Here is a 72,089-nt window from a genome sequence, read left to right as displayed (position 1 = left end):
TGCAAGATACCTTATGTTCATGTCATTGCTTGAGTGGAAGAAAGCAAACAGAAAGAGTCCAAAAACTGCAAACCTGAAAACAACACTTGGACTCTTCTGACTTTGCACTGAGGCTTGGGAAAACGTGATGTCTACGTTTTTTGACAGTATTACAATTTAAACTTTCATGACCCAAACTGAAAAACATACCTCTGGCAATATTTTAATATTGATAGGCAAAATTGTGATTCATCAACATCAAACTGTTTAATTCATTAGCCAACAAGTTCTGTGCAATGTGGGAATACATTTAAAAGAGAATGAGATGAGCCCGAGTATTAATTATGCAGTCGTTGCACAAATCAATAATTTTATGTTGCAAAGAGCTTCCTCTGCCTTAACACTTTATAACCTGCTTCCTGCCCTTATTTTTAAGTTCTTTTGAGGCACGTGGATACGCTGTATTTTTAAATCAACTTGTCTCAAGCAGGGTAGGCAGAACTAGATACGAAAGACTGACATAACAGAACCATGTTTTTCTTGGAGGTGAAGTTTTTGAGTTTTCTGACTTCCGTGTGTGTGTGATTCTCACACAATCATCAATATGATCTGTCATTTTTCAGCAGGCCCCAGTTGCTTCCAGTTCACAGTTAGGTGAGGGGAGCACCCTGCACGTGTGGGTGGAGTACCTGGGCAGAGAGGAGCCCGCAGACCCGCTGTCCACGACACTGCAGCTGCCTTCCCAGGAAGGAGCCAGATACTGCACAACATCCTGGCATGGTGGGGAAGTGCTGTCCGTCCCCAAGACAGAGACTGTGCTTTCATCTTCGCCATGTTGCTGGTGGTTAAGTTTTAATTGCTCTGCAATGTGGCAATCTCTGTAACAAAGCACGAAAAAATCTAAATTTGTCCTGAAGATATGAAAGCTGCTGGATGGTCTCGGAGCCAGAGCTTGAGCTGGAAGACAGAACGAGCTGCCTGAGAGCCTGAACCATTTCCTAGGGTGCGACACGCTCAGAATCAGGCTGGAGGGCTCAAGTGGCACAGAACACTTGAGAGCGAAGCGCTGCGTGAGGCTGGGAGGATGCGCTGGGGCCAGGAGCCCTCGCCCTGCCTTGGGAGGGCTGAAAAGCGAGCTGAGCCCCACAAGGCACACGAATCCTTCGCTCCACACCAGCCCATTAAACACCTACAACGGGTGGTTGCCAAACTGAGAGAAACTTCAGCTCTGTAGTTTTAAGCCCAAAGATCTCAAGTTCCATCCTGCCTTGCCCATAGCATGTTGGTTTAGGTGAGATTTACGTTGGAGCCAAATGTTGAAGCAATTTCTTCGAGAATGTTTTCCTAAATTAGGGATGATAGTGATGATGCTCCTGCTTCCTGGCTGTTGCCTGCTTCTGGCTGAGATTTCATCTGCTGACAACCATATTTCTAAAAACTCAAAATATGCTTTTGCAGCTACTTCACAGAGCAGTGAAAACACTTTTGAACGATGTTCCATTCATGAGCTTTGCTATTTCCATGGTATAGTTGTTTTTGCATGGTAAATTATCATGTTTCTGCTGCCTGACAGAGAGGTACAATTTTATTAAACAGGCTCTCTTTTTCCTCAGACAGTCTTTTCAGTGAGTTTTACATTTTGAATCTATAGTGCAAGGACTAGAAGAGATCTTTTCCCCCTGGATGCCCGAGGATGCGGGCAGGGGTGCCCTGCGGGTGCCTCCAGCCCCTAGAATATTCCAGCTCCACTTGCTGTTTTGCACACTCCTGTGTGGTTTCTTCAAATATTTTTTTGTAAATTCATTCCTCAAGTGTTTCCAGTAAAGGGGATTTATGGAGGTCAGAAACTCTAATAATTTGTTTTTAAGTTCATGCAGACTCCTCATTTCCTCCATCAAAGATGTTGATTCGTTAAGTTTTAGTCATAGAACTATCCCTATACAGATGTAGTGGTAAACTAGCACTACGGGTGCTATTTTAGCACGTTATGAGAAGCACGTACAAAGCCCTTTCCGCTGGCTCTCTGTTCACCCTCCCTCCTGCCACATGCCCCTCTGCTCCCCTAATCGCTGCTCACCCGAGTGATGTGGGGTTATCTCGTGCCTCACCAAGGCCAGCACTGTCTGCTCAATAACAGGATGCATGGTTGTGTTTCGGCAGGAGGAAAGGAGCCCGGGGCACAGGGGGAGCAGGACCAGGAGCAGGAGTGACCTCTTCGTCCAGCAGCGCGGGGCATGGGGCACTTACCTTCTCCATCCTAGTTCACGGTGACTGTGCCTTTGCCAAAGAGAGGAGCAAGCTGCGTCTCAGCTCTGCTTTCAGAGCCGGTTGCAGAGGGCAGTGAGCAGAGGAAGCCCTCCAGAAGCGCCCCACGTGCCCAGGAGTACAAATCTTCTCTTGTTGCTTTTTCTTTTGTGAAGTGGTTACGCCTGGGGCTGCTCACGGGAATGTTTCGTTGCCCTGGCGCTGCATCCCCATCTCATCCCTAGCCCGCTGGGTGCCCTAAAGAAATGTACTGGGATGCTTGGCAGGGCAAGAATGATGCTGTCCGTGGTCTGAAAGGCACTTGGACACGCACACAAGAGCTTTTTCTCATACCAGGGAGAATCAGGAGTGCGGCCCAAAGAAATGGGGCGATAGCAGAGGAAGAGACGTGTGGCAGGTCCCTCTGGCTCCTGCCCCCGGGCCAGCGGCTGCAGCCTGGCGAGGCTTCTGCTGTGACAGCCCCGGCAGAGCAATCATAATATTTTTTGCTTGGAGCGGATAAAACGGAATCAGGTCATGTCTATATCTTGCTGGCACCAGGAAGGAAACTGCCGGGTACTGAGCTTGTAATTCTTCAGACTGTGGATGTTTCATGTAATTTTAGATCTCGTGGTGACTGGCAGTGACTCATACCAGCTCTGCTGCTGGCTGCCTCCCCATCAAAGCACCTCCCTCCAGCGGCGGTTCCACGAGTGCCTGGGGGCAGGAGCACCTGGGCAGCATCTGGCCTGTGGTGCTCCTGCCCCACCAGACCGACCCGGGGGTGGCTGTGCAGCCGTGCTGGGGGCGTGCAGGGGAACGGGCGGCTCTGGCTTTCCCACAGCAGGAGATTGTCACCGCTGGAGCCAGGGGTGGAAACAAGGGGTCAGCTCAGGGCTGAGGGTCCGCTCTGCCCATGTGCTGTGGGCAGAGGAACCCCCAACCCGCTGGCTTGTGCAGGATGCTTTGAGGGTTGAGCAGGGGATTTTACCAGGTGGAGAATGGGGCCCTTTGCTCACCTCTGTCCTCAGCCCGGAGAAGAGCTGTTTGCTGAGGGAGCGCTCGGGTCTGTCCTGTGAGTTAACTCGGTGAGGCTGTACATTGCCAGGGTTAGAGAGGAAGAAAGGCTCAGAATTTGTGATGAAGGACCACACACACTCCTGCACTCCTGGCAAGGTCAAAAGCAGCCAGGCGTGTGTCTTTATCCACCCAGCATCCTCTGTGGGAGGACAGAGAGGGCAGTGGGTGGATACAGGGATTGCACTGGCCGTGCTTGTCTAAGCTCAGACAAAAAAGACCGGCCTTCAGGCTGAGCACAGCTTCTGGAGAGCGTTTGGAAGATGGAGCTGAGGAATGAGACACACAAATGATGGACAGAGCTCGTTACATGAAGAAAAACCTTTGGTGTTCAGACACAGCTAGACAGGAGCAGGAAAGAGGCAAAGGTGATGTCTTAAGGCTGGACATGGCACTTAGTGCCACGGTCTAGTTGACATGGTGGTGTCAGGGCAATGGTTGCACTCAATGATCCCAGAGGGCTCTTCCAACCTGATTGATTCTGTGATTCTGTCTTTGTGTTAATAGGTACCATTAGGCATCCCTGACCTTAAATCACAGGTGTCCTTGTTTCTCCTGGGCTCCCATACAGCGTTTGTTTTATTTTTGATTTTCTGTAGTTTTTTTTCCTGTTCTTTGGTTGCTTTTTAACAGCTGTTTGTGGAGGCAGAGGTCTCCCCAGGGCAGGCAGAGTGCAAGACCAGTTCTTTAACTGCCTGTACAAAGTGAGGCTCTGTCCCCGCTCCAGCTACCACCAGCAGCAGCTGAGCTGTGAGCTTAGCACCGTGCTCACCCCTGATGTGAGCTGGTGGGAGTCACGAGGAGAGGGCGGCTCGCTGGGGACGGACCTGCACGCTGCCTCATCTTACAAATTAATTGCACTGACTGGAAAGAGCACGGAGGCTCCTGCTCTTCACTGGTATCTCCACTGTTCTGCAGGGCACTGCCTCTCCGTGACACAGCGGGAGCGGGGGGGTTTCCTTGGGGAAAACGTGCCCTGACAGGAGTGGTGAGTTGGCTCCTTGGGGCCCAGGACCTGCGGATGCTCTTGGTGTGATGGCTGAGCCTGCTTCTCCCGTTTCATACTGCATAAAGTGTTTACATGGTACAGCATCTCAATTCAGAAAACTTTGGTCTAAAATTGTAATAACTTAAGCAATGAATTGTTTAACTCATACAAACGCACACAGAAGCAGAAGCTGCACCCCTTCGTGCCTGTTGTGTGGGGATGGGAAGGAAACAGAAATTGTGCTTTGACCAGGCGACAGCAGAAGAGACCTGCTACGGACACCATAAAACTAAATAAAGTGGGAGAAGAGGACCAGCCTGGCAAAGGTACCCTAGCTGGGGGGAAGCAGGTTCTTTTCAATGCATTTCCTCTCCTCCAGAAGATCTAAAATTCTGTGTCTAAACGACTTCTTATTCCAGCTGTGATTTGTATAAACCCTAACCATTAGTTTCTATTTTCAGTGATGTCGGGATGCTCGTCTTAGAGGGGAGGTGGAGGCAGTCTGACAGCTCCTGCTGAGCAGGGATCCCACAGCAGTTCGGTGTCTGGGTTTCCCACACACTGCCAAGCCTTCACCTTCCTCCAGAGAAAATGGTTCTCTGCTCACCTCATACAGGGGGGAGGAATCGCTCTTGTTCAGAGCTGGTGTGTGAGACCTCACTCTCCATCGTGCTGCGACAAGACTGTATTTCTTGTGACATGAAAGCAGCCAGGCCGGGTTTGGACAGCAGGAGTGAGAAGTGGTTCAAGACTATTGTTTGTTTCTGCAGCAAATGAAGAAACGTTGCCTGTGGCAGCGAGACCTTCAATCGGTTTTGTCCGGGGTAAAGTTCTGGTGTGTTTCTCACATAAAAATGCTCCTAGATGCGTGGCTCAAGAATTTCTCTGCGTCCCTTGTGTCCTAGCTCAAAAACAGAAAGGTAGGCTCAATGCAAGACTTTTGCATCTGGATGTTTGAGGCTGGTGCAGTGACTCTGTCTCACGGTATATTTAGGAGACCCACTGGGAAGCAGTGATCCCTGGCAAAGTGCCACAGACAGTTGCTATTCCCAGCAGTAACAGTAAAAGTCTTCATTTCTGGTGTTCTGCAGTACAACACTGACTGCATCGCGGGCAGTGGTATTAAATATTCCTTTGTGAATGTAATATTGTGTTTTCTGGTGTCAGTCTCTGGGTGCTCCCTGACTGTCCAGTGTTATCTGCCAGGATGCAGTAAGATGTGCTGTCAGCAGCTGCTGCACTCTGCCTTGCAGGTGAGAGGGAAACCACAGCTCAGGAGGAGACAACAGCAGAATTTTGTCTGCAGGTGGGTGAATGCAATTTTAAAAGGAGGATTTGTTCTTAGGGTGAGATGTAGGTGTGACTTTTTCGGTGTGCAGATGCTTTTCCACGTGTGCATTCTGCTCGTGTTCCTTTAAGGCAAATGCGAGGCAGGACATGAAAGACGAAACAGGGAGAAATGGGCCGTTTTGTCCTCCAAAACTGCGTGAGTCAGAACCTCCAGGAGTGGCAGAAGGGCCAGGGTGGTACACAGCAGGTTAAACTTCCCAAACAAAGGCTTGAATTATTTTGTTTCTGTTTTGGAAAGCAACAGTAAGACCAAGAGAGACCTGGAAAGCCTGCTCTGAGACAAGGAAATGTTTACAAATCCCCCTGCAACAACCAAATCGATAAATCTATACATTCTGCTCTGACTTAGCAGAGTCACAAGAGCCACAAATAGTTGTTGGTTGTTGGAGGTGTTTGTGGAGAGACTGGTTTTTTTCTGCTTTTTTTTTTTCTTCTTTTTTCTCTCTCTGGATTTTATTTCACTGTATGAGGCAGGTGTTTATTTAAGCAGCACAAAGCACAGACCCCACGTTGCACTGGTGCTCCTGCCTCTGCATGTCTGAAACCTCAGGAAGGCCTCATCAGGTGTTTTCCTGGCAACAAAGCCATGCCCACTTGCTGATCACAACTGGCTGTGCTTCAGCAGCCGCCTGAAGCCATCCATGCACTCCTTAAAGATGTCAAGCCATTTTCTCACCATGCTGGTGGATCAGTCTTGCCCTTTTCTCAAGGTCTGGGGGGTTTGGCCAACGCATTGGCTCTTGACAGGTGCTTTCCAACGTCTCCTGTTTTGGTTTATCACCTCCTGTCCCGGGAGGTGCCCCTCTCTGAGCCCGTTGGAGTGCTGGCAAAGCAGAGGGGCCACAGGAGCCACCGGGGCGTAACGAAATCCTAAATGACAAAAGTTGGATTTACAGAGACTTTGCTCCAGGGCAGCCAGGGAGCTTACACCAGTCCTATGCTGGAAAGGTAAGTGAGGAAAAACTGGGCACTCCAGTTTGGGTAAGTGACTAATTATAATTTCTAGATTTAATTATCAACAGTAAACTCTTAAATACCCACTGCAGACAAGTGAGCCTCTGCGCCTGCCTTGTGTTTGATGTGCTGAGCATAAATATTCAGCTCAGTCTTTCAAGAAAACATGAGGTTTTACACAAGAACAACTATCCCAGATGAGCAGGATTTATAGCTCCATAACGGTCTGGTTTCATAATTTGCAAAAGCTTTAACCTTTCAAGCATTTCCAAACCTATTTTAGCATGCAGGGAGAAGTGATGCAGAGACATTAACATTAAAACTTTGTGTGTCTCCAGTGAATATTCTTACAACAAGCAGCATAACACATCTTTTTTCTTATTTCGTTTTCTAATATTTCAATGCTGTTTGCTTCCATGAAAGAAAAAAAAGAATATATTCTTATAAAATTAACAAATATTGCAAAGCTTTAGATACCAATTAAGATCAATAATTTAACGTGTAGATATCAGTCCATGACAATTCTACGCTTCATCTGCCTGCTCACCACCTTACGGTGAAAACCTGAGGCAGATTTGCTGAAGCAGTTCACATTTCACCAGTTCCTGCGTGGGAAGATGGCAGGGCGGGAGGAGACGCAGTACAGCCAAGGTAACCGCAGGTCTGGCAAAAGAAGGGGGCTAAAATGGGTGGGTGGGCCCACATTTCCCAGAAAATCCTTTCGTTTGCACAGATGGGGTCCACTGTTTGCTTCCCCTGCAGCGAGTTGAGGACCTGCATGTACCTTGTCTGAAAGCGGAAGGTGGGACCTTGGTAAGTGACTCTGGCTCCTGTCTTTAATTGGAGTGGTCGTCGTACAGAATTTCTGTTACACGGATCCTAGAAAACCAGATTGGGAAAATGTCCCTCTGAACATGTTCTGCTGGTTTTGGCTGGTGGTTAATTTTCTTCACAGTAGCTGGTATGGGGCTGTGCTTTGGGTTTGTGCAGGTAACACAGGGCTGTGTCAGTCACTGCCGGGCAGCGCTTGCACGGTGTCAGGGCTGTTCTGCCCCTCACCCTGCCCCACCAGTGAGCGGCTGGGGGGCACAAGGAGCTGGGGGGGCACAGCCGGGACAGCTGACCCCAACTGACCCAGGGGATGTCCCAGACCACAGGATGTCGGCTCAGCAATAAAAGCTGGGGGGAAAGTTGCCCGGGGGGGGCTGCTGCTCGGGGTCTGGCTGGACATCGGTTGGTTGGTGATGAGCAATTGTTTTTATTTTATTATTTTATTTTATTTATTTTATTTTATTTCAATTATTAGACTGTTCTTATCTCAACCCATGAGTTTTTTCACTTTTACCCTTACAACTCTCTTCCCTCCATCCTGCTGTGGGGGGGGGAGTGAGCGAGCGGCTGTGTGGTGCTTGGTTGTCGGCTGGGGTTAAACCATGACATATATAAATAATTATAATGCCTTTCTTTAATAAAGAGGCAACTCCAAAACTCCTACCTAACCCGTCCTGAAGTGGACATCTTGCTGCCTGCCTTCAGCTTGTTGGCAGCTCTGAAGGCAAAGCGCGGGGATTATGTTGGTGACAGGCTGTTCAGCTCTCAACGGCATTGCTCCTTTTTAAAACCAGCCTCTGTTCAGATCTGGAAAAGGAAGTCTGGTATGAAAACTGCGAGATCACGTGCGTCTGCTGTGCTGGGGAATGATCTATATCTGTGACCACCACCCTGATGGAATCAATTGTACCCGCGAGTATTGACAGCCGTGGGCAGGAGAGCAGACCCAGCATCCTGCGGGTGTGTCTTGATGTCGTCAGCTGACGCGCTGTCTCTTCAGCAGTGTTGGGCTTCCTGCATCCTCCTGTGACAACTGGAGTGCCACGGCAGTGACAAAGCCACGGCAAAGGGCAGAGCTGGCTGCGGAGGTTCCCAGTCACGGATGAGTCAGGCAGGAGTGACCTCTGCAAGCACCAGGTTTGGGGAGGCGATGGACTGTGGACACTCCTTCACTGCAGGCCTGAGGACAGCCTTGTTTTTCCCACTGGAATATCTTTAAAAATGCTTCTTAAGTGCTCCCCTTCACCTAGATCCAGACAGTCCTGGGCGTCTGGGTGACCCTGCAGTGCAAGAAGAGCACCGAGGGGAGCAGCAGTTTGAGCTTTGTATCATGTGGTCTCCGAATCCCTCCTGACGGTGGGGAGCAGAAGGCTGCACGGCCCTTCTGGCTTGTGACCCCACTTGTCATGTCTTGCTGAATTTATCAGCTGGCAAAACCCACTTGTGAAACGTTTTGGGGGTTGCGTGTATAATCTGATTAGAAGACGGCAACGTTTTGGAGTGTATTGTTGAACAAGTGTCAGAGGGTGGGACAGCAGACACCGGTGTTATTCCTCTCAACATAGTCCAGCTCTGTGGCCAAAGCAGAGGACTGGTTGTTGTTGTTGGCACAAGGAGATGATTTCTCAGGAGCTCAACGCTCTGCAGCCGCTGTCGTGCTTTAAAACAAGAGATGGCAAACGTGGGCGATGCGACATCCAGAGGCTGTGACTTCTTCCAGCTTCTGGAAGAGTCTTGCTGCGACTCCATGATTTGTGTGGCCGAGCTCACTCAAGGGACATGGTGAGGGTAAAATCCAACCAAACGAGCACACTTCAGCACTGCCAGCTGAGCAAGGCTCCAGACTTCCCCTCGCAGATCTGGCTGCCCAGGCATGTTCATGAAAACAGCTCATCACCTCGCGATAGCCTGGTAACGCCACAACTGTTTCGTAATTAAAAATAGCATGGAGACAGGCTTTTCCTTGAGCTGTTCCTCAGTTATCATCTTCCATGCAACAACCTGTGATACATTTAGAGATAATAATCAAAGATGGTCAGTTTTATCGCCCTATTGAGGGTGGATTTTCCAGCCTTCTTCTTTAGAGCTAAGCCAAAGTTGGCAGGGTTGCTGTTCCACAAAAGGGCGTTTGGCAACAATTGCGCCTTGGTTGTGCGTAAATTAAAGTGTTACAGAACACTATTAATAATTTTAGTGATGACTCTGATCAGAGGTTTGCCTCCAATATCAGCACAAGGAGAACAATGGTACAGGATCAACCCAGCTTTGGCAGAAAGTGAGTCAGCCAGAATTGTGCTTTGAATATAGAGCAATAAAAACTGGAAAGAAAATGTCACAGCAGGACACCTTATACCACCATAACCACTAACGAAGGGCAGGTGGAGAGAGTGAGGAGTGCAACTCTGGGGAGGTTTCAGCAGGATCTCTGGGAGGATGCTCTGGAGTCCCCGACCTCAGAAGGGAGTTGACGTGCGCTGCACAGGCTGCCAGCACCGCTTGTCTCTTAGTGGTGGGGCTTAGGGTGTGGTGCAGGCGAGTGTCTCCATCAGCCACTCTGTGCTGTCTCCATGGCCTTGCAGTGGAAATCATCAGGACAAGAGTCCAGACAGCAGAGTCCTGGAGCAACATCAAATATTCAGCGCTGAAATAATTATTCTGTTGGCTCACTTAACTGGCCCAGTCCAATGTCAGAGACACCAGTTGTCAAAGTGGAGAGATTAAAGTGATTTTTGAAGACAGCTAAAATAAACTGAATGGGTAAGAAACCGATCACTGACACGATACACCATGCAAAAACAGTGTGAAAGCCTCCGCCACGGTGGATCTCAGGAAGCAGAAGGGAGCAGCTCTCGCAAAGATGTATTGAAACTGCCTGAGCTTATGAGCAAGGTTAGATTGATGCTGCACAGCGGAAAATGCTCAGAGGAAATGGGGCGTAGTGAGTACAGGAAGCAGCACCTGTAACCACTAATTACTGTGCAAATTGGACTAATTTCTCACTTTCTGCCAACTAAAATCTTAATCTTCATGCACTGAATTGGAAGAAAATTCTATCACCATGTAACCCTTGCAAGAAAAAAATGTTCTTTAAACAGCTACACCCTCAACCAGTGAAAAATATCCTGCCTATCTCGATATAAAATGCCAGCTATGTTGAAGAATTACATTTGCAAGCCTCTCTGCGGTGAGTTTGTGACTTATTTAGCGTTTGTCCTTAAACTGTTTCCTTTTTTACCCTGTCTTCGTTTTGACAATCAGGAAGTTTGAATCCTTGGAGATTAAATGCAGTCACTCATTCATCTTTCTTTTCTTTTTCAGGAAGAACAGGAGTGTGGCATTATCCCGTGTTCTTCCTGCTCAGCCTTGCGATCTTGAGGAAACATGGTAGGTACAAGCTTGCTCAAGGCTGTTGAAGAAAATTCACATTTTAGAGAATTTCCTGTAACTTTTTAAGCACTGCCATACTGTTGCAGGCCAGAGGGCTTAACAGTTCAAGCCTTTTAGCATAAGGCTGCGTGTCAGTTGGAGAAGCAGCATGTCCTGTCTCAGCCAGGTTCTCTGGATTGGGTGCAGCAGGCTCTGGAGGAAATCTTCTGGCCTGGCTTCAACCAGATGAACTGGAAAAAGGTATGAAAAAGTGTACAGTTCAGTGGGGACAAATGGCAAGTTCCTTATTTTGGAGGAAATCATGAATAGAATAGAAAGTAACCACCTGAGAAGTAAGGCTGGTGAATGAGTGGTTCAGTAGCAGTGCATCAGAAAGGGATCTGGGAGCTCATAGGAATTGCAGGGTGGCCAGAATTCAACAACATCCCATTGGTGTGAGAAAGCCAGTGTGTGGACACCCGTGAGGAGATGCACAGTCTGCAAGCCAGGGCAAACAGCCCTCCCAGCCCCCTCAGGGCTGGCCAGGCCGTGCTGGAGTGTCTGGGCTGGGGACCTCATTGGAGAGCCCGAGCGCAGGAGCGAGGGTAGCTGGTGGTGCAGAAACTCAGCCCCTGGAGGAACACTGATGTGTGAGATAGTTGGTTACTGCGGAACAGAAAAGATGCCATCAGCTGAAATATGTCTAATGTTCTTTGAAACCCCATGGTGTACAGCAGGCACGTCTCTGCTTCTACTACTTCATGTCCACTTAGGGATATTTTAATCTGTAATTATGGAACAACCAACATGAACTCTGCAGTGCCAGCAGTCGGCTATGCAGGAGTGTATTGCAGTTACCAGCACAGCAGCCAAAGGCAAAGCTCTAAGACAAGGTGCTACCTAATCTTCACAGCTCCCTTTGGGGGCAAGGTCACTGAGGCAAGTGCAATAAATAGTTAAACCAAACCCCAGGCTGCTCAGGACCCGTGAGGAAATTCTGCGTCTTGGGCTGAAAAGCAAATAACCTGCTTCTCAGAAATACATTGCTTTGATGTGTTTCTACACGACTTTAAGTGGCACTGCATTTGCTGTTTAATAAATCTCTCTAGAAAAAGTCACTCACTATAAAATTACATATTTTGAATAAAAGCTAAAGTCTCAGTATGCATAACACATTATTCTTGTGCCTGGGCCCGTAGCTTTTTATCCCAAATAGGAAATAAAACAGCTGCTGAATAGAAACTTCTCGAGTGTTCTGAAATTCTCAGCTGCCACCACCCACCACATCGCAGACTGCAGAATTCCAGCTCTTTCCATCAAATATATATAGTGTATAAATGTACTTGTACATGTGTACATATATATAAGCTCTAGGGATACGGGCATTGTGCGTCACAGTAGACTTGGTCTCTGATGGAGCTGATTATACAACGGAACACCCTAAACCCTACTGCTGCTCACCCTGGGCTTGGTGCTGGGAGCAGAGCCCCGAACTGGCCGCAGCCCGCGGTGAACCAGCGGCTGTTTCTCATGGGCTCAGCAGAGGGATGTTCAAGCGTATGGATCTGGGTCTCTGGGTGCAGGCTCATCCTCACCTCACCTCCTCTCACATAGTATCTCATGACTGACCCTTTGAATATGTTCCTTGAACCCACATCCAGGTCCCAGCTGCTGGCTCTGTCCCTGCCCACCTCTGATTAGATGATTTGCATTGACTGAAAGTGAGTTACGAAGGGAACTTCCCAAACTGCTGACACCTTTGAGGTATTTTGTCTGGAGGAAGCATTGTATTTTGTTTTCTTTGTAACCCATTTAATGATGAAGAAACCCGAGCAGGTGGTTTTCAAAGTTTTTAGGTGCTGGATGCATAAGTCTGACTGCCATAATGGTTTGTCTCATTACACAGGGACAAAATTCAGGAAAGTTGGTGTATTGCTTACAAAGGAAGCAACAGCAGTGTCAAGTGGTGCTGTCCGGTTTGTTCTGTAACGGTGTTACAACTGGAGGAGTTTGGTGCCTGAATCCCTGAAAGTTCAACTGAGGCCAACAGAATAATAATATTAATTATTTTGCTGTAAAAGAAGCAATGTCTCTGTGCCTTTTATATCTTTTTATTGTTTTATAGCCTTAAGCATCAGTTTAATAATGCTTTGTGCTTTATGAGGTTCAAAATATAATGTTCCTTTTCTCTTTGTTTACTTTAGATTTTTCTGTTTGTTTTTTGCTCGCTCTGATTTTTTTATTTTTTTTTCCTTTTACCCCGAGGCCCTTCAATACTTCAAATCACATATATCACCTGGATTATCACATATATCACCTGGATTATCCTATAGATCTTCTAGTGCTGTTTGAAAATGTCAGAGCTTGTCTCCCGTGGCAGGAGGACTCCCGACTGCGAAGGTAAGGCAATATCATACCGGGATCCACAGCAGGGAGCCTGGCACACCTGGGGAAGGAGCAGTTGGGAAGTCCCCAGCTGTGCAGTGCTCAGATGAACGGTGTGTTGGGCAGATGTGTGTTAAAAGGAGCATCTGTATCACAACCTGAGCTTCATCTAGTCTAATACTTGAAAGTGAATGCTGGAGGCAAGTGGGTTTTTGCCTTATTTACTCTGTGAATACCCTAAAACATTATTTACAAGAAAATCAAAGTCAAACATGGTGTCTTAGCTCTCAGAACCTGCTCGTTCCGCGCAGTGTGGGATGCGGTATGTTCTGCTTAGTGCTCACTTGAGCGTGTACGGTGTGTGCATGTACAGCATTACCGGTGTGAGTCCTCCCGTCGATGCTCTGAGCCAGAAGCAGTTACGTTGCTGTGGTTGGTGTTATTTGTCTTCCACAGAAGGCTCAGAGGATTCCTTCCCATGGCTTCTGGGTGGAGAACAAAGGTGCCAGCAAGGGTGCAAAGGCAGGCAGCAATCCTGACCGCTGGCTGGAGTATTGATTTGCAGCCTTGCTGCACGTTCAGAGCTCTTACCCAAGCACGAGCGCGAAGCAATGGTTGCTTGAAATTTGTTAAGTGACAATAACAGAGCTGCTGCAAAGGCAACTTGCTGCCCCTCAGCCGTCCGTCGTACCCTGCAGTGCTGTCGGAGCAGCCTGAGGAGAGCAGCTGGAGGCGAGAGGCGTTTCAGGTAGGCTACGAGGGGATCCAGGGCTGCTGCAAGGGAAGTAATTATGTTCTTGTTACTCTGGGGCTATAACAAAAAGAAACGCCGGCGATGACAAGTCTGCAACCAGTGTACTGAGGATTCAGCTGGCTCTGTAAAACAGCTTTAATTAACTCTCTGCCAGCAGCAGGCTGCAGTGGGCTGTCCTGCCCTGCCTGCCTGCTAAGGGCTGCTCTGCTTCACCCGGGACAAAGTCTCTGCAGCCGCAGAGGGACGAGCGGTACTTGCAAGGACGTGTCCTTGGGTACGTGCCTTCTGTGAGAGCAACGAGCAGTTGTCCGGCAGCACGCGCTACCTGCCACCTGCGTGTGGAAGCAGGTTTTAAATGTATTTGAGAATGCCCCAAACAGATGAAGGTCGGAGAGCCCAGCCAAGCCAGCAGCTCTGTGGGGGCTGAGGCGGGAGGTGGGCTGGGGATGCTGAAACAGCAGTTGAGGGACCACTGAAGTGCCCCTCGCCCTCTCCTTTCCCTTTTGTTTGGCTAACCCAGGTTCAGCCCTGAGAATGTGTGATGGTTTCCATGTCTGAGACCTTAGGTTTTGGGAAGAGCTGCCAGCCCTCACACCTTTTTTTTTTTTCCCATGTCTGTATTGCAAGTGTGAATTGGGCTATAATTTACCAACATAGATTAAAATAAACAAAAGGCAAAACAGACATCGACATCAAAAGCAACGGAAACAAACACGAAAATTGGGCAACCCCATACCTTTTATTTCTCAGGTCAGCTCTTAATTGCAGTACTTAGACATGATTAACAGGTGTCTTGATTACCTGCCAGAAATAAATCCTGCTTTGTAGAGACGTTTATGTTGAGGGGAGAGGGGAGGGGAGGAGAGGAGAGGCAGCCAGGGAGCTGCCACCCCAGGACACTGTCGTTGGTGCTGGAGGGCAGCTCAGACCCAACACAACGCCTCCGTGTCCCTGGTTTTGCCTCTTGTCCAGACCGCGGTGGGTCTGAGGGGATGATGTGTGCCAGGCAGGGGCATGGGCACAGCATTACCTCAGTGAACCCCAGTTTCCCGATGAGTTTCTTGCCCAGAGGTCTGGTGTGTTTTACACTGTCGTAAAAACCTGTCAGGAATTTCACTAGGAGAATCTCTGGTAACGAGATTACAGCAGAAGCGAGTGTTTGTCCTTCTGTGCCACGGGACGTGGGGCTGTAAGGTCATTCGGAGCAGGAAGGTTTTTTCATTGATTAAGTGAAGAGATCCAAGCAGAAAGCCTCTGATCTTGCAGTGCAATTCCAGAGGATTGCTGGAACGGGGAATTGGGATCAGAACAGTGTCTTATAGAAAAGCACAAACCAGTGCAATGAAAGGCCGTGCCGTCCTCTGCACACACCAGGGACCGTGGCCAGGAGGAGGAGGGAGGTCTCACTCTGTCAGCCTCAGGGACAGATTTTCTGCTGTGGAGATGGTGGGGGAGGAAGGAAGATTTTCTGCTCTAGAGGCTTCCCGTGCTGCGCTCGCATTCCTCCTAACAGAGAGTGCATTTCGCTTGGCACTGCTGGAAAGCAAACTCCAGCACCACAGGCATTTTTTTTTTCTGGGGCAGGGGATGGGAGGTGTTTGCTTTTCCTTCTGGCAGAACAAAATCCACGCCTTTCAGATTTATGCAGAAAAAAGAGGACACTCAGCAGCCCATGCTCCCAGACAGCCCGCATCCCACGGGCAGGGGACTTGGCTGTGATACGGGAGGCTCTCATCCAAGTCTGTGCTTTGAGGCAGGCAGAGCCCTCACCGTCGGCCTTGCTCTGTGGAGCTGTGGAGCAGGTGAGACTTCTTTGGGGATGAAAAAAAACAGTGTCATGAAAAACCAGTACTTTTTCTTAGGAAATACTTTGTTGTAATGAATTTTCACTTCCAAAAAAATCCCTCCCAAACCCACCAAAAGACCAAACATGTCAAACTTCTGGTCCTAATAATTATTTTGAAAGAAAATGATTTTGTTTTTCCCAGCAGAAGAGTCCCAAAATACGGAACTCTAATGATGTGTGAAAGTGTGAGGGGACACTTTGAAAAACACAGCCTGCTTCCTCAGGGTCCATACGGTGCCTTTCCACCCCACAGAAAACTGATGGGAGAAGTGCCTGATGGCCGTGTCGCTGGTCCCTGGCCGGTGTCCCCGCATGGCAGAGCGGCTCTTACAGGTGCCGGCGCGGGGCTGCGGGTGCCACACGCCGAGCAGATGGCTCTGCAGGGAGCAGGGGGGTGCTCGGGGACGGGCTGTGGCTGCTGGGGTTTGTGCCACACTCTCCCGACCGCAGCGGGAAGCAGATGTGCTGGACACCCTCCGATGAGCGCTTTACTTCCAGTGACCTCGTCTGACTCGCTTTTAGCTTTGCTGGGGAATACAAAGGAATAGGGTCTTTGCCAGAAGCTCTGCAGCATGAATTCTGCTATGAAAATACATATGTGCATGCAAAGGTGAAGGACGTCTCCTTGGGCTGTTTTCTGCTGATGTCTTCTGGTGTAGGAGGCACGATTACAAGCCAACAAGGCTACACCGCATCCCTTGGCTCGTTACGAACACGGTTTCTCCAGGCAAGGCATTCACAATGCAGGAAGAGCCTGAAAAGCTGTCTGGGCCCCCAGTTAATGGTCAAGACATCTATCACTGATACAAAATGTAGAGAAGATATTGCAGCCTACGTTTATTTTTTTCCTCAATAATAATAATAATGATAATTAAAAAACACAAGTGTTTTTTTTCTAGAGTCTCATGGCAATTTGAAACTCTAATCCTGTTACTTACTTATCCCTCCCTGCTCTGTTTTAAAGCTGCATTTTGTGGCTTGTTGTTTACAGATGGAGTTCAGGAGCCAAGAGTGCATCTCGTCTGGGGGACGGCTCTGGCGGTGCCTCCGTGGTGGGCAGGGAGGTGCTGACTGGCCCCTGCCCCTCGCCAGCCCCATCCTCTGAGCAGAGCGGGCTACTGAAGATTTCACCAGTTGCAGGAATTTTTTTTCTGTTCCCAGCAAATAGGTTTTCCCAGGAGATTTTGGGTTTAGGCAGAGAGAGAGCCGAGTTCAAGAAAGCTGCTGCTCAGCTTGTGCTGTTCCCTCTGCTTCTTTCCCTCGTGTAAAGGCTGCCTTGTGATCACCTCAGTTCATTAGAAACGGTCCTCATTAATCTCTTTTCCTCATTTCCCATGAACAGGAATGGGGTTTTATTCAGAAAGGTGCCGGTGGTTTTCTCTGTGGGCCTGTCCCTGATCACCTGTGCACGGCCGCCTGCAAACAGTCTGCGTCGAGGAGAGCACTTGTCGTCTTCAAAATCTGTATTGCTCTTCCCAAAGTCAGGTTTGATTCTCACAACCATGCTTTTCCTCATTCTCAAAGCACAATAATTTAGTCTCTAATTACCCCGTTAACTGTTCACATTCACTACCTGGGCTTTATCCACAGATTAATGGATTTACAGATCACAGAGCCAGAAGGGACCAGTGTTTCTTCCTAACAGAGGCCTCAAGAGGTCCCTCAGTGAACTGGCTGAACTAGAGTACTGCTGGAGAACAACCACCACCACCAAAAGATCAGTCTTGTCCTGATTTAAGAATTCCCAGGTCCACGGTAAGTTTGTCAGATCCTTAATCACCCCTGCTGTAAAGGAGAAGCACGTCCAGCCCATGGGCAGCAGGCCCTGGTCACCTGCTGAGGACACACAGCCATGGTGCCACCATGTTGCAGGACAGGCTGTGACACACAATGCTATCAGTTAAAAAAAGTCAACCTGTCACTACCCAATGGATGACAAAGCAGCTGATTAAACAGTCTCAAAATGCCACTGCAAGTGGCTGCAGGGACGGCCATGGGGATGGGGACGCCAGCCTGGCCCATGGGTGCTGCTGACGTCTCCTTGAGCACCCTGTGAGAGCTTTAAAGCAGGAATCTTGTCCAAAAAGGAGATACTTAGTTTTGCAAACCAGCACCGACTGTGTTTTATTCTTTAGCTCTCTCTTGATTAACTTCCCTAACAGCTGTTCTGTTATTTTTTCCGGCATTGATGTTGGACTGACAAGTCTATAATTATCTGGGCCATCTTGCTTATTCTGTTTTATAATACTGATATACTTCCTTTCTTCTCACTTTGTGCCAGATATTCGCAGCTAGACTTTGAGCCAGCTCTTAAAAAAACTCTGAATGTTACATTACATATATCTGTATCTATATATATATATATTTTTCCATGCTAGGTGCAGCATAGTTTGATTTTAGAAAATTGTCATATAAAGCGGTTATAAAAGCTGGTGATGATTTAATAGTGGCAGAATGAGACTTCCAGTGCACACCATTCTTGCCAGAGCTCCTCTTTGCTCTACATCTTCTATCTTGTTACGGCTTCTAATTCCTAACAATGTTTTGGTGGTCTGCACCAGGAATCAGTTGATGTGCCCTCTCATATTTTGTCTGTGGCTGTTCATTAGGGCATGTCTCCAGATACTTCCACGTTCTCCTGTTTCCTTGTTCAGAAGGCCTGTGTTTACTCCAGTGCATTTGTAACACCCAAGTGTTGGGAAGTGTCTTGCAGAGGCCAGTGTCACCCAACGCAGGACTCTGCTCGGACGCCTGAGGGTTTATTTCCTTGTGTGTTACCCGAGCTCATGCTGTCGATACATAAGCAATTAAACGTGCGTTTTCCGTGCATCATTCAATGGGAGCATGCGCAGGGTTGTTCGTGCTGCCTGGATATTTGGTGGGTTTGACTTCAGAGTACTTGACTGTGCATCCTTAACACTTGTTTAACCTTACCTTTGTCGGTCGAGTGTATTTGAACTTTTAAGGAGTTAACTGCTTTTCGCGCTTCTGCTAGTAGCTGTCTCCCTGATCTAATAGAAAATTGAACTTAATTGGGCTTGTTCCAGGTAGATTAAAAAGGTCTTTTCCACCTATAGCATCTATGATTTAATGAAGCGTGCGTGTGACTATCTTAATGTGTTCACCAAATACAAACCCACTCTGGTATCTGTGGTTCCTGTGAGCAGCATCCACAGCTTTACAGAGCTGCTGGGTAGTGACAGTGCACCAAACATTGCTGATTGACAGACAGAAAATACAAATGTATAAGTGACCTTTAGTGTTCTGTGATGTGAAGTTTAACAGTTCAGCTGTGTGTGAAAGAGTTATTAGGCATTGGAATGGGCTGCCCAGGGAGGTGGTGGAGTCACCATCTCTGGAGGGGTTTAAGAAAAGCCTGGACATGGCACTTAGTGCCATGGTCTAGTTGCCATGGTGGTGTCAGGGCAATGGTTGGACTCGATGATCCCTGAGGTCTCTTCCAACCTGGTTGATTCTGTGATTCTGTGTGTGCAGACTCTGCTTCTGGACATGCACTGAAGATGTTTTCATGCTCAAAGTCATGCTCATGCTCAGAGGTTACTCTCTTGGCAACTTCAGTGAGGGAACAGAGGAGGCTCTGGTTTTAATTACACCTTTATCAAACACCAAAAACACTTCAGGTGTGTTTGCTTTATCTAATTCTTACTAAGAGTTAGCAGAAAATATGTTCAAGAACTGAAACTTCTTGACAAGAATGTCTCTAATTACTCTTACGTAAATAAAGATAAAAATTAATATTAATTTCAGTGTTTAATACATATACATGTAAGTATCGCTCCCAAACATGTCACTACAGGCCTGTCTGACTAAATACATGTTGATGCCGGTTCCCTGTGTGTGGGATTTCAACTCGAAGCATGAGAAGCTTAGGAAAATCCGTCCATAATATTAATTTGAAATCTTGGCCTACCCTAAAGTGCTCTATGAATTATTCAGAAGTGAGACTGAGGGCTGCACAACACTGTGCACTTTTTAATGCTACGCAGGCAGGAGGCTCCCGGAGTTTCCCATGGCTGCTAATTGAAACCCAGAGGATTTAGAAAAAATCGTGGAGAACAGAAAAGAGAAAAGAGGAACCCAAATGAAGTTCTCCAGCATGTTTTAAAGAAACACTTTTTAATGGAGATTTAAGTGAAAAAAAAAAAGTGTCTGTAAATAGCCTTTGTACTGAACTATTCATAAGGTAAAAGAATACAAATACCTCAGCCCTTTCAGCTGAGAAGAAGTCAGCATCGTTTGCAGTCCGTACCTGCTTTGGAAGGATGCGGGTGAAACACGCCCTCCTTTGCACGGACAACGTCCTGTGGTGCTGTCTCCTCAACATTCATCACCCCTAGCCAGGATTTTCTTTTCACTGCTAATTTCAGAGTGGGGTAGAAAAGGGGAAGGTTTAAGCAGAATGAAAGATGTCGTTGAATCTAGCAATGATTTCTGTCTAGCTCTGAGAAAGAGAATATTTAACCCAGGAGTGAGGATGCTCAGGACGTGGCTGTTGGGAAGGTGTGCCACAGAGAGCCCAGGAGAGCTGTGCCAGTTTTTGCTTTAATTGCCTCTGAGACATGACCCACGCTGTGTGCTGTTGCAGAAAGCGGGCTGCTTCTAGATCTTTCTGTTTTCTTGAAAGAAGAGCATGAATTCTTCTTCCCTTCTCTGTCTCCCTGACAGAAAACTGAGGACCCCCTGCAAACCCACAGGCAGTGAGCAGCTATCCCAGATTAATGGCTCCTGCCCCTGCCCCTGCCCGTGCCTCCCTCCCAGCATCAGCCCAAGTCGCCCGGCGTGAGCTGGCTGCGGGACCCTGCTCTATCAACACCCCACCCGCAGCCTGTCTGCAGGCACCAAAGTCTACGCGGTGATTTTGCAGGAAGGAAATTCTCCCACTTGAAAGGGAGAGATGTGACAGGAATCCTCGGCTGGCTCCGAGCGCACACGTTTCTTGTTGCGAAGACAAGCATAATGATTTGCTGCTTAAAATGTCTTTTTCTTCTGTGTTTCAAAAGCAACTGAAGAAGAAAAAGCACCCAAAAGACAGGAAAATAAATTGGCATTTAAGAGCTTCATATTGAAAAACAAAATATACCACATTTCAGGTGATGTATTTATTTATCATCAGTGGGTTGTTTGTATTTACTGCAAGCTCCAGAAATAGAAGAATAGTAAGAATCGACACTGAAAAAAACCCCTACTGTCGTCTTTTTACTGAGGATTCCTCTACACATATCTATTCAGGGTAATATGATGTAATGATAAATTAAAAATAAATTCAGATATTCCTCACTAATTTTTTTACTAAAATGATCAGTATATTGATAATTTGCTTGCAAAATTATTGGGACAATTTCTGAAATGAATACCAAACAGGCAAGCAGAGATGGAGGGTTGTGCATAGCAAAGTACCGCTGATGAAAGAGCAAGTTCTGCGTACGGAGCTTTCCAATGCAATGAACAGATAAATATATTCCCAAAATCCGATGGCTTTTTTTCAAGGAGTGTGAACTGCTTCTGTGAATGGACTTTATGGGTTTTGTGCCTGTGAATTGTACATCTCCTCTGGTTCTCTCTCCTGGTGCGTGAAAGCTTTCTTCAGATAAAGCAAGGGAGATCTTTGCCTGTCTGGGGCACGCTGCTCAGAACTGCTTTATACTTTTTCTACATAAAACACCCTTCATTTAATTCTTATTTCTTACCTTCTCCATCCCAGAAAACTGCAAAGCAGCTGTCTCTTACCTTTCCTGGGTTGCCTTCCTCCATCATGTGTGGTGGGGTCTGCCTGGCTGTGGGGGCAATGCCTCCTCCTCCTCAGCGTGGTGTGGTCTCCTCTGCTGGTCTGAGGTCCCTGTCCCACTGTGTAGCTCGCTCTGGTGACTCAGTTTCTTTCTGGAGTTGGCTCATCCTGGAAAAATCTATTGCCATCTACACGAGGCTCTTTTTCACTCTGTTACGCCCATGACGGCCTCTTCTCTAGCACAGCCTTAAGACCTGCACAAGCTTTCAGTGTTGTTTTTTTATTGCCTTCTGGGATGTGTATCTTGACTCAATGTTTGCTCTAAGGCTTGAAGACTCTCACATTTGCCTGTGAAGCTGGAGCTTTCCATGTTTATTCATCTGTTCATGAGAGAAACACCTCAGAGGTCTGTCCTGTCGCAGGTCCCCTCTCACGTTGGCACCTCAGTACCATGCTGGGCTCCAGCTCTCCCATATCCTACATCTGCCGACACGTATTCCTTTTGACCCCTTTGTAAAAACCAATGCATAGTACCTTTCCCTAAACTTATTATTTAACTTAAAACTCTCTCTCTTTTTTTTTTTCTCCCCATGACAATCAAACCTCCTGTAGGATTAACTTCTTGGAAGTCTTCTGGAACAAGCCTTGGTGCTGAGGCCTCGCAACTCAGTGCAGAGCTCACGGTGTGTGACAAGCCGTGGCAATATTGTATTACAGGGATACAGAGCTACAAACTTCAGAGAAAGTCTTCAGTGGACCTTCAGCACTTCATTTAGTGTAGGAGTAGTCAGTGTTGTTTTCAAAGCACTGGTATCTTCCAGCAGACTCCTTTCACCTCACAGCATCAGCCCCTGCATGGTCAGCAACTCCCTTTCCCTGTGACGTGAGGTTCATCACACGTTCATCCTCTGCAGTTTCTTCTGGGCACAGGTACTCCCCATATCCCTCCACTTGGGTGATTTCTCACCCTATTCCATGCCTGTTCTCTCCTGAACAAATATTTATTGTGGTTTCTCTCTCCTATGATTCATCATAACTCTGTCCTTGTAGTCTTCCATTTCATAAAGTCGCTTGGGAGAAAGCTGCTATGGAAGAAGACACTCCAACCAGAAATGAACGTGTGTTGAATTGAGTTGATTATCCTTTAGTTATGGACAAGGACACACTAGGGAGCAGAAAAAGAGATCTGAAACGTGGAAAGTATTTAATGAGACACAGTTTCCTGGGCTACCTCATTTCCAAGCATTGTACATGGCAATTAGTGCTCTGATTTCATCCCGGAGAGGGAGATGGTGTCTCTCCTCCTCCAAAGCCCATTCTCAGACAGGGAGGCTGCGGATAAACCCTAAAAAGCGTGTTCCTGCCTCAGGGGTGTTCACGCAGACGTGGCCACGCGTGGAGCTGGCACAGCCCTCTCACACCCACCCTGCACACCTGGGGTTCGCAGGCACCAGACGGACTGGTAACCAACAGACACAGGACAGCCAGGGACTTCCTTGGAAGCAGGTGATTAATGCTGGATGTGGCTGTGGAGTTTAAAACGGCCTCAGCAAAGCCGAGCCTCGGGGCGTTCAGCAGCAGGATGTCACCTCCATCTCTCCGGCTGCTGCCTCCGGATCAGACGCCCTGCTGGCATCTCTGCAGAGAGAGTCCTCGCAAGAAGAAAACCTGCACGACCCATTTCCCATTTCGTCTGCTTAAATTAACAAAAAATATATTATTGTTTCCGTTTTAACTGGAGGAACTGGGAAACAGCTCAGAAAATCCTCGTGGCAAAAGAAATATCACATCAGCATTCCCCAAGCCTCCCGCAGACCCTCCGTGAGCAGCTCGTCTCCTCCGAGGGTGGTTGCTACAGGGATGGGGATGTTCAGCAGCGCTTGTGATGGAGCACGCCCCGGCACCACGAGGGACAGTGCTGCTGGCGTGTCGCCTGCCAGGACAAGGGACCGTCCCCGCTCTGTGGTACCCGCCCCGTGTCAGGGCAGGACAGCGGCTGGCCAGGTCTGAGGCAAGGGCCAGCCCAGCCATGTGTGTGGGGTCTCTGGGCTCTCTTCCCCAGCTGGGCTACCTGCACCTGGGCCACCCTGGTGCTCCCCCCAACTCCTGCCCTGGTGGCCCGTGGGACATGGCTGGTGTCCCACCTGGGCACCCCACTGGGTACTCGCAGCTCGGGGAGATGGCCATCTTGGCCATCCTGTCAGTCCAGGGGAACGCCACAGCCCTGGGTGGGAAATATGTCACCCTGCCTTTAATTAATGATTCCCACTGCTGTTCTCAGGCTTCCCCTCTCCTTTTGCCTCTGATGGGGAAGAGCTGGTTATAAGTTTAGCTGGAGGTCTCTGAGGTTTGATGTCTGGAATATTTGCCTGTGGAAACTGGCTGATAAAATGCATTGGAGTGTGTAAGTGCATTGTGTCCCCAGCATAACTTTGAATGTCAGCTGCTGTGGCAGAGCACTGAATCTCTCCCTTTATAATGTGGAGGAAAAATGCCTGCAGTCCCAGAGGCTTAAAACCCCATCTCCTCTTGCAAGGACTCCGAGTAGCTCAGCGTAATTCTTCTCCTGTTTCTCCAGAGACGGGCAATTGTATGGCCCATTACTAAGGTGCTTAAGCAAGTGTTTACAGGGAAAAATAGCACTATATAAAAATAAAAGGTTAAAAAATAGCTGCAGGGTTTTAGTCTCCTTGTAAAGGTGATGATCACTACACATTTTACCTCTGACTTATACTTTCTTTAAAGGTAAGGCTATACAGATAAGTTTGTAAAGCATGAAAAAGCATTTCTAAGAAACATCGATTTTAAAAGTAGTGGTAAAACATATAAGCAAGCAAATAAACCTACAGGGCTTATTACATGACATGACTATTAAGAACAGGAGAAAATGTGGAATAATCTACGACAAATATTTTCAGATGGAAATAATAATAGCAAAATTACACATTTACATTTTATTTGTAGATTTTTGTGTGTAAGAATAATAGGTGATGGGTGAATTATTGCAACTATTATATTTAATATGAAACTTAATAGTCAATAAAAGGTGAGGAAGAAAGCCACTGCTACTGAACAAAAAGTCAGAACTGCGGCTCTGACGTGTAATTGTGACTTGCTCTTGACTTATTTTTCAGCAATATGGGTGTCTTTCCACAGACGCAGGGAGCTGAGTCCCTCGGTGTCAGCAGGTATGTCTAAGGATCTGTGTGAAAACAGCACACTGGTGGGGGAGGATTCATAGCCACCGGTATAAAAAGAAGAAAAACCCCGAAAGCCCTAACAGGAATACTCAGGAGCTCTTTTAAGGACGGTTTATAGGCTCAGGCAGCTGGTGTGGGCTTTTTACAGGCCAGCACCTCTGCGCTAGTGCTACCAGGGCAGTTAAAGTCGATCTGTCTCACTGTGCTTGACTTCATTTCATAATTTGAAAGTACCAGGAATATTAAATTTGAAATTCAACAGGTTAACAACCAATCCCCTTCTCAAATGTAACAAAACAGAAGGATGGCTGTTTCTCCTTACCTGTACAACTAGAGGAAGAAGTGACGTGCTCACATGTCAAATGGGTACGTAGAAGCATCTGCCCCAATGTCTTTGGCTGTAAATCTCTGAGATGTGTGTTCCTGGCTTCTCTCTTGAGAACACAGCTCGCTGTTGCCACAGAGCACAGGAGAAGTGCCAGCATTGCCCAGCGAAGGCTGGTGGAGCAATCTCAGCCTGATGATTTAGGAAGTGGTATTCCCAGCCTGGACGTCAGTCACGTTGAAGGGGACTTTATGGTACCTCTGACAACCTTCAAATCTCTGTTTACCTCCCCTACAGAAAAGCAAAGTAACTGGGCAGTTTTTATTTTACTTTTGCTGTCATTGTTTTATTTGTGCTGACAGTACTGAGGGGTGGGATTTATGAGAACAGCTTATGGAGCTTTGGGCACCTCAGCAGCAGGCTCGGAGGCTGCGCTGCTGCTCGGGGCGCTGGGCAGAGGCTCTGCTGCACCCGCCCGGGTTTGACACAACTTTCTGCCAACCCCACAACCAGTCTTCAGGTCACTGGTTCAAACACCAAAAGTGCTTTATATCTCCCCAGACACAATTCTTTTCTGGATATACAGCTTATACCATCAATTAAATGCTGTCGTGCGCAGGGTGCTGCTCTGTCCCCCCGAAGGAGCGGGCAGTGCTGGATCAGAGACAGCTCTCGGAGAGGGAAGCGATGGTGCTTTTGTCCCCTTGTCCTTGTGCCTGAGCTAGTTACAGGGCATTGCTTTAGAGAAAGTGCCTGTCAGCAGCTCCACTATCACTTGCTGTACGTTTTGATGCCCCGTGCGGTCCTAATTGGTTTCACAGGTACCTTACACAAAATTACCTGTCTTACTGACACTGAAAGCAAAAATGTGTGCAACCTTTGCAGCTAGAAAGGGAATGATGGATTGCAAGCTTCCTTTTGCCGTGCAATTACCTGAAGGATCTGTGTTTTTCCTAGTAATTTAGAACAATTATCCTTGTCTGCAACCTGCTTTTTCCGTGGTTTATCGCTCCTGTCCTGGGGTGGAGAAGGCAGCAAGCTATGCCTTGAAAATGAAATAATTTCTCAGTGAAATCTGGAAGTGTGTGAGTGATTTGTGTTTTTATGTGGGACAGATGCTGCCTGGGCCTGTTTCCCATGGCCGTGGAGGTTGTCACAGCCCGTATGCCATGGGTCAGCGAGGGCGAGGGGCTGCTGGGGCTTGGCCCGAGCACCCCCCATCACTGGAAACCATCTCGTTCTGGGAAGTGAAGTGTCATTTGGTGTCAGAGGCAAAGAAATGGTGTTTTGGAAGGGGAAGGGGAGGAAGGAACAGGGAAGAAAAGGGAGGCTGCAGTTCTGAGCCCCGAGTGAGCTGTGCTCTGCGAAGGGAAATAAAAGCCAGGCTGGAGCATCCCCAGCCTGGTAATGGCGTTCCTGCGGAGAGAGCAGCCTCCAGCAGCGCGGAAAGGAGCCGTGGGGAGAGACCCTCAGACGGGGAGATTGATTTTGTAATTCTCAATCAGTGCTGCAGGCTGTTAGCACAATTGCTCTTGTTTCTATCAAAAGCATTAGCAAGACAATTATTGAATTCAACACAATCATACACAAATGTTTGGGTGACGCTCCAATCGCAGAAGATCAGGGATTTTTATGTATTTGTTTGTTTGTTTGTTTATTTATTATTACACCACCCTTTTAGGCAGGGGAGCCAGATGGCAGCACTAAAAGAAAGTCAACAGCAGCACTTTGGGGAAATAAAGTGCATTCATTTAAAAATAAATAAATAATCCGTGCAGTCCATTAACCAGAGCTTAAGGCAAACAGCCTTAATGATTTTCTTAGTTAAAAGGAAGGAGACCATTCTGGGCGTCCTGGCGGGTTCTGGGGCAGACAACCCACCCGCTCGGTGCCAGCCTGCTGCCCTGCCTCCCAGTGCCCCCAACCCACCAGCACGAGAGACCTGCCTTCCCCAGCACTGGGGCTTCGGGGAGGCATTGCCTGGGTCCCAGCTAAGAGCACGCTTAAGTGCACAGTTCATTTAGATTTAAGGTAAACACTTTGTTAAATATCCAACATTAATAGAATTTTTGCAAAAATATTGGTTAGATGAATAAGAGCCTTGCAAAGTATGTTTCTTTATAGATATAGGTGCAAGCCTTCATATGCATAATTGCTCTTTAGCAATTTTTAAAAGATGAAGTAATTGAAAAAAAAAGGAGCAAGTTAAATAATTATATGTAAAATAAAGAAATTAATTGTTCATTAACTTTTTAAAAAAGTTTTTTTCCCTCCAGAAATGAACATGTTTGATCTTACCTTGCACCCTGGCTGAAATAAAGTGCTTTCTGTCTAGTACATGACACGTGGCTTCTCTTACAGCTTCACCAATTTCAATGAGTTGTGAAAGCAGCTGTTTGTTAAGCCAAGGTTGGATTTGTGTGCTTCTTCCTTTGCGAGTGATCACTAAATCCTCAGTCAGCTGATGCTTGCTATTTTAATAATGTAGAAACACGGCATAAATTTCACCTTCCTCCAACCTGCTCTGCCATGTTTCTACTATAAATGGAAACCAGTTCATCCCTGCAAGCTAGTTCCTTTTCTTCTCAAACAAAACATACATGACTAGAGGATAAAAAAAAAAAAAACAACAAAATGCAACCAGAGAGAAAAGGGGACTGTAAAAAGGGGGGTCAGCAAACCCTTCCCGCAGCTTTGCCATCATTTCACAGGCTGACTCATCATTGACATTCAAGTTTACAACCAAGAGAGTGTCACTGCTGCAGGCATGCAACTGAGGAAAGGTTCAAATAACTGTCCCACGAGGGAGGGCTGGGAAACAACCGTGCCTAATTAGAAAAAAAAAAAGAAATCTTCCAAACTGATTTGTGTTGTGTGTTGCTGAGGTGGTGTGTGCTTCTGTTATGCTGGTGGCTTTCCCCCACCAGCTTCGTATCATCAGCCAGAACATTTTTTCTTGTATTTCTCTGGAGTTTGACTCTGTTAAGTGTTGGCCCACCAGTGGTTCACCTGTAACTGTAAAAGCTATTTTTTGTGTTGACTGTATCTGGGTTACCCACTCAGTGCTTATCTCAGTCAGTTCTTTACTGTGCCATGGATGTAAAAAACTTCTATATTTGTATGAAAGTACCTTTATTTAGAAAACAATTGCAATTTATAACTCAAACAGGCTTTCTCTATTCCTATTTAAATTTATGACTTCTTTCTAGGACCGCCTTCTGGGGACATTTCTGTCTTTTTTGATGCATCTTCATGTTCTGAATACATAATTTACAACGAGATCCTTCGAGGCGATATCCACCCAGCAGCTGGGGGATTGAAGATGCTTGCAAAGATGTGAGTTTCAAATGTTTAACTGTCATTAATTTGAAGATTATAGTCAGCGAGCTTTGTAGATTATAACGTACGATACAATTACATTCTACTAATGTAATGTATCTAATTTTCTGAATAGATTGTTTGTTTTTGTGTTTTGTTTCCTCAAACAGAACGGGATTTATAACCCTAAATGCTAACTCAGGTGTGTTAATTTACTTCTGTGGTTACAGTGGAAGCATCCTCCGTCCAGACTTCACTGAGTTTCACTTGGTCGAGCGAAGAGAACTAGTCTGAAGTAACCAAGGCCACCTCAGGTAAGTGATTTCATTTAGGTACATTTGGGTTCCTGATGTGTTGGTGTGCTCTAGCTGTTTGGGACATCCCAAGATGCCCACGTTTCTGCACCGTCTCCCCATCCCTGGTTCCCCTCACAGGAGGTGGAGAAAGCACAGTGCGAGGATGTCCATCACTTGCTTCCTTCACTCCTGCGAGAGCTGGGTGGTTCTCAGACGTGCTCACATTCAGTGATGATGAACTAAACCTCCTCCCAAAGACGTTCCTTTTGCAGCTCCTTGCTCGGACTCTGGATGTGCAGTAGGTTGGTCGCTGCAGTCAGCACTTCTCCTCTGAACTTTGGTGGCTGTTCTGTAACCTCCCTGAATAAAAAGAGGGATTTGTGTAGTCTGTTATGACCATCTGTCACACCGTGCTGGAAGGCAGCCTCGCTGGCTGTCAGTGGCACTGTCTCCAGCTTCTCTAGAAGACACTTTTTTTTCCCCCACAGTCTCACCTTGGAGCATTGTCCTCAAGGTTTGTTGTGAGCTTTTCTTGCCACTTTACTATCAACTGAGAGAATCAGAAAAAAAAATCCCTTCTATGTTAATAGGGTTTTAAAAAATTATTTATGGATACAGTTGTATCTCTGCCTGCAGAAACACTTTAATATATTGCGTCAGCTTCTCTGTTACAGACAAAAAATACTTTCACTCATATTAACTTGCATGGAAGAAAAATAAAAACCACAAAGTAATCTATTAAATGTCTTATATTTAACAATTATACTTCAAACTTCCAGATGTAGCTGCACTAAAAGCTCAGAGAGTAGCCAATGCTGCTAGAAAACCCCACAGAAGTCCAGCGGTTGTGGGTCTCTGGTTTCTAACACGGATGATGCGTTGGTTTCTCGCCCACCAGACTATGTACTCGGTGTAGGTATCACTGACTTTGGTTCTGAAACTGATCTGCTTCCTGTCCTTAGAGGCATTCATTAAAAGCAGGATACAGACCTCTCTGAAAGGTGATGTACTAACCGTGGTCCTTGACAAAGCCCATGCTGTGAACTGGCAGCTAATCACTTCCTCAAGAGATGTAACTTGTAGCTTAGAGAAGTGTCAGAGCTGAGAAGTAAGAAACTCACGGTTTCTGAAAGCTTTTGCCCCAAACCAGTTCTCCTCTGTGCAAGAGGGGTTGTCTTGCACTGGCGGTGGCAGGACAGGAGAAGGGACGGCCTTAGCTGCCCTCCCAAGTGCCACAGGGTATCTTCCAGCAGTCACCTTAAGGGAAGTTCAACCCTTTTTTCTCCTCCTAAGAGTATTACAAGTGCTGCATGTAGATACAGCTCAAAATTAGCATACTGCATTCAGGTCTAACTCTGATTTGCATAAGACGTTCAGAGATAATTCAATAAATGCCATCACATCCTCAGAAAATCTTGTTGAGATTTAATTGGATTGAACAATAATTTTATCTGGTGTTCATGGCATTATATGTTCCAGCAGTGTATTCATTTTTAATTGAAGGAATTAATTTTGTAATTATTAGCATTTGGTTCTTCTGGAATCTCACTCTGAATATATTACCTGCTCCAGTCGTGTCTTTTGACATCACTGTAAAAACCGGGTGCCAGATAGTTCTGGTTTTTGTCTATTGTACCTATTAAGTTGTGTCTGACACTGTGCTGGATATCAATGCATTATTAGAGACAGGGTTAATTGCTGTGCTTGTCCTTCTCCTGTTCAGCTGCTGGGGCAGAGTCCTGGCAGAAGGGGCTGAGACGAGGGCTGTGCTCCTCTGCACGCCCTTGTCTTGTGGGTCCCTGGCCTCGGTGTTACTCCTGCTTCCCCACCACAGCTCCCACCCCAGGGGCTCCCTCTGTGAATAGGACAAGAGGACACAGCCTCAAGCTTCGCCAGGGGAGGTTCAGGTTGGACATCAGGAAGAATTTCTTTACAGAAAGGGTTATCAGACATTGGAAGGGGCTGCCCAGGGAGGTGGTGGAGTCACCATCTCTGGAGGGGTTTAAGAAAAGCCTGGACATGGCACTTAGTGCCCTGGTCTAGTTGCCATGGTGGTGTCAGGGCAATGGTTGGACTCGATGATCCCAGAGTGCTCTTCCAACCTGATTGACTCTGTACGTCAGAGCACCGCTGGCTGCTTCGCAGGTCTGTGCAATCCAACACACGGGTTTAAGCACAGCTCAGGCACTGCACAGACTACCTGAACGCCTACGGATTTGCACACACCAGCTCCTCTCCGTCTGCTGCTCCCTGGCAGCGCACACCCCACGCCACCGACCCGTGCCTTCCCTTCCCGTTACAAACCGTGCTACTTTTGCCAGCAGCTTTTAGCAGGTTTTTTGGCCGGTTTTGCTCTCCCTCCTGCCGTCCCCATGGGTCTCCCGTGCTCTCGCCTCTGCCAGCTGCAGGCAGGGTGGCTCGGGCTGGGTGGCCGCCTGCCAGCCGCCAGCACAGGGGAGCTCCTGCCTGCGCCGCGCCGTGTAATCATAATTGCGCTCGTGTCCTTGGATGAACTGGCAACTTGGCACTGACACACTCCGAACCGTCCCGGCGGCAGCGCCGAAGCCTGGCACTGCCCGCTCAGTGTCTGGCCAGGAGACCGTGCCGGCGCCGAGATGGGGACCCCAGTGCCATCGCTTGGGGACACACCGGGGTGACGGGGGCTGTGCCCCATCCCCAGCAGCGCTCTACCCCTTGCAGAGACCTCCTTGAGCTGTGGCACCGCGGGCAGCAGTGCTGCCCCAGCCTCAGCCCCACCAGCCCTTTGGCGATGATCTTTAATCGGAGACCCTCTCCCCCCTTTTAGTCCAGATGCCCTCACAACGTGTATATTTGCCCCGAGTGATCCTACACTTAACAGAGAGCCTAAAAGGCTTCTGGAGCCGTGCCCGACCCCAGAGTACCTGCTGCAGCCACCGCTGCCAGGCCACGTCGGGGGTACCCCTGGATGCAGCGAGTGGAGAACCCAGTCAGCAAAGCCTCTCCGAGGAGCGCAGTCAGTGTGGTGAACTCGGGGTCTTTAACATAGGATAGGACAAGAGGACACAGCCTCAAGCTTTGCCAGGGGAGGGTCAGGTTGGACATTAGGAAGCATTTCTTCTCAGCAAGGGTCATTAGCCATTGGAAGGGGCTGCCCAGGGAGGTGGTGGAGTCACCATCTCTGGAGGGGTTTAAGAAAAGCCTGGACATGGCACTTAGTGCCATGGTCTAGTTGCCATGGTGGTGTCAGGGCAACGGTTGGACTCGATCCCAGAGGGCTCTTCCAACCTCATTGAGTCTGAGAAAAACCCCATACTCCCGCTGAAGGAAGGGGTTTTACTACGCCACGCTGCGTTGTACCGCACAACAGAGCTTCCCTGACACGCTGTACTCGTGTTGTTCCACCTTGTGATAGGCTGTTATTAAGCAGAAGAAAAGATCTAGGTGAGAGTTTTTTATTTTTATACTTACTTCTGATAGCCAACGATGAATTAAAATAGTACTCTTATGGAAATATGGAACATATGCACATGAAAAAGGAATGTAAAATAGGTTCATTATTATCAGTGTTATTACAATGAATACTTAATTAACTCATCATAGCAGCATACTTGCAGTAAAATGTTCTCACTGATTATAAAGTGCTAAATCTCCATTAAGTGATACAAATGACAAATGACCACCTACGGACATATATATGACAGCCACATCAATAAACAACGAATTAACAGTCTCTGATTTACAAAAAGGAACTCTTTCTTTGAAAAACCTTCTCTTTGTCATTTAAAAACCTTTCTGGTGCCATCCCTTACTGGTGGCTGTGCGTGATGGTGTTTAGCAGTGCTTTACTTCCATGTGAGACTCATGACTGTTTTAATTGGTAATAAACTGTAAATACTAAAATAGGGGATAATTTTAATTCAAATATATATATAAAATCACAGATCCTGATTGTAGGGGTAGGAAACATATGGCAGAAATCGGTACTGGGGAACAGCTGCTAAAAATGGAGATATTTACCAAAGCTCAGCTCTGCGCTGCCAGCATGGGGCGAGTGGAGGGCAGCTCGCCCAGCCGGCCCTCCAGGGGCAGCTCTTGTTGGGGGAGACCCCTCAGGACAGTGACCTCCTTAAACAACCAGCTCCAAAGACTGCAGAAACCATCTGATAGAGTCATCCCTGCTCTACTGGATCCCAAACCTGGGAAAACAATGATAAAGGAAAATGGACGAGTTCTCAAAATTCCTTTCAAAAGAAAAAGAAAAATGGTGCAAGTAGCCCTGAAGACGCAAATACCCCCAAAAGAAAGGAATGAAGTATTTTTCTCTCTGAAGATAGACTTTGCTTTGTGAAGACAGAAATTTCTGATCACAGGAGAGGTCTCAGCTGCACAGTTCGATGGCGCCTGGGGCTGTGCAGAGACGGAGCAGCACCACGTGCTGGGATGCCAGAGCTCTCCAGGGCTGACAGGGAATGTCAAACATCAGCGTGTTCCAGAATCTTTCAGAGGTAAATCTTAATTATCCAAAAAAACATTATTTCTTGCTTGGAAAATGTTTACAGAGTCATAGAACACTAATGAATGATTTATTTCCAGGCTGCTCTCCTAGACAGGGGTCTTGCATTCCTTGCTGTCGGCTGTGAGCTCGTGCAGCTCTCAGGAGGGATCAGCCACACCAGAGCCCACCTGCCACCCCAAAGCTAAGCTGAGTAATATAACTAAGAGCAGCGTTATGATGATTATGATGCTGCTAGCTATCACCAAAAGCCTCAGTAGAGTTAAGGGCATCATCAATGGCGAGATGACTGGAAAGAGTTGTAATTTTTTCCACTATAGGAATTCAGTTGTGAATTGAGGAAAGAATCTGTAGGACTTTAGTTCAAAACACGTACAAATAATCTGAAATTTTTCTCAGACAAAACTTAAGAGAGTTCTCCTTGGGGACAGAAAAACTCAGCCCATTAGCAATGCAACCTTAAAAAATAAATAACCCTGCCCCGTGCTCGAGTGACCCAGCAAGGAAGGCGAAATGGGTGATTTCACTGCTTCTCATGACCTGGATCTTTGTAAATGGTGCACGACGTGGCTTAGGCTGAGCTCTGGGAGCTGACCTCATTGCTGCAACAGAAACGTGGAGGAGAGCAGCAAAGGGACTGCGTTGTGGGAAGGAGGTGAAGCTGCAAGCGAACGAGAGAGGAGCTGATTTCCAGTAGCTGGCTGAGCAGCTAGGGCCCATCGCTGCCACCAGCCTGTGCTCCAGGTGGGTCTGGTGTCTTCCAACACCTCACGGTGGTGGATGGAGGAGCTGGTGTCCTGGGCTGGGCTGGACGTACCCCCAGGCCCCAGGATAGACTTTGCTGGCTGACCGTGGGGAGGAGCGGAGGCAGCCCCGCTTGGCAGCTGGAGACGGTCCTCATCTTTATCTCGAAGTGAAGCATCACGTCTTCATGTAGACATTCCTTTTGCTCTTGGTGGCAATGATGAATAGAGTTTTTGTGTCTAAGAAAATCCTTATGCTGGTGAGCCCCACCAAGGACGGGATGTGCCCAGTGTGCCGTGCCCTGGCGAGGGGTCCGGTGATGCTGCGCTGCACAGCACCCTCTGCACCCGCAGGGGTGTGACGTTGTCTGTGGTCCCCTTTTTCCTTCTCGTGTTATCTCCCTCCAATCAAATACCTTGCAGGGTTGGATGCCTTTCTTACTGGGACCTACAGCAGACCTTCGCACCGCTGCACCACGTTCACAAGCACAGCTAACCACTTGCAGGCCGAAGTCTATCATCTACTGCACTTCACTCGGACACGATGGCTGCTGCATCGGTGTCTCAGGAGAGTGGCACTTGTCACCCTGAATCCTCAGGCCGGGAAGCCAAGGAGCTGTCTCAGGCCTGGCGTTCACAGGTTTGATTTCCAGGGGCAGTCAGCTCCTGCTACTCATGGTTTTTGCCTTACATTTTTTCACATATATAAGAATAGATCCATGAGAGCATTTACTGATTACTGACTTTGTAATTTAGCTTGTTTTCTCCTTGGGAAAAAAAAAAAGCCCTTTACAGATTAACAATCAAGTGAGCAGCTTCTGTTGTGTGTATAAAGTACATTACCCCTGTGGCAAATTTCAGTCCTATAGTTCTGTGGCTTCATAATTCTACAGTAATACCATATGCTGACAGAAATACAGGGCAGACTTTGATGTGGACTCGTTTAGCTTTTTCTGGAATTAAATTTCTTGTTCGTGAGAGAAAAGGGAGCTTATTTCTCTCTATGCCAGATCAGAATCAAACATCTATATTTCTCTAGGTCTGCCCTCGTTTTTTTAGCCCATTTCAGTTTTGTGCCATGTGATGGAGCCCATTTACTCCCAACACAGCATCCCTATGTACAGTCAAACAGGGGGCTGGGAGGTGCTTGAAGATGCACCCACAGCTCTTGCTGCTTTCCACCAGCACCGAAGGGAAGCGTGACCTGGCTAAACCCCAAGGAAATGGGTGGTCACCACAAACAGGTATTTCAGTGCCACTCTAAATACTGCTGTCGTGAAGGCAGTTGACAGAGCCTCCTGTGCTGGAGCTCGTCCTGCTCCCCTCTCTGCTGTGCTCCCCGGCCCCTCGCTGCACCCCTGCATGCCCAGGGAGCAGCACCCCGGGGCGCAGCACCCTGCTCCCCCACGCGTGGGACAGACTCTTCCACCCAGCGCAAGGCAGACCCTGTCCCAGGGGAGTGTGTCTGTCCACAGACCTTCTGCAAACTCACCCCCTCTGATGTCCCTCTTCTAACAGCAGAACCAGATATCCCGAACTATCAGTGCATTGGAGCCCTGGGCTTCATGCCCTTCCCCAAGCTGTGCTCCTCTGCTCTTGGGCAAGGCTTGATGCTGCAGCTTTTAGTCATGCAGTAAATCCCACTTACTTCAGTGTGAAGTATCCTAAAATACTTCTTGAAAGAATCTGATGGAAAGACTTGTTAACGCATTTTTAAAACTGCTTTTTTCCTTTCCTTAGTGCTGACACATCTCCGGAGGGCTGTGTCGTGATGACTTAGTGCCTTTGCACACCCTGACAGACGCAGTGCTGTGTCATTCTCCAGAAATCCTAGAGACATCATTTACCTCTAGCTCTCAAACCTCTACTGCCACAGTTGCACCTGCCCTTTGAGCTGCTTCTGGGCTGTAGACACCCTAAACCCTCCCGAACCATTCTTCAGGTCCTGCTTCTGCACTTGTTTACAAGCAGGTCCTTTTCAATGGGATGTAGGCAAGGTTTGGGCTTGGCATGAACCCTGAGGCTAAGATGAGATTCGTGTACCCCTGTCCATGCAAATACTGTGACAGCTGTGAAGGGAATGAAAGGCAAAGTCAGCAGGACTGTAGACAAAATGTTTTTAAGAAACAAATTCATCTCTTGGTGACGATACGTGCATGGGTACCCAGACGTGTCCAGAGGCACACACACGCCATTCCCCATTTGCCAATATGTCTTTTCGAGGAGGAGGCTCCCATAGTGCTGGTGCTTATGAGGAAGCCTTTCCTTGTCTTCCCCTGCACCCAGGCAATGCCAGGCTGCCCCATGCCCGTGTCACCCCTTTTTGGATGAGCAGGGTGCTGCCTGCTTGCCCCCAGCCTGGTGGTATGCCCATACACCACTGTGTCCTGAGAGCTGCCCGAGCAAGGAGCTGCCCGAGAGGAGACTGCAGCCAGCACTGCTCAATAGCTTGTCCCTGGCCACTGATTTTCCTTTCCTTTCCACCTTCTTTCTCATACTGATTTCCTCTCTTTCTTGCAAGGGCTGCGGTATGCAAATGTGATACACAATTGATGATGGACAGCGACAGCGTTCCCTGAAGGCTGGGAGTGAGGAACGGAGGAGGTTATGGACCCCTGAGCATCCCTTGCTGGTAAACACCATTTGCTTGTTCCTTCTCTCTGCTTGCTTTCCCTTTTTGATCCCTTTCAGGAGTGGCAGAGTCTCTGCACACCTGTACCCGTGCATTGTCTGTAGGGCCAGGCGCTGGCATTTCTGACCAGCTGGCTTGGACTTGAGCTTGAACTTGGCCTGAAAACGCAGCCGCTGCCCGATGCCACCCCGTGAGTGCAGCGGCAAGGCAGGAGGCCGTGGGAGATGGGTTGGAGGAGGAATGTCTGACCCTGAGTTACTTCAGTCTCGTTCTGGGATGATCAGTTATAGCTGGGTCCTTTCTGATTCTCTCTTCACGGTGATGACCCTCAGGTAAAGAGAAGTGCCATCGCAGCCATGGCAGAAACAACCCCAGCTGCTCAGGCTGCTGAGCGAGCAATCACCTCGCTGAGGACTAGTGAAGTACATAAAGCCAAGGGTCCCTCCTGCCCACACATGCTTCTGCTCAGCCTCTCCTCTTCCATGCTGAAGGTAGCGATGTTGCTTCCAGTTTGCTGCATGCTATTTTTAGGAATACATCTTTTTAAACAACAACAAACAAAATCCCTTTAGCTGTTACCGTTTGCCATAATGGTGTGTTTGCATTACTCCGCCAACCAGCCTAGAGCTGTAAATCTGGCTTTTCTTCCCCTTGGTGGGATTTCTAAACATGGCAACACGCATTGTCTGGAAGCCAGGCTCAGCTTACCTTGACCTGGAGGAAGAAGGGTTGGTACTCCCCGCCCCATCCCAGTGTGGGAGCCCCTTGGGCACTGGCACTGGTCCTCTGCCACCCTGCCTGCCACTGTGACAAAGGTCCACGCTGTCCCCCTGGCTCCTGCCCTGCCTGCTCAGTCTCCTCACCTCTGCCATGGGAATGTGTGTGCTTTCTCTTTTTCCCCCCATTTGTATGACAGCCCAGCCCCGAGCAGCTTCTGCAGCAGTTCTGTCTTTGCTGAAATTAAACTCCAGTGGAGGTAGGCAGGCACAGGCAGTGTCTGAGTAGGGGCTTACGAAGCAATAGGTCTCGGTGACTGACATGCTACAGATCTGACAGGGAAAAATGTTCATGAACAACGGGGAAGCTAGTTTGAGAGACCTTGGGTTTGGGGGCTTTTTTTTGGTTTGTTTGTTTTTCTTAAATTCCTGAAGATGTAAAGAGGTAGGGAGAAAAAAAGTGACTGAATAAAGATGTGAAGGTAATTCAAGACCTTACGATCAACAAAAATGCCTACTATATTCCTGAGCTGTCTTCTACTTCTTGCGAAATGCACTACAGTCATAATAAATATGTTGTAAAATACCTGACAGCCCTATTAGGTTCTAAACATATGATAGCTGCCAATAATTCTCTTTGCGTTGTGTCGAGATAACATAGTAAATAACTTACATCAGTACAGTGTTTATGCAGTTGCTGAAACTCAAAGATACCTTAAATGAAAGTAAAAGTATTAAATGAAGAGAAAAAGTCATTCCAGATTAGAGTATGTCATGATAAAGAGAAACAAGCTTTCAGTAATAATACTTAATGAAATCAGAGGACAAGCGTGGGCGTGTGTGGAAGGTGAAGGAAGAGTTGGAGAAAGCCTAAATACCCGTATTTTGTCTCACCCTTCAGAATTTTGGGAGGAGACGGGGGTGCTGTACCCCTGCCCCCGGCTGCAGGAAGGGGAGGTGGGTGCTGCGGCGCGCACGGGAGTGTCACTGCAGGAAGATCTCGGCCAAGTCAGTGAGCAAAGATGGGGCGATCCCTTCTCCCTGCAGACGCCGGTCCCCAGCCCCTGCGGCTGCACCAGCCGTGCCGGAGCGGGGGGCTCGGCTGTGCTGGCCGAAGGGACCCCCGCTGTGGGCACACGAACCGTGTTCACCAGTGGCCGAGGTGATTCCTGCCGGGGAACACAGATTATTAAACCTCAGCCAGTATTCACTGTGGTCCCTTTCTTTCATCAACTCTCTTCTCCAATATTGTATTTCTTATTCTTTTGGGAAAATAGTGCGCTGTTTAATAAGAAGAACAGGTTGTTTTGGTACACCTGAGTATTGGTGATTGACTCTCAGGCTTTTTTAATAATTCAGCTGCAAGATAGGTCATGTGTATCCAAAACACACCTAGAGAAAGCCCCAGAGAAGAAAACTGAGTTTGAAGACTTCCTTGCTGGCTGCTGAGGATGGGGAGACTCTTCCCAAGCCAGCTGGGAGCAAACCCACTGGCGTGTCCTGAAAAGAGGTGGTTCCACCTGGGACTCAGCTGATTTACTGACCAAGAGCTGAACCAGGGAACAAAGTGAAGCGGGTGAGCAGTCACAACCAACGCACTCCCTGCAAGCGGGAAGGAGGAAGACAGATCTGAAGGATGCTTTGTCCAAGTGCGGATCGCTTTGTGTGTGGACCATATTCATCACGTTGGGTTTGAACTTGACTCTTCCAGAGCCAGCAGATTCCCTCCAGGGGCTTGTTTCTATGCTGAGTTTAGCTTAGGCAAGCAAAACCTTCGCAAGCCCTTGTTAGCAGGAGAAAAGAATCGTTCTTGCCCATGTTCCGTTTTGCTGACTTTGGGGTTGGTTGCAGCTGAGCTAACCTTGATGCAGAGGAGACAAAGCACTGGGCAAGGCTCCACTATCATCTCCCAGTCAATGACACTTCTCACGAGGAGTTGCCCAAGGAACAGCTGGACACACAAGGCACGTCTGGCAAACAGACTTTTCTTACTAGTAAGCCCTCCCTTGGATGTTAGACCAGCAGCGTCTCTTGAATGTTGTTCCAGGAGCAGGAGATGACAATCCTCTGCAACTCCGGCAGAGTTCTGAATGCTCGCTGCAACTCACCATCCCGTCCCTTGAAGAAACACGTTGTCCTGTTGCCCTTCTCCTGGCTGCTCCTGGGTACATCTGCTGATGGTGTATTTCCTCCTGCTCCAGAAGTGACTGTTTTAATATGGGTTTTCAAGATTCTGCTATAAAGACAAGAATTCTGCTGACTTGTGCAATTCTGCATTCATGTATTCACATGAATTTCACAACCAAGGCAGTCATCAGGGCTGTGGACTAGAATAAGGCAAGGGAAAAGGATGACATAGAGGCCAGGGCCCTGTTTATCCCACCAAGTGCATGGGGCAACCTTCACATTGGCTTGGGGAAGCTAACGCGTGCTGATAACTGAGGGGTAAGCAATCTGCAGGCAACCCGTGAAGAAAACAAGGATGGATGTTTCAAGAACAAAATGGAGTGGGTACATCCTGAAGGATTAGGGGAAGATGATTGCTTTATCTTGTCTGACATCAACAGCACAAGCACACACACATGCACCAAATCCTTTTAGCTAGCTGGAATTTACTTCTCGCCCTTGATTTTCCACACGTTTTGAGTTTCTTCCCATGTTCTGTTAAGTCCCTGGCAAAATTTCCCTTGAGTCCAGCAATAAATTAGACCCTTTATGAATTACCTACCTCTGATGCCTCCTCAGAGAAATGAAATGTTAGCAGGTTACAGTGCTGGAGCAGCCAGGAGCTCCGCGAACCGCTCACTCTGCCTTCACTTCAGCTGCCAAAATGCACCCAGCTATTAGCACCAGGATATGTAAATCACCCAAACCAGGTGGATTCTTACTCTTTTTATTGTCATGTTGTAAACCCTGGTTTGATGTACTGTTTCTAGCTATGCAGAAGGAACAAGGTTATAGCAAACCTAAAATATGGTTGTCTGTAGCAAAGAATCACACAGTTTACAAGGCATCAAAATGTTAATTTTTCTTACATTGCTGTTGGTAAGAATTGACTTTGCACTCAGGGCATTTTAAAGGGTGACAGCCTTAAAGTGCCATTTATCATTCATATATTCTGGGAAATAACTGAACTGCTCAGTGTGAGATACCTCCACAGCCTGTTACATGATCATTTGTGTATGTTCTTCAGCTTGTCCATGAATAGAGATTGGTCATGATCCCATCGCAGGCTTAAATTTGCTCATGGGAGAAACTGTCTGGAAGGTAACAGCACTGGAGAAGTCTCTGTCAGGGAAAGGGAAGTCTGAAGCAGACTACATTTCCGAATTGTTTCAGGGAGCTTTGAAGAAATCCACTGATCGTTTACGAGCTGATGCCTCTCTTGATCCCCACTAAGTCTTGGATCTTTGCCTTCTGGTGCAGCTCTCTATGAATAAACCCAGAAAAAAGGGGTCAACACTTGTTTATTATGTCAGCCTTTATGTTTTACTCTCCCTTGTCTGGTTAGGCTTCATCCAGGAGAGGACAGTTTTAGTCTGTTGTTCTACCTTCAGTATAGCACTCCATGCTAGTGGTGAAAAGGTGGAAAAGAATGGCCTTGAATTTGAAGTCTTGTTGGGAAGAGTTGAACTGACCAGATTTCATTTCTTTCAAGTTGGAAGCATCTTTGAACAAGAAAGAAGTCCCAAACTTCTCCCAGACTCTCATCCCTGGCACAGCCACCTGCACCACCTGCCTTTGGCTGTCCTGCCTTCTCCTGATGCAAGGAAAGTCAGTTGGGAGATGGAGATGGGAATGTTTGTTAACTAGAAGTCACTTTGTCAGTTGTGATCTTACGCTGACAGCTTTGTGTTTGAAAAGCAATTCTAATTTCAATCAAAAAGAATAGAATAACAAGTTTAACATTTGGAAAACATTACTGGAAACTTTGTTAAACTTAAGGCTAACAAGCCTGATTTACTGCTTGAAAGGGTAATTTTTTGTTGTTAAAATGCAGATATAAAAAGATTTATAGTATCTGAACCAATTATGATAGTGAAATGCAACATTAAGTATTCCACACTCTTTTTTCCCCCCACATTTCTTCTTTTTCACATATCAATGCGTCCAGCTAAGTGCAATGTCATTACCATAGAGCATTTAGTAAGGATGCTGCTATGGGGATTGAATTAAGCGTGCTCTGGGAGGCTCTCTCCCTCAGACGACACAAACTGTCTGTTTTTCCCATACCTCAGAAGTACAACAGAAAAATTACATTTCTGGTGACTTACATTTCAGGGTGGAGGGGAACTTAACAAGGTCTTGACCCCCCACCTCCCTGCACAGCAACCAAACCCTGTAACAAGCGATAGAACAAGAGGAAACGGCCTCAAGTTGTGCCAGGGGAGGTTTAGATTGGATATTAGGAACAATTTCTTCCCTGAAAGGGTTATCAAGTGCTGGCACAGGCTGCCCAGGGCAGTGGTGGAGTCCCCATCCCTGGAGGGATTTAAAAGATGAGTAGATGTGGTGTTGAGGGACATGGGTTAGTGGTTGACTCGGTAGTGTTGGGTCAATGGTTGGACTCAATGATCTTAAAGGTCCTCTCCAACCAAGATGATTCTATGATCTTGTGGTGTCGCCCTGTTGAAATACATACACCGGTGTGGGATTTTGCAAGTGAAAGTACTTGGAGTCTTTTCTGTTTGTCAAAATATGAAGGTTTGTATGTTTATGTCCTGATACTGGCGTGTTTTCTAAGCCATAGAGTTGCTCACAGTTTTGTTTCTTAAATAGTAAAAATATTTTCATTTTTTAATTCACTAGCTAATGTTTATCATCTATTTAGAAACTTTTTTTCTGCTTTTATGTGTTGAAGAGAGATAACTTAGACGAAGGGGAACAGGGCTGCAATAGGCACTTCTGCTGATGCGAGGAGTCTCCCATTTTGTCAGCAAATTTAAACAACAGGTATTAAAATCAGCATCCACAAAGTCAGGATGCACAGTGCTTCAGAATGGCAGAAATTAGGGAGTTTATTTGGGTAATTATATGGTAATGTCTTGGTGGAAAGAAAAATAATCTTTCAATTAAATACATTTAATGTGCTTATACAGCAAGAGAGAAATACTTTTTAAACATAAAAAAAAAACACCTTTTTTTCAGATAAGACACCAAACGTAAATCTTGATCAGCTCAGAGATAACTGTTGTCAGGGCAAGTCAGGGCCAGCAGCTGTTCTGGATCACTGGAAAGCGGGTGCTTTTATTTGGTGCTTGTGAAGGTGATGTTGTTTATTGGCATTCACACCCCAGACTGGTGTCAGCCCGTGGACAGCCAAGGCTGCGTCAGCTGCAGCTAGTGCCTTTCTCGGGTAGACTCTGTAGCAGATATTCCATGTGCCAGCTTGTGATGAATGTGAAAGCCCTGAAATCCACTAGTTTAGCCCTGAAAAATGACTGTAAATGCTCTGTATTGCAGATCTAGCATCCCTGCAGTTCTGTTAATGTTTCAGTTCTGTCACCGGTGGGGAAAAAAAAAAAACACAACAAAAAACTCCCACAAAGAATAACCACGAACCCTGAAACATGCCAAAGCAATCCTCCCCACTCCCCCCCCACGCACATTAAGGCATTCAGTTAATCAAGCATGCTGTATAGAAGGAAACAAATTAGCACTTTTTCATTGTTTTCCTGTTAATTTATTCCAGCTCCTTCCCCAGCCCTAGGTGTGTGTCCCACCACCCAGAAGGTTGTTAAGAGAGATAATGCTTCATCTTAACAGGTGTTCTGGATCGTATGCTACGTCTTTACTACTTTAAATAAATTATAAGAATTAAATATTCATGAAGATCCATTGTTTGCCTTAGTACATTTGCTTCCTGTAGCATAATTCATTCAACAATTTTGTACGGACTCTATAAGTGTGTATTAATTGCTATAACATAATTTACAGATTTCCTCCCATATGGCGCATTGGAACAGGAGATACAGCAAAATATCCGCCAGCGACGTTGGCTAATAACTCGTGTGCCTGAGCAAGAGAAGCTGTTCTCAGTAATTCGTACTCCGCAAATTTTTGTGATTGCACCATGTAACCTGTTTTCAGTCGGTGCTTGACGTAACTCCCCGCACCACGGCATCATCAGCGGGCAGCCAAACCTCCCTCACTCGGGTAGGTGGAGGTGCCATGGCAAGAATGGTTGTTATTCAAAATAACAGTGCTAATTCTCTCAGGGCTAATAATGAAAATCCTCCCCTCTCACTTGAGAGCATCTGGCCCGCGCAGTGCTGCGTGTTGAATGGTTTTGTGGCCAGAGCACGGCTGGATTTCAGCTGGGCTCCATGGGTCACGCACGATATCATTTATTTGTTGAGTGAGCAGCAGTTTTATGATTCTTTTATAGCCTGACACGACTTGCAGGCTTTGTTTGAACAGGCAGGTAAATATTGGAGGGCAGGGCAGTCTGCGGTGTCCATTGTACTCGCAATAAACGGGTCTTTTCTCGGCCAGCCCCCAGGGACAGGGGCCACCCCAGCAGGGAGGAAGGTGACGCTCTCCTGCGAAGCCCGAGGGTCCCAGTAAGCAAGTGCTCGTACGGGGCTTTGCTGCCTTTGTCTGATGTCACGTTTCTTTTATTGCTCTCCTGGCTGACTTTGAGAGGGGTCTGTTCTGGCGTTACGAAACGTGAGCATCGCTGCTGTGCAACCATGCTCTGCTGCGTGGGCAGACCCGCTCTTCAGAGGAGTGCTCTGTGAAATGTTCATTCCTGGAGCCCTGGCAATTTGCTGTGAGGGTGGCAGAGCCCTGGCACAGGCTGCCCAGGGAGGGGGGGAGTCTCCTTCTCTGGAGATATTCAAACCCGCCTGGACACGACCCTGTGCAATGTGCTCTGGGTGACCCTGCTTGGGCAGGGGTGGGACTGGGTGATCTCCAGAGGTCCCTTCCAACCCTTAACCGTTCTGTGATTCTGTGCATTTCTGTTGGTTGTGGTTTTGTGAAGGACTCCACAGAAGATCTTCCTTCTGCTTGGTCCTCAAAGCCAAACTGAATTGACTGGTGTTTGATCTCCCGGGACATGGTTTCTGTCGCCATTCCATGGATAATAAAGAAAAAGGGCAGGAAGCCTGTTCTCCACCGGGTAAGCTGGTGAAAGCAGCCAGCTCAGGGGACACCGCAGCAGGATGCAGTGGTGGGGTTGTCCTGGGACCAGGCAGCAAAGCGTGGGCATCGCAGCGACCGGACTGGAGCAACGTGACGGCGCTTAAGAGAGTGAGAATTGTTGCAGAGAAAGATACAGAGTAAAAATACAAATGAAAGAGCTGGAAAGAGTTCAAAGCTTAATCCCCTAATTAATCTCAATAACTAATATTTAGTGCAAAAAAAAGCCTTTTAAAACCATGCCGTCCCAGAACACATATGCGCTTTCCCCTGGTCTTTAAATAGCTCACTGGCTATATTTATACGCTGGTTTAGCTTAGCATGTTGCCTTTTTCTTTCTTGCAGTTTTTTTTTAAGAATTCTTTCTTTCAATATCTCTTTCACATATTTCATTAACGTTGTGTTTTGTTAAAATGTTTTTTGCAGTGATTAGAATTCTAAACGCATGTTTAAAGAGAAACCAAAGAGATTAAATGGATGCTAATAGAATTTAAGACACTCTATTAGCAACTTTGTGCCATATTTGTAAAATTCATGAAGCAACATGTTTAATTATATATGCTGATGAAATCCAGGCTGTAAGGCCTACCAGTGAATTAACGTCGTTTATGTGTTTAGTTTAAGGTTGAACAATGCATCAATCTTCATGTTTTCTGGCATGTCATTCATCAACACTGTCAAAGTCAGGCAGATCCATCTATCAGCAAGTTACTGATCGTTTACAGAGAGGACAGGCAGAAAGTTTGTCCGCCTCCCCCTGAAGCTGGGTCTTTGGCATCTGTTCTCTGCTTTTCTGAATTCATGTTTTTGTGGCACCTCAAGAGCCTCGTTGATGCATGTTCTTGCCCTTGAATTGACTCAAAATAGCACAAAAATAAAAGTCCAGCACACGGAAGAAAGTGATGTAATCCAACCCTAAATATATTTTCTCTAGGACCCCAATAAAGCACTTTAACTCCCTGCAGACCTTCACAGCTCGTGATCTAGTGGTTTTTCTTTGCCTTAAAACCTATCTTCTACTATGCGATTCTGAGTTCTCTATCCCCAGTTTAAACCTTAATCCAAATTTAGGAGGGATTTAGGTACTAGTGCTCTAACAGGGGAAGGGACAGGCACCCAGCTGACACACACCCTAACTACGTGCCACTGAATGAATTCAGCCTCTGCCCTCAATAATTATAATTTCAAGCAGCCCAGCTCGCACCATGAGTTTTGGACTGCCTACCACAGGTGGTTTAATGCTGGGTTTGTAGTCATGATATATTCTCCTGAACCTGATTAACAGTCTCCATGCTACTGTTGCCTGGAAGTTATCCAGTATAACAATTTCACTGGAGAATGGGATTTCATCAAAATGTATTATAAGAATGTGCCAGTTTCAGAAACTTTAATCAGAAAAGGGATCTCGGCGCTGAGAAGGTATTTTCTGTAGAACAGAGACACTGTGTTGAATGCAGGTGTGCTCTCAATTCATAAGCTGTTTTCACATTTTTCTCCCTACTTGGCAAAGCTTCTGCCTGAAAAGTTTAGTTCTGCAGGGCCTTGGGCCAGCCCAGCTCTCGGCACAGCTGCAGGGCACAGCGCGGTGGGTATCAGTCTGCTCTGCCTAAAACAATCCTACATCACTCACACCACTGCAAAATCCAGCTTATTATTAAACAAATTTTTAAAAAATGGAAAAAAAACCCTGACCCAACAATCAAGCCCTCTGCAGAGCATGAGGGTTTACAGACGTCAGGGCAGTCCCATGACAATCTCTGCCCAGAATCCAGAGTTTGGTTTCCAGTTGCTGCTCCTCAGAAGGAGCCGTTTAACGTTCGGGTTGTTTTGCTGTGTTTGTTCCCATACATCTTCTCTGATTCTTCTGCTCTCTGTACTTGTAGGACTCCTGATTAGTGACATCAGTCTTTGCTTTGGCTGTTGAAGAACATTTTAAAATAAAAATCAGCTTCTCAGCCAGATAAAAATAATCCTTGGTTTAGTGCCCATGGATTTATTAATACGACTGCCTCTCTCTGCTATTGATGTTAAGCCTGATGTATTTTAAAAACCTCTTACCTAGGAGATCACTGAAGATGTGTCCCTCTCCATTAGAGACGCTCGGCATGGGAGCATTTCAGAAGGAAGAAGAAAAAGAATGAAGGCCCCAGCAGGATTTATTGCCTGGGTACAAGTAAGTGGCATGTGAGGGGATGGTTCCCTTCAGCGCTGTCGTGCACCCAGACCTTGATGCAGAGAAGCCCTTTCCTGTGGAGCTTGCCCGCTTTTACAGTAAATGCACCCAGAAATGGCTTGTGTGATGCTATCAGTTGATATATAACCACAGCGGAGGGATGGAGGTGCCTATGGGCTTATTTAGCACAAAAATTCAGTCTCTTGAAAAATTGTCTGGAGAGTAGGCAGGGAAGTATAGGGCCAGTGGACATTGTGCTTCTCTTTAAACAAGGTTTTATTAAGTACATATTTAAAGAGTAATTGTTGAGATAAGTCAGTGAGAAGACTAGCCCTCCTGGGGACTGGGTCGCAGCTGCATAAATGCAGGCACAAACACCTCGCTTTATAATACATTTACGTAAAAATAAGATCGGTTTTTATTTCTCGCCCTGCTGCTCCTGCTGTTCCATCTCCAGCTGATCCCTAATCCTCTCTTTGTCACTTAATTGCTGGCTGTTACAATTGCTTTCTTTGAGCCTCTGACAGACGTAGTGACTGCTGCAGCCCTTGCCCTGCCCTTCGCTGGCGGGGACACGGTTCCCACGCTGCCGGCAGCCTGGCAGAGCGTCCCGTGGACCAAGCTCGATGGGGGCTGCACCGGGCTAAGCCTGAGAAGACATGACATCTGCTGCTCTCCATTTCTCCCTTTCCATTTGTGGAGCCTACATCATGTCCTGTATCTCCATGGGGCTGTAGCATCTCTGCCAGCTCCAGCAGATGGGGAAGGATCTAAAAGGAAAAGTGGGTGGATGGCTTCAGTCATGAACAAACCTGGTGACATTTCACCTGCCAGTGTTCAGAAGACACCAAGCTGTTGAGGCTCACCTGTACACGATCGTCAGTGCTTGGTCCATCTCATACCACCGCTGGTTGGGTCACAGACCAGCCGAGGAGCTGTGAGGGCTGTCCAGTTGTGACTGTGTCCCTCAGGGGCCTTGGAGGCTCTTGAAAGCATCCCATGGGTGATCCTTGGAAGAACCCAGGGGTGTCCATGACTGCTGGGTAGGGACACCCAGCACATCTCCTGGCTGGCGGCTATTGGGGCCCTACGCTGACTTCAGCAGAGGCATTTACCTCACGCCATTTATGTCAGCTGGGAAATGGCTCATTGACTTAATTGGGACTGTTCCAGTCTGTATCAGCAGAAGAAACACACTATGTTTGTTCACTTACTTAAAAATAACAAAAGAGGAAAAATAGCACAAAATCCTGGTGCCTAATTAAGAAAATAAGTTTCTCATAAGGTGACTTTTGAAATTTTGTCCAATGTTGACTCCTTAAAGATTTCTAATTAGTACATTCCCTGTTGTCTTTGTAGGTTCATTTTTGCATTAATAGCTCTTTTCATAAGTAGTGCAAATATAATCTTCCTTCTGTTTACAAAAAGAGAAAAAGATTTTTTTTCAACATAATGTCATTAAAAATGAACATTTTAAAGATAAGCTTATAGCTGGAGGGGCTTTATTTTTGCAGGATTATTCTCTCCCATTTCATAAAATTAAAGGGCAGCAAAGATATCAAGTACTTTCTAATATCATCAAAAAAAGTTGACCAGTTTAGCTGACATTTTTAAATAGGATTAATTTAGTACTTGAGAGAGATGAAAGATTGAGAGGACCAGAAAGTAAAGGCTGTAGTTTATGAACATGAGCAAATGTAGCAGAAACAGCAGTGGGCTTCTGATGTCCTGCTGTTCTCCTTTAGAGTGTCCTGAACAGACTCTGGAGACAGTAATTCAGATTTGATCTCACTTTGTCTTGAACCTGTATGAAATGGAGAAACGGAGAATGACAATCATTAGAAATTGTGCTGAGCTGGTGGATAGTTTGGGACTAAGAAACCTCATGCAACGTTAAAAGTGCTGAGGCCACCACATTCACTTGAGCGATCTGGAGAGCGTAGAGGTGAAAGTCCAGCATCTAAGGAGAAGCACATTCAGAAAGTAAGATGTATTATTTTACTTTCCTGCACGGGTCACCATCTCCTGACCTAATGCTTGTGATTTAAATACAATACCAAGGATTAATATCCTTCCATTTTGGGCAAGGACTCCTTGCTATGAACGAGGGGGTTATTGTATATTTGAGCTACATCTGAAATAACATACTCTTATTGTCCTCAGCATATAAACAACATGACAGTGGTGGGAAAAGCAGGGTTTCTCCTTGTTTTTTTTTCTTTTTTTCTCTTTTAGAACGAAAATCATAGCTGAAATGTTGAACAACCAAAAATAGCCCTTAAAGTTCATTGTAAATGGAATAAATGATCCATCCCTTAAGAGGTCATCCTGTCTGTACTTAAATCATATATATTATGTTTTCTTCTCATGTGTGGAAAGATATTCTGGCTGACCATTATTTTTCAGACATTGCACAGACCAACTCATCTTTGAAATCAGTTATTAACAGAGAGAAACACTTATTTTTAATTCAGGGGACTGAGGGGTTTGCTGTGGTGAGACGGTGGGAAGCTCAGCAGAGCGTGGGGCAGGGGGCACCAGGGGAGGAGACCCACCTCTGCCCCGTGCCTGCCGGTGGGGACCTGTGGTCTTGGGCGAGAGCTGTGCTTATCTGATAATGCACTTGAAGTGCACAACTCCAGCGGTGATCTTTAACGTGCTCAATGGAGTACACCGAGACGCTGTGAAACGACTGTTCTTAAGCGGCTTCTGGGGACGTTGCTTTTAAAAGACGAGTTTCATTTCTTCTGCGTGGTGTTCCAGGTCACTGGTCCTTTGTTCCACTTCTGTGAGCCCTTGTTGGGCGACTGCTGTTTTTCATCCTTCTTTGATTATTTCCAGCTTTATTTAAGAAGCTGCTCTCTGCAGGTCATTTAATGAGGAGGATTTCCTCCCACAGCAAAGCTTCTTTCTCTTTTACGTGTCAGGGAGGGTGTTCACTCCGCTGAACAGGAACCACCTTTTACTGTTTTCTTCCTTTAATTCTTAGCAATGAAGTTTCCCTCATTTGGTTTGGTGTGAAGTGACAGTTTATAGCATCTCCCCTAGAACCTTTCTAAAGAAAATAGAGAAATACTTGCGTTGGATTCTGTGAAAAGTGCATCTCACTGGAGACGTGCCCATCTCTCTCGAGATCCTGCTCAGCTTGTCCTAGGATGGCACCCTCCTGCTCTGCACCTGGGTGTGGGTCTGCACGAGGAACGAGCAGAGGCCAGGTGCTGCTGAGGGTCTGTTTCTTATGATTTGTTTTTAAATTGTTTTAAAGGGAAAAAGCCTTCCTTGGAAACTAGAAGGCAAATCACAACAATTAAACTTAAACCATAGAATGTTAGGGGTTGGAAGGGACCTCTGGAGATCATCGAGTCCAACCCCAATGCAAGCTCTCTTGGATCTTTGTTTTATATCTGGGTAAAAGCTGCCTAAAATCAGTTTATTTAGCATTCTGTTTTACTTCTCAACATGTTTTTATAGTCCAAAAGAAAATTTAACCCTCACTAGCAAGTTCAGATGAAGAGATGATACGACATAAGCTCAAGCTACGTGCCATGCACTTACTGGTGTTCTGCACCCAGGTATCCACTGCAGAGCTATCAGTGCAGAAGGTAATACTGGTGACACCAGCTTGTGGGCGTGATGATGCTGTCTAAAAAGGGTCTCTAAGTTGGTTTCAATAAGGCTGATGTGTGGAAAAAGTAGTGCCAATGGTGTTTGTTTTCCTCCTTGGTGTTGCTGCTTCTCTGTGGATTTTTGAACAAAAACGCAGTCTGGCCGTGGTTACGGTTTTGCTCTGGCTGCTCTTTTCATAATCAAATTGCATCGATTATGCTCGATATGATGCTTCTTCCTATTTTCAAGAAAATGTGCTCAGTGAATTATGCAATTTTAGTTTTTTTTACCCTTTTGCTTTGCCTGTGAGTAATATTAACAAAATCTCCAGAGATAAGGCTGATTTCAGAATCTGTGGGTTGTTATTTCAATTTTGTCTTTCGTTTTTATGTCCTATTTTGTCAGAGGGACTGGGATTTCTGCTCAGGGTCAGACCATCATTGTTTGGAATTGCAGCAAATTTTCATCACTTCTTGTATCTGCTCTCTTGTTTGGTTTTTTTTTTTTCAGTTGTTTCCCCCTAATTTTTATCATGTCTAGCACTCTTCAAATACATTTTTTTCCAGACTAAAAGCTAGAGATGAATAGGGGTAAGTAGATGCATATTCCTGTGCCCAGCTCTGCTAAAAACTGTAGAGGAGAGGTGTTGAACTGCCATAAGGAATGCAGCCATTAATAAACAGGTGTGGTTTTCAATCCTGCTTTTATTCTTTTTACCCTATTTAGTAGTTCTCACAAATAGTAATAAGTATCTTGTTTTTTTTTCCCATCTTGCTCCACCAGGCTGTGTAGAATTAATGAATTCTCATTTATTTCTTATTAAGCCAACGATGTAAGTGCAGGTAGGAGATGGGAGTTGTTGCAAGATGACTGTGGTCTTTTAGGTCTATATGAAATACATTCCTCCCCACAGTTATTGTTATGATAGCGGCAGCAACAACTATCTGATGACCCATGATCCAAGCCTTCCCTGAAGCTGGGAAGTTCTGCCACAGCTTGCTTCACACAAATTTCCTTTGATAACCTCTAATTACTGCTGGAAATACAAAGGCCAGCTTCCTGCTACGCTGCTCAGAATACATCACACTCTGTCGCTGGCATCTTATTTTGGGGGGGTCAGACATAAAGTCTCAATCTTTTACTTCAAAATTCTGCCAGTTTATCGCCATCTGCTCTGCCCAGAGGACAGGGCTGGTCTTCACTGTGCCCCTGGCAGCAGCGTCCTCGCTGCCAGGTCCCCCTCCCAGCTGAAGCTGGCATCCTCGCGGGGCAGGGAGCCGCGTGCTCGTCTCTGCAAAGCCTCTGCAGTGCTTTCCCTGAAACTCGTTTCAAGGTTCTTAAGTTGTCTTAAATTTCCTTCTCATCTGAAATAGGCTTCCAAGTTATCCAGGGACCCATCACTCCACCAGGCTCCACTTTCCACCTGAGGAAAACACATTAGTCTTCAAAAGGTGTTTTATTGGTTCTGAGTTCAAAAGTCTCACCACCTGCCAGTAAGTGGAGCCTGGCTTGCCAGCACTGATAGCTGCACCCAGCTCTGTGAAGAGCCAGGGTGGCTTGTCAGTGGGCTCTTACCTGGGACTGCGCTTCCCACAGCCTGGACAGGACGGCTGGGTTCACTGAACATCTGCCAGGTGTGAACGGGAGGAGGAGCAGGGCGCGGGTGGGAAAGGGGAGCGGTGGGCTGGGTGCCACCACGTCACCCGGTGCAGGACCCTGCACCCGTGGGGCTGAGGAGCAGACTGTGAGACGGGACTCGGCTGTCCCCATCCCCTTAGCAGGGGAGATTATGTTAAACACCTCACTAGAGAAAAGGATGCATCCACAAACCTCAGCGTGGCAAGAAGACTTCTGGGGACATTCACCCAAGACCACAGATGCCACCACCCGCTGAGGGTGGGCAGTGCTTTCTATTGTGATTGGCGAATGGGAAAGGTGAGGGAAAGAGACTCTTGGGGTTTTTTAACACTGGATGTGTTATCAAAGCTCATTGGCAAGATTTATGTCTTCTATACTTCTTTTGCTATTATTTGAATTTTACACTGTCCTATTTTAAGAATCGCTTTCTCTGTTCCTCCCAGTCCCCACTCGCAACCCCTTTTGGTGCTCTGGGAAGGAACCCGATCTCTCGTGAGCTACAGGAACATTGTCTGCTCTTCTGTGAACCCTCTTGCTAAAAAACCCTGATGGAATGATTAGAAAAATGTAAATATTTCACTTTGAGGCACTAAATCTGCTGCTTTCCCAGAGAGTGCCCTGTCCTTGACTCACTCATGACTGAGCAGGGCGCTTCGTTAGATGTGGCGTCAGTGGGCAGGGTGTTGTAAAGCTGCTGCTCAGCATTCATAAACCAGGAATACATGCTGATGCTCAGTATTGTGCCGTGTATTAATTTACTAGAACACAAACCTAAGTGGTAATTATTAGCAGCGTCAATTTATTATAGTTGTTTTATTTTTCATGTCCCTTAAACGTTAATCGTTCTCCTTAATAGGATGAGGTTGGTTGAACAGATGTGAAATAAATGATACAGGTCTGTGTTCAGTAAATGCTTTTTAATTTTTTTTCCTCTTTTTTATATCCTACCTACGCAAAAACACCATTTAAGATTATCCTGAGTGTTTAATAAACTCTTGTGGCCAAGTGCTGCAAACAGTTACCAGAGACCTTAAAATAAATCCGCGGTGTTGTGTATCACAGGTACCTTCTCACTGCTCAGCATCATTGAGTAGAAGAGCAGTTACACCAGGGATGGCTGGGGGAGAAGGACACGCACCCCATCGTAGCTGTCAGTGCTGTACCGGGCTAGTGAAGATTACACAGCAGCAAATAATCTAATACCCTTAATGTTGGTGTATGTCCTAACCAGGAAAACAAACAGGTAAGCAGCCGTTTGGATAACACGTCGCCATCCCTGATAACCTCAAGTAATTATAAATGTTTGGTCTAGAAAAATTCTCGCAGCAGGCACTGCAAACACCCCCACCCCAGCTAGAAGCTGCTGGCTGCCTTTGGACCTTGTAGAAGTCTGAAGCTGAGCACCGCAGTGTCCCACAGGCAAGTTCAGGGGCGTCATTCATTCTTACAGGGCCAAGGTATTTGCTTAATGTTGTGTTAGCTTTTCTCTACCAAAATACCAGAAAACTTCTTCTGTTGTTTGGTTTTTTGTTTGTTTGCTTGTTTGTTTTTTTCCAGATGTCTGTATTTTGTGCCTAGTGTAGCCAGAAAGTGCCTTTTCTTAATTCTTAATTGCCTCTTAATCAAAGAGGGCTATTCAGAGCTGGTGTCCCTCAAGCCCGAGCAGCTGTGTGTGACAGTAATTCACATGCAAACCTTCTTGCTGACTGCACAGGACCTGCCTTTATGGGCTCAAAAGGGAAAGAACAGGACAGCACCTCTCCTGCCATCATTTCACCATCAAAACTGGTGATCTTGCCCCCAAATGTGTTGTTTCTCTATCTGGGGCACTGTGCTTTCAGCAGACATTTACTGTATTGGTTCCTCCTCTGCTGATTTCCTTTTTTATGTAATTGAATAATAGAATCATAGAATCATAGAGCAACCCAGGTTGGAAAGGACCTCAAAAGATCATCTCATCCAGTCTTTAATGGGAGAGGGAGCCTAGATGAGATTTTCTAGCACCCTGTCCAGCCACATGTTGAAAACCTCCAGTGATGGGGACCCCACCATGTCCTTGGGGAGGTTGTTCCAGTGAATGACTGTTCTCATTGTAAAAACTTTCTTACATTGAGACGAAACCTCTCTAGTGCAACTTGTACTCATCCCTTGTCCTCTCCGTGTGGCTCCTTGTGAAGAGAGAGCCTCCGTCCTCTTTGGAGCCACGCTTTAATGGCAGGACTACTGTGATGAGGTCCCCCCTGAGCCTTCTCCTCTCCAGGGACAATGGACATAACTCCTTCAGTCTTTCCTCACAGAGCAGGTTCTCCAGCCCTTTGATCATTGGTTGTGGTTGTGATCACCATTAGGTTGTGGCCTAAATTCCCTATTTCTGCAATGCCTTGTTTCTCCTTCACTTAATTGCTGCCCTGTGTTGTTTTTTTTTCCTGGGCTACTAGAACACTTACGGTGATTTGTCTTTTTAGGAGAGTAGGAAACAAGATGCTGAAGTGGGTTGTGGAAGCACCTACTACAATAATTTGCAAGTCATCAAGTTCCTGACCATTTGACGCTGTTAAATATAAATGCTTGGGTCATTCCATCCTTTTGCATGATGGTTAGGAAAAGTCACTCTTTGTTCCCTGAGCAGGGCTGGTTTTGTCAGGAATTGGGCTATTCAGTACCTTGTAAACAGAGTCCAATCCCCAAAGTGAAGCTTCAAGGACTCCAAGTCTCATCCACAGCCAATTTCAGACTCTGGAGAATGAGAAAATAACCATGTCGGCAAAAGATTACTAGGCAATTATTTCTGATTGTTTCTATTTCTGCCTGCTTAAAAACCCAAGAAACAGGATTTACTTTTGAACAATTGCTTTAATAAAGTCAGTCAAAGTTTCACCTTGTTGGATATTGTTTGAACTGGGAAACCACAGAAGTGGTAATCCAAAATACTTGACCTTGATATACTGTTGTCTGTTCCTAGAGCCTTAAACCAACCTAACTCACCAGTGAGCCCATTTTGCTCGGATCCCACGTCACCTTCACAGGAAAGGCACCACACGTGCTTTTTCAGCTTCACGTTGAGAATCAGCATTGATTTTCAAAGGTGTTGTGAGGATGGCTGTTGGGCTTGCAGGCAAATGAGGCTCGGGGTCACCATGGACGGGTTATATCTCTCTGTGCTTCCCGGAGTGTGGAACAGGCCGTGCCTCCCTCTTTACCTGGCTGTGTGCCGCGGGGAGATGGAGGTGCTGTGCGTGCGTGTGACCTCGCAGGGCTCTGCCGGCGTGGCAGGACTCTCTGTTGACGAGGAGCCACGCTCGTGGGTTCTGCCCAGGCACCCCCTCTGCTCCCGTATCGGGGCTGTGACCGAGAGAAGGGGCGATGAAGGCATTTCCCTGTGCTCCCCGACGTGTGGCTCTCGCTGGGGCTGTGGGTAGCATGGCGTGTTGGAGCTACCTAAACACAGAGGAATTGCCTTCCCCTCTGCTCCCCGTGGGATTCAAGCAGAGAGGAGACACTTCAGAGCATCCTTGACCTACGTGGGTCCCTTGTGAATCATTAACCTGGAAGATGGATGGGGGAGAGATCCCGCAGCCCGGCAGTGCAGCTCTCGCATCTACCTTCTGTGTGTCTCTAACTCAGCTGCTGCTCTGCTCCTTTTTCTGGCGGTGTAACATTGCTGCGTGTGACGGGAGCGCAGCAAAGGTCAGTGTTCCCATACATCTCTTCAGTTGAACAATCTCTGCCCTTTATCCCCGCACATTTGCATAATGTGTGTATAATGGAGGTGCAAAATTCCGCTGCCTTGCTCCAGAACCTGCAAGTGAGTTTGTCACGGTGTCTGCTCCTTTAAAGAAATAATGTCCTACTAATGGGTAACCTTTGGGAATCGCTCTGACAACACCTTACAGTGTGGCAGAGCTTTACATTTCACCATTGAATTTTTTTTTTACATATTCAGCAGGAGGTTGGGTGCAGTGTGAGCACCTCTGAGTACATGGGATTGCTACACATATGAGAGCTTAACATAAATAAAGAAAGATGTTCAACATTCCCCTACAGGTGACTGCACACGGAGCGCTGCCTAGACGTGAAATCATTTGAGGATGCACAGAAAAAAGACAGAAGGAGAAACCAAGAAAAATGAGATAAGGAGCACAGAAGAAGGGACAGAAATGTGGATCTTCCCAGCAGCAAGATTAATAATGAATTTCTTGCTCCTGATCTGAAAATGGAGTACAGCTGCTGCTGACGGTACTGCATCTTGGAAAGAAAAAAAGGTTTCCCGTTTATTTCCTCCTTGATAATTAAGTGTACTGAAATGTGCGACCCGTAGTCACTGATCAGCTGGGCTTGGCGTGCGCACAGGGCCAAAACCGGAGACAGACAGATCGTAACATTAATGCTCTGAAGACGTGTTTTCCTGGAGTAAAACGTCAGTTTTCTGCAAGCTAGAAAAGGTGGGTGACACCGGTGTGAAGGTCCGTGTGGGTGTCTCGGGCACAGGGGCCACAGCAGAAGGGCACTGGCAGATCACCCTGAGGGCGCGGGGTTTGGAGGAGGAGGGTTCACAGCCCAGCACAGGCGATGCTGGCACAGGGGCGGTGGGCTCCGGGGAGCACAGCTCTCCCCGGGTTGTGACCTGCCCACCCTGACCCGCGCCAGCAATTCCTGCAGCAGCTCCTTCTCTGGGTCTGGGGGACAGCCCTGGTGAGGTGAGGGCAGATGAGTGACCCCCCATCCCCTCACAGGCACCACACTGTCCCAGTGCCAGCACCACGGGGACAACACCAGCCTCCTGGGACATGGGATGGCACTTTCTGCTCCAAATTGTGAGCTGTGCTGGACTGCTGCTGCTGCCGGGGGGAGCGGTACTGAAATCTCAGCCTTTGGGAAGCAGTTGAACTTCAAGATGCTTTGGCTGCTTTTGTTTGATCATTTACACACCTTTTTTTTTTCTTCCCCCTTGAAATCTCTTATGATGTTTCAACTGCAGGGTCCACAGACACAAGAGCAGGGTTTAACTATGGGGGTATAAGGGGAATAGATGAAAGGGGACTGGGCTACTAATTGTCCACAGCATTTCTGTGATTTGAGCCTGGTCCTTCAGCCCTTCGGGGCACGGGGCTTGCCCCATCTGTCCCAGGAGGCATGTCACCCAGGGCAGGGAGCAAAAGGCACGTCACGAGGCAAAGGAGAGCTTCTCTGACCCAAGAGTGACAGCAAATGCAACTTGGTCTCTGTGATGGGGAGAGGAAGGGCAGCACTTCACAGCAGCTGCGTTACTGAGTTACTAGGACGAAGCACACGTGAGCTCTGAGAATTCAGAGCATAACCTTAGAGGAAAGGGAAAACCCTGCTCCCAAATGAACGAAGACTGCTCGGGAAGGTGCCCATCCAGTTTGCCTATTCCCAGGCGCTGCGTTTACCTGACACTGGGGGAAGGTTTTTAATAATGAACGCTAAAGCCTGGATCATTACGTGAGATCTCATTAAGAATCTGCCAGAAGGAGTCTCAGATGAATCCCATGCTTGTGTGCAACTGATGCGCAGAGGAACAGGGCTTTCCCCTGCGGTGCCCTGGAAGATAACCCTTCCCTGAAATGCGTCATCTGGGGTGAGGTAACTCCCGTGTCTTTACCTGCTTGGTGAAATCAAGTGTATTTATTTCGCTGAGGGTCTCTCAGCCACCCGTTGCCCCCCAGCCCATGGGACCTGGGTGTTCCCAGGCACCCCACGTCCCCTCCTGGGCTGCTCTCTGGGTCCCCCTCTCCAGCCAGCCTTCCCCAGGGCGCAGGAGCACTGCTCAGGAGCCAGGGCGTGGGGGAAGAAGTTAAACCCCTTTTCCTTAGGAAACTGGGCTAATGGCCAGCCGGAGCCGTGAGTTCTGTGTCTGGACCACCCATGCCCTGTGTTACCGACTGATAACGATTTAATCAAAGCCAAAGTGTCCTTATGAACACCTAGTCTGCTCTTGGGTGCTGGCTGCTCCAGCGAGCCCGTCCCAGTACCTCCTGCTACGAGCCCAGTTACTTGTATGGGAGCCAGAGTGCGTGTTTCAGGTGGTCACCCTTGACATGTGATCTCCAGGTTAATGGTCTCATGTAAACTGTCTCAGAAGTTAATTACTGACTCTATTATCTGCAGTTTTAGTTTCTTTTTTTCCCCTTCTGCTGCTTTTTTAAAAAAATTTCTGGAAATTCAAACTCTGCTCTTTGAGTCTTATTCTGCTGGTACCCGGCAGGTTGGAGAGCCCTCAAGGGTCAGGTGTGGCCAGCACTGGTGTGCAGCCGACCTTCGCTGAGGGGTGGTGGTGTTTGTACATCACAACGGACTATCAGATCCCATATTTGTGTGTGCAGCACAGCACCATTCCCAGTCACCCCGTGCTGGTGAGGAAAACCCAAAGATGGATATATTTAGGTCTATTATTTGAAATATGTCCCCCATGAGTGCATAAAATGTAATGATTTTAAAATATCATTAATTTCAAAACGCGATGCCTTCTCGGAACACCAGGAAAATTAAAAATAAAAAAATGAAGAAGAACATTTAACAAATGCGGTTAATCTGGAATTCCTTGGCAGGGAAGAGTCGCCATTGATGTATTTAACAAAAAAGCTCATTAAAACAAAATTCAGACTGAAAATAAAAGATGTTGTATAATGCAAATAGCACTGATTAAAAACCGCAGCCTCCAGAATTCAAAGCCTGTGTCGATACATCACGGACACGTGTGTATTTCGCAGAGATCAGTCTGTAACTAATCTCCAGTCCCAGACACCACCAAATTTTTCAGTGGAAAAATTTCCTTTTGAAGGTCTTCAGTCAGCACTGAGATGTTAATGTGTCCTGCAGAGGGGATTCCTGGGTGCAAGTTCAGGTTTGGGTCTGCAAGGGCAGGGGAAGAGCCAGGCTGGGGGAAGGGACGGGTCACAGCTTGTTTGGGGGCTGGTTGTGGGGCTGTTGGGGGGCTGTTTGTGGGGCTGTTGTGGGGCTGTTGTGGGGCTGTTGGCCCTTCCTTCCCCGCTGTCTCTGTGGGATCAGTTTGCTGGTCACCCTCATCTGCCTGCTTGGGTGCCGCTACAGCTGCAGCTCACACGTGTGTCTGCCGTGCTCTTGGGGGCAGAAAAGCTGTGCCCAGAAACACACATGCACACACATGCACGGAGGCATACACACATGCACACATGCACACACAGATGCACACACAGATGCACACACACATGCACACAGACATGCACACACACATGCTTTCGATGCCCTTGTACACTCCAGGCCCATTCATCCTTTCTTTTTTGCCCACCTTCCATCCCACTGGACGTTTAGATTTCAAGCCCCTGGGCTAGGGCTGATGTCCTTGATTGCTGTCGTTGGCCACACAACACAGATGGATACAGGTTAAACAGCACTTGGTGACGGGTCCCTTCAGCTCCCACAGCAGCAGTGCCGGCCTGAGCCCAGCTGAAGAAGCAGTTGTCTTGTGTGACTGAAATAAAAAAGATTTTTTATCTTTTTAGGCTTTTGCAGAGCAAGACCTTACAGGCAGTTTAGCATCCCTGTCCTAGCTTAGTCTGCAGGAGCAAAATGACAGCTGTTTTTGCATTGCAGTGCAAGTGAAACGCAAATAAAATCAAATTAAGAAAGAAGGAAAAAAGATTTGAGCTGCCTGGCTCAGGCAGAAGAGGTGTTTGGTCTGCCCCTGCCCCTGTGCCACCCTGTGCCAGCAGCTGTGCCCAAAAGCCGTTAAAATAAAGACATTGTCCTGTGCTCTGTCTCCAGCTCAGGACCTAAGGCAGTGGTTGCTCCCGCCTGCACTCATCAAACCATCCCTGACAGCTACATCAGACACCACTCACCTTCCCTGCTCTTCTGTTATACCAAGGAAGAGATCTCATGGAATCAGGGAATCGTGCAGGTTGGAAAAGACCTTTAAGATCACCAGGTCCAACCGTAAACCAAGGCCACCACTAGCCCATGTCCCCAGGTGCCACACCTATGTGGTTTTTGAATACCTTCCCCATATTTCAGCCAACACTTTCTGGAAATTGGAGAAACAACTGGGTTTTGTTTTGTTTTGTTTTGTTTTGTTTTTTTTTAAATCTATCCAGTTTGCTCATTTCCAAGGGATATATTATGCCTGAGTCTTTTGCCTGGGAACTCTTTGTGGGCACTGAGGGTGTCTGTTCCTATTAGAAATGGTGCAACAAACAGAAATCACATGCAGCATTTCATCAGTCTCCAGGCCAGAGAAGGACACCTCTTTTGATTCTTCCATTGTTTTTTGTTTTTAATTTGTTTTGGTGAGATGCAATGTAGAAAGAAGAAAGTGATCCTAAAGGAATTGTGACTCGTGGAGATTAGATGAATAAGACAACTACAAAAGCCGTGTTAAAAAGCAGTTTTGCTTACAAGTCCTAAAAATTGTCTAGTGGTTTGTAATTCCACCATGTGAATGCAAAGCTGTTTCTGAGACAAAGAGTAGGATAATAAGTATGCACTTGAATTTTAGTTAAGAAAATAATATGTCCTAAGGGTAGGTGTTCTTGCAATCATTTTGCATGCATGCCATGCTCCCTTGGAATAGAGGGACTGCTATTATTTGACAGCTAACTACATAAACTAAGAAAATTAATAAGAAGATGTCCTCAGAGCGTGTGTTTTATTGCTGGGGACAGGGTTGACCCTGGAGGACCCCGGGGAGAGCTGTGCCCATGGACCCCACGTCCGATGGCCAAAGGGAATGTGGAGCGGGCGACCTGGTGGGTGCCCCTCCAAACACGTGGCTCGGGAAGGCTGGGGCTTGGTACAAAGGGAGGAGGATTGATCCCCAGGGAAATCACACTGGCAATTTGTTCACCAGTTTTGTTGTTGAGTTTTTATGGAAAAAAAAAAAAGAGATTTTTGTGCTCTGCTTAGCAAATGTTTTTGTTGTTCCCGTAATTGTTTTTTTGGGGAATTGAGAAAAAATATAAACTGACAAGAGTTAAATGCCAGCTTGAGAGATCGTGGTTATTACCTCGGAAGGGAAAGGAGTCTCGGGTGACCTCTCTGGCTCACAAAACTCTGCTACAGGCTGCGTTTATACATATCTGAATAGAATATGTTTAAGTTTAATTGAAACATAAACCTCCCGTCAGGAACCCTTGCCTGGCGAGCCTGCCAGGGGTGTCCTGCCAGGGCTGGGTGCTGCCTGGGCTGGGAGGGGGGGGCAGCACCAGGCGTGGGGATGGCACGGCCCTGGGGTGCACAGCGGGGGCTTGTGGGGCTCAGCACAGCCGGTACCAGCCCAGAGCTCAGCTGTAAACGTGCCTGGCCAGGGACGTCACCCAGAGCGTGGACTGTCGCGGGCACAGTATTGCCCTTCAGAGCAACGCTGCTAAGTGGAGGTGGCACCGAGGTGGCTGCAGGTGTGAAACGTGGTGTGGCAGGGTGCAAAGGGTGACCTGCTCTCTGCTAACGTACAGAGCCTGTGCTGAAGGCAGAAGCCTGGGGGAGCAGAGTGACCAGAGCACCAGTTTGAGATGAAGGAGGAGAAGAGATGAGCATCTCTTCTCCTAGAGCTTTCCCTCAGCTGCTCCTTAACCGAGCCCTTGGGTTACCCCCAGCTACCCTTAAAGCTTTGGGGCTTTGGAGACTGCGTTGCTGGGCCAGGCAAGGTGCAGAGGTTGGCCTGTTCCTGTGCTTGGCAGCATGAGCTGTGCCAGGATGCCCTGACTGCCACGTGCTGGGGCTGGGATGCCCTCCTCACTATTATTGGTCTGGTTTGGGGATGAAAAGCATTCTTTCGTGAATTTTACCTGACTTCTTTCAGATTTTTTCAGTTCAGGTTCCTCTAGCATCCCTCAGTAGAAATCCTAATTAATAAAGCTGAAGTGATGGAGGTTTTGGAAGGTGTGAGGGGCTGTGGAGGTGCCCGGAGAGGGGACACTTAAGCAGGCACACGCAGTAACCTCAGCCTGGCACACCTGCACCCCAGGGCAGGGTTGTGTCCCAGTGTCCCCATTGCTGCTGGAGACCCTGGTGCACTGGGGCAGGAGCACCAGGGGCATTAAAAACAGCATCTCAGAAACATGCAGCCAGCTGCAGTTTTGTTTCTGTGGCTTTTCTCGTCAGGTACTTAGTGGCTGGACATGAGAGTATCTGCTGCAGCAGGAAAAATCAATACGATTACTGTGCCATCGGGCTACATCTGACTACAGTGCCCCGGGCAGCAGGAGACACATCCAACCCAGATAATGCTGCATTGCAGGTGAAGGGGAGATGTCGTGGCTGGGGGGAGTGTGCTGCAGAGAACAGTACTAATGAAAAAAATGACCCAGATCATCTTTTCCCATGAAAGCAATTACAAAAGGCAACAGATGCTGGCACGACTCTGTAATTAACAGGAAGGGAAATGGTTAAAGATTAGTGGCTCTAATGAAATGCTGTGTAAGCAGCTCACCGGCCCTGTGCTCTGGCTGGAGGTCTGTGGGCACGTTAAGCAGCTTGTGCTTTTGCATGGGTGACCTCTCTTCCTGATCTTGGATTTAATTACTAGTAGAACAAAACCTGCTGACTCACGGCTGTAGCGCCCAGGGGAGCTGCTCTGTGGCTGGAGGAGGAGCCGGTTCGAGGAGCCTGAGAAGGTTGTGTTGGCACATGTCCTTTGGGGTGAAGGGGAGGGTGGGGGAGTTGTGTCTCCCAATTAGCTTGTTCTGAGTTACCAAGGAAAAATGAAATATTTCCTCTCTCTTCCTCTGCTTTCCTCCAAGCAGAATGGTGACCTCCCCCCCATCTGCCAAGAGCCCAAAGTGAAACCCTGCGAGCGAACAGAGTGCAGGTGGAAAGCGTTCACCATGGGGTGTGTGCAGCCTTCTCGAGGAGGAGGGTGGAAGAGCCCAGCAGTAGTGGAGTCAGAGTGCTGACATACAGAAAAGTCACAGAAATGCTAATAGTACAGTTAAAAGGGTAGCACGTACGCACACTTCTCTCATTTTCTACCACTTCTCATAGGGCCGTGCTCACCCCTGCCCTGCTCCTCGGGATCTTCATCAGCAGCTCTGGACAGCTGGAGAGGATGACAGCGCCGGGGTCCTTCGCTGGGAGGAACATGATGCCCATGCTGATGGTTTCCTCTTCCTCCTTCCAGGACTCGCCTTGGGTGGTGTTTGCAGGTTTGCTAACGTGCTTTTACACCTTTTCCCTTCCTTCACTGGTCTTCACTGTCCCACTGCTCCAGGTTATGTCTGTTGTATACGATGCCTGTTAAGTATGCTAGGTGTGTTTTCTTTCTTCTCTTTGTTACCCCTGAAGCCATTTTTGTCCCTCTGCAGCTGGCAGTGGCTGAGGGCACTTGTCCCCTTCAGTGATGGAGGAAGCAGGCACTAACACCTTTGTGTAGCTTGGCTTGGAGACCAGCGTGCTCTGGGAGAGGGCAGCCAGCAGGAGCGGGAGCATTCCTGCTCAGGAACCTGCAGCACCATTTCTCTGAGCACTTGACTCCTCTCTAGGTGATTTTATGAATCTTTATTACACTTTGATTCTGATTATCAAAGAGGAAAATCCACGATAGGCTTAAATAAACAGTTTGCCTGCTCTTTACTTCATGTATTAATTGCTATGCTCACCACAAGCACTTCAGTGACGTGGGACATCTCTCAAGCTTATTTGCACAAACCCTCATATCTGGGCTACCTATCTGCATGGCTAAGTTTTAAATATTTAAAAAATATATTTACATATGTTAAAATATTAACTGTTTCAAGTACTAATGTATTTAGCAATACATTCTGGAGGGTTTCTGGGGCAAAATTCACCTGGTTTTGGCAGCAACCATTGCAAGCAACAGAGTTCCCTAAGGACCAACAAAATGCCCCTCATCACTTACGCTAGACAGCCACGAGTCCAGGGGTATTTCACAGTCTGGGTGGTGTATCTCAGTATTTCTGGGAAAACACCTTGATGTTGAAAAGTTTTCTGTAATTATAGAAAGTCTGGAGTTGCCAAAGGCAGCAGTATTCACACATCATTTTAATGCCTATTGTATCACTCCAGCCTGGTGTGTGATAGCCTTTAATAACTGCCTTTATTCCCGTTGTCCTACAGAATGGCAATGACACCCCAGGCAGCCGAGCAAGGCTTACAGCGAAGTGATTTGGAATTAAAAATGAAGACAGCCATTCACTTTGCATTACTCACTCTGTTTTTCAGAAAGTGAGGGTAAATCACTGTCTCTGCTTCTTAGCAGACCAAGAATGCTTAGGAAGACGTGCCCACGGCTGGGCTCCCTGGAGCTCCCGCTGCGGCTCCCCCGGGCTCCCTCCTTCACCTCGGCAGCTTCGCACTGAGGTTTCCATTTCCCAACCCTGGTTAATTGTGCAGCACACCCACCCCATCCTTAATCGCTGGTGCCTCTGCCCTGCAGAGCCAGGCTTTGTTCTGGATGCTGGGAAGTGATGGATGCTGCGTAACCATAAACCTCAGCGTCTGCCTTTGCCATCCTGTGTTCTTGGTGCTTTCTACTTGTTCCCTGAAATTCTGCTGCTGTTTTGAACAGAAGCATTTACCTACTTGAAAAATATTTCGCACACGTTGTCTTACAGCCTGGCCATTTATACCTGTTGCATGCACATCCCAAAATGGTACATTTTCGTTTAGCTTCTATCACTGCATGGCACAGCACGTTTGGGCTTCTGAATAATTCATCACACTGTTATCTGTGTTATAAACTCTGGTAGCTCTCGAGCTCAGCACTCAGCTCCTATACTGTGGGCAGCAGTTGTTTTTTTTCTGAAGGGCAAAAAAATAAAAAAGGTAAATGTCTTATGAATAAATAAACTGAGAACTTCACAGAATGTTTTGGTTTTAGTATGTAGCTGTGGTGAAGTGAATATCACTAAGAACTCCAAAGCTGAGCTCGCCCAGTTTCCCTGCAGCCCGCACCAGCGTGTCCCCACCAGCCCAGCAGAGAGCTCTGGTTTTCCCTCTGAAAGCAGACATGCACAGCGGCACAGGGTCTGTGAGAGACAGGGTCTGGGAACACCAGCTCACACGCAATCGCACGGCGTTGAGGCTGGGGTGGTTTGGGTTCCTCCCCTGAGAGGGACCCTGGCACCGAAAGGGCTGCAGTGACCTGTCACTGGGCTGTGAGATCATTAGTGCATTGCAAAACCATCATGCATTCCTCTAAATTATTTTCATGCATTTATATGCAAAGAGAATATATTTCTCTGTGTGTGTATACATATTTTCTCTTTAAGCCAACACAATATAAGTTGAATATTTTCTAAATCAGATTTTATCTAGCATTATTTTTGCAGACAGCTCTCTCTGATTCACCTGCCTTTCAAGGCTGATAGGAGTGTTTTGGGGGTGGGTGGGACTTTTCCTGAGGTACAAGGATACCTGTGAGGCGTGGGATGGTGACACCGTGTAAATCCACCATTTAAATCCAGAGCGGTGTTGGATCGATACAAAAATCTTTCTATGTGTAGCAAAACACATTTCCGTTGTATTTAATCATGTGGTTTATGTTAATTTGATGTGTGCCTCTTCCAAATGGCACTGAATCCAGGTCAAACCTCAAAACCAAAGTCTCTGCTCGTGGAGTCGTAGGGAAGTGAACAGAGTTGCAGACTAAGTATCGCTTTTCTTTGTACAAACGCCTGTCCTGTGGTTTGTACCTTGCCAGGGGTGCTCCTCGGTGCTGGGATGCAGCTCTGCTTGCTTATTTCATGTTAACTGACACCTTCACCCCGTTTCCATGTAGCACTGTATCAACCAGCCCAGGTACTGCGTCTCGCTGGGAGAGGTTTGCAGCAAGTTCATTACAATTGATGCAAACTGCTTGAAAATCAGTGTGATTTGGGTTTTCTCTTTGTATATTATTTCTGGTCCCTAGGCAGGGGGCTGAGCTCCTTAAAGCAGATATTCAGACGTGAGTACTCTCTTTTTCAAGGTCAAAATTTGCTTTCTGTAGATGTATTTTACACCCACATTTCTCTGGTTTTACTGCTCCTCCTTCCTTACTCAGCCTTCCTGGCACTGACTATGAAATAAAGTCCTGGGACTGAATTCTAAAAAGCTAGGGATATATTTCAAGGTATATAGGCTATTTATTTTCCTCTTACATAAACATAAGTAGACCTGAACCATGTAATAATCCTGCCACAGTAATATATTAAAAAGCATCACATTTTGGTCCATCCGCATATTTTTTCTGTAACACATTCCTGCGTTAGTTTACTGCCTCGAAGATGCAGAGCTGCTCATCATTTATGTATTATTCTTTCCATCTTCTGTTAATACATATCTACAGAGCAAAGGAAATATATTACGAGAGAAACGGTGCAAACTTTGAAGGATTTAGCATCTGCCCTAGCAAAGTTCCAGTTATGTGCAATAGAGGATTTGCCAGTGTGAACACAATGAAATCTGCAGGGTACTGTCCTAGGTGAATTTTAATATGTTTTAATTTCTTGTTTTTCCCTTGTTTGCTTGTTTTTGAAAGAGTTGGTAGCATATAAGCACAGGTTTGTGTAAATAAGAAAGTAAAAGATGTCAATAGTTGCAATCTCAGAGGACTGAGTTTCTTTAATTTTAATTGCACTTAAAGTCAGACACCCACTGCACTTTTTGTTGGATGTTTTTCCTCTTCTTAATATTATATAGGGAAAAAAATGCAGGCAGGGTCTGGTGCCTTCTTGACAAGTTCAATTGATTGTAGCACGAATGAGAAGTGAGGCTGGTATAAAACAGGCTTTCATTGATCGCTGGAGTCCCATCGGCTTCACAGGGAATTTGAAGCAACATCAGGTTCAGGAGCAAGAGCCAAAAAAGTTACAAGAAACTGATGTCTGCATTTCTGGAGGGTTTTGGATTAGCTTTGCATTTTTACTAGCTTTCAATGGGGCACCAGCCATGGTGGACTAGTATTTTTTTTTTCTTTTATATTTTTTTAATTCTATGCTTTAAATGCCAAGTAAAATTAAAATAACATTTTCTAAATACAATAATTAAATTAATATTATGTGATAAAAGGGCTTGTTTTTCCAGAAATCATGTACTTCTGGCCATAACAATTAGTTTAAATAAAGGGCACTATCATTCCTTACTAACTGTGTTTCTAAATCCTCAGACCATCTAAATTAATGTGATTATTGCCAACGACCACTGTTATCAAGAAGTTTAAAATCTCTTGTGTGATTTTATCACCAAGGTGATTGGGATCTGTCGGCTCTGCACCTCTGAAGGGCTCCTGTGGGGACGAGCTGCCACTGGGGGCTGTGGAAAGGAAGGAGCAGCCCAGACCTGGGACCGTCCTGGGGTCTGCTCAGGCCAGTGGTGCTGCACTGGTCCTGAACCCCGAATATCTGTGCAGACCCGGGACTTCTTTGAAAGGGTCTGTGGAATTGTGGAACAACCTTCCTGAGCTCGTTTGTGAATTCCAGGGATGGGGAGAAGGCTGTCTGGGTGCAGAGCTGTGATTTCAGCTGTAACTAGCAGTGGGAGCAGCATGAATAGATGCTGTATGCATTTTTATTATGCCATTTTCTGAAGTACCGCTATTAAAAATATGACATTCATTGCACCTTCCACAAGAAAATGGGTATTGTATTGATTGCTCTGTCTTTACCTCAGAATTCTGTTTATTCTGTTAGCTTTTCAACGAAAACAAAGATACAGGGAGTCCAACGTGTTTCTTTACTGCAGTGAAAAATACCCCTCATCTTTACATTTTGCACCATCACAGAGAATGACATGCCACATCCCAATATTTCTCTCTCACATCCTAGTCTGAAATGTATCAGTGTAGGATAATAATGACTTATTTCTTCACAGGATACACATAAAAGAAAATGTATAACCAAGTTTTACTCTATTATCACTCTGCTATTTCAGTTGTGAACGGTCCATAGCAAAAAGAAAACTTGGCTTAAGAAACAATCATTTTAATCTACAAGCTTTTTTCCCCCCCAGTATTATACTTCTTCCACTCATTAAAAGCACCACTCCTCATTTTCTGATGAGAAAGAAACCCTAACAGTTCATATTAACCTCTGCACTAAGTAGAGCATTGCCCCACCTCTGGGGGACAGGGAGCTCTGTGATGGTGCCCTCACCCTGGGGACAGGAGCTCTGTGATGATGCCCTCCCCTTGGGGACAGGAGCTCTGTGATGATGCCCTCACCTTGGGGACAGGAGCTCTGTGACGATGCCCTCACCTTGAGGATGGGAGCTCTGTGATGATGCCCTCACCCTGGGGACAGGAGCTCTGTGATGATGCCCTCACCTTGGGGATGGGAGCTCTGTGATGGTGCCCTCACCCTGGGGACAGGAGCTCTGTGATAGTGCCCTCCCCTTGGGGACAGAAGCTCTGTGATAATGTCCTCACCTTGGGGACAGGAGCTCTGTGATGATGCCCTCCCCTCGCTCCTTTGCGTGGCGTGGGTATGAACAGGGCCTTTGGTGATGCTCTTCTGCGAGCAGCTCGGGTGGGAATGACCCCCCTGCTGCCAGCAGCTGCGCGAGTTGTATTGAGGGAATCAAGTGGCACAAAACCATCCGCATCTCACGGGAACAGGGATGGGAATGTGTCCTGGTAACTCCTGCAGCTCCTGGGGAGGTGGCATCCAGGGTCTGTGAGCACTCGGGTTCGTGTTTGCTTTGAGGTTTGTCTTCGTTTCACTTGGTGCGGGCTGGCCTGCAAAGCCGTCACCCCTGGACACATGCAGCACCTCTCTTCTTGCTCTGTGTGTGTGCAGAACGCTGTCTGAGGAAGATATCAAAAATTACATTGTAAAATTGCACCTATGAATAAAGCCTGGGGCCATGCGCTGGGCGTGAGCCAGCGTGGGCTGAGTGCGTGGCTGCGTGCCTGGCAGGGCTGGCGTCTGGGGGGGTTGCTTGAGGAGACCAAAATATGAATAATTTTTTAAGCGTTACAGCAATAATTTTCCTGCCCTGAGTGAGACTTTCCGTGTCCTGAGAGGCTGCTCTCGCGTGCCACGGTGGCTCTTGGGGAGCACAGACTGCTGGTCTGTGTAGTCTGTCCAGGGCTCCAGTTTGTGCTTGGGGCTGGGTGTAAGTGCTGCTAGGAAATGTTTTTCATTGTGATGGAAAAGATGTTGGATAAAATGAAAAAGATTCGGATAACGTTGTGTCTATTTTTATTATATCTCTTCATATCTGCTGAAAAAAAATAGTGGTTTTTTTGTGGAAATGTTGCTGAAGAAAGTGAACGTATTTTCTCCAGTTTGTTCAAAAATGAAAACAGACGGTGAGCTGTTGGATTTCCCACAGAAGATGAAATGTTGAGTTTCAACTGCCTGGTCTGCTCGGGTGATACCAAAGACTTAAACGATTCAGTAAATAACAGCCCCCTTCGTATACCTTAACGATTTAGTAAAGGACAGTCCCCTTTGTGTAACTTAAACGATTTAGTAAAGAGCGTGTCGCCTTTGTGTGACTCAAAGGAGCGCTAAGGCTGGGCTGGGCAGGCCTGAGGCTGAGGATGGGCTGGGCTGGGGGCCGGGCTGGTGCCAAGGGACACCACGGGCCGTCTGGGGCCATTCTCCGTACCAGGGCTGCGCATCCTGCGCTGCTGGCTGAGCTACTCCCCCGCAGAGGCAGTTTCGCAATGCATTAGCATAAGCGTTGGGTTCCCTGGAGGTGAGCAGGCACCTCTGGGAAGTTCAATGAATATTCATTTTTTGGGTGTGTATAATGAGTGTGTTTTTGTCCCTGGGTGCGCTTGCCAGGAGGGGTGACCCCCCTGCACCCAGCGCGGCCATAAACCGCTGTCTCTTTCTGAACTGTCCGTTGGTTGGGGGAGGTTTCTCGGTTACTGTTTTCGGTAACAGAATTTGGCACCAGACGGAACCGGAGTCTCTCCGGAGTCTCGGCGGACCAGAGGCACCGGGAGGGCTCCAGCGCGCACCGGGGTGTTTCGGGGAGACCCTCCGCTTCCCCGGGCGGGTGAGTGTCCGCGACAGCTCGCTGGGACATCAACGGCACTGGGAGTGAGCACTGGTACCGGTATTTGAACTTGGCCAGAAATATTGGCTGCTTACAGGTGTATTTGTATAGATGTGGTTATTTCGGATGTTTGTGGTAATTTTGAACCCTTCCCGGAGCGGCCCCGCGGTGCCGGGGTCGGGTGGCCTCACCGGGGGGTATGTGGGGGATCTTGGTACTCTGTATATCTGTGTATATTGGGCTATTTCCATTGGTATTATTACACTCTGTTATATTGTTGTTCATTGAAACTGCTTTGCCTGTCCGGCTCGTGGGTCTTTCTCCCTTCGCTCTTTCCCTTCTCCCTTCTGGGGAGGGCAGGGGGTTAACAGGGAGCGTCCGTTAACACAGTAAAAGCTTTTGGTCTGACATGGTTTTCAGTTTACTTGTATTTTTTTGAGTGACCAAACTACCTGCTCTACAACTACTTTCATTATGAAGCCTGTTCCTTCATGCAGGTTGGGTGTTTTGTCTGGTCAGGAGTTTCCCCTGCTTTTGATAGTCACACTACATGTTTCTTGCATACAGCATTCCTCAGTAAAAATATAATACAGTACTTCCACAAAATTGTTGACAGATTATAAAAGATATTAAAATATTTTCCTGTTGGTAGGAAAAAAAATCTGAAGAGGCTCTTGCTGCTTTTATTTCTTCAGTAAGTAATATTTATTTATATAAATATTTCTTCACTACTTTATTAATCTGAAAACCAACTGAATTTACTCCAGACACTTTTAATTTCTTTCACCATTACCTTCACTGAGTGCAATGGCTTACAGAGCTGAAATGCTATTTCCAGCCTTAAACCCTGACAGATTTATTTGTGTTTGTGGTGATTTTGAAACTTTGTTTCGGTTTGTGGCACTTGGAAACTTTGTTTGGGTATTGGAGGTAATTTGGAAACTTTGTTTCACTATTCGTGATAATTTTGAAACTTTGTTTCACTATTAGCTGTAATTCAGAAACTTTGTTTCTAGTTGTGATAATTGGAAACTTTCTTTGGGTATTCGCTGTAGTTTGGAAACTTTTTCATTATTTGTGTTAATTTTGAAACTTTGTGAGCCTGGGAACAGTCAAGGGGGAATTCTTGAGTGCTCTGCCTTGGGCTGTGTATTAAAACATCGGAGAAAGTGGCTTACTCCTTACTCGTGAAAAGTTAATAGAATATTGTAATCACTGGTGGCCTTTGTGTATCTCAGATGATCAGGAGAAATGGCCTAAGAACAGAAGTATAAGTCATAATATGGAAAATGGGGTGGGATGCCGTGGGTGAGTTTGTTGTTTGCATTACGGGATGGTTGTGATGCACGTAAGGAACGTGGCCTGGTGGCAAGTGGTGCCGTGGCACCAGAGGCAGAGGATAAGCAAGCGCCTGGGTGGTGGCATTCGGCACTGGCGTGGGCAGGCGATGCAAGAAACATCAGGGGCAAAGGGAGGAAGAGGAGTACGATGAGGACGTTGGGATGATGGCAGGGGTATATAGGGAGGATCCCGAACGGGCAGCAAAGGTTATGGAAACTATAGCTGAAAATCAGGATCCAGATTGGAGAGATGTCAAAGAGGAGGCAGAATGAGTGCGTGTTGAAGCTGCACAAGCAGGACAGCTGCAAAAAAAGAAAACAAAACCAACCACGACACCAAAAAAACACCAAACCGATGGGAATCCAGAAAATGGGGCTGATGCTGTCTTGTTGGTCCACATTTTTATGGCCCCTGTAAGAAATGAGGACAGCTGTGAAGGTATTAGCTCACATAAAAGGTGACCATTCTGCCCTAGGCAAGCCAAATGTGATTTCCTTCTGAGTCTTACAAAGTCACAGAATGTAATTTCCTTCTTTCTACAGAGCTGCCACGGTGCAACTTGCTCCTGGTTTAGTGATCGAAAACTTTGGCCTGGGTATTCAGTAAGACCCTGAGTCCTCCAGTCCTACCTTTATCCCTAAATAGCCCTGCGCTATGACTAAATGAAAGGCAGATTTGTGTCTCGTTTCGCATCCTTCTTCCTCTTTCCGATTTCTAAATTTCACCTGACAAGCTAATTTTTAACTACCTGGTGCCAGTTTCTGGCTGGATGTGCTGCTCCGCTTCCCAGAATCAGCCCTTGCTTGCGTGGGTTCAGGAGGACGCTCTGGCAGCAGGGTCTGCGCCAGCACAGCCTGCCCTGGCCCCGCTGCAGCCCCTCGGGGGCTGCCCCAGACCTCCGTGGGGATCCCTGGCAGGACAAGCAGGGCTCTTCCAGAGAGCTGCCTCTGGGAGCAGAGGAGGTTGAAGGGAACAGAAGAGGGGTAGCAACACCCTTTGGCAT

Source organism: Nyctibius grandis, chromosome 20, assembly GCF_013368605.1.
Source record: "Nyctibius grandis isolate bNycGra1 chromosome 20, bNycGra1.pri, whole genome shotgun sequence".
NCBI classification, from domain to species: Eukaryota; Metazoa; Chordata; class Aves; order Nyctibiiformes; family Nyctibiidae; genus Nyctibius; species Nyctibius grandis.
This window is presented reverse-complemented; position numbering follows the sequence as displayed.